Source organism: Empidonax traillii, unplaced genomic scaffold (genome assembly GCF_003031625.1).
Source record: "Empidonax traillii isolate 1590-97213 ecotype Southwest subspecies unplaced genomic scaffold, ASM303162v1 scaffold1389:size274315, whole genome shotgun sequence".
Classification (NCBI taxonomy): domain Eukaryota; kingdom Metazoa; phylum Chordata; class Aves; order Passeriformes; family Tyrannidae; genus Empidonax; species Empidonax traillii.
In genome coordinates, this window is record NW_020956582.1 from 60,914 (window position 1) to 117,269 (window position 56,356).

A 56,356-nucleotide genomic window follows, 5' to 3' on the forward strand; every position below is an offset into this window, starting at 1 on the left:
ATTTTGGGGGGAAAAAAAGATAAGGGAAGGGGGCGTTTTGAAAAGCAGGTCCGCGAGAAGGCGGAGAGCAGCGGGGCTGCGTCCCCACGGCCACGCGTGGGACGGTCGCGTTACGCAACCACGGTGGGGACGGGGATGCCCCGAGCCCCGCACGGTGACCCGGCGGTGTTGGGGAAGGGGGGAACACGGGGCCGCTCCCGGGGCCGGGAGAGCCGCGGGAGCGCTGCCAGGGCAAGGCAGGGCAGGGCAGGGCAGGGCAGGCAGCGCGATAAACCCCCCCACACCCCCACCCCGGGGAGAGGCGGGCGCCGGGAGGGGGAGCGTTAAAACGACCGGGTGAAAGAACGCGGAGCGCGGGGGGCGCGGAGCCCTCGGCACGGCCCCGTCCTGCGGGCGGGCAGCGGCCCCGCCGCCGCCATGGCCGGCGGAGCGCGGGAGGGCCCCGCTGGCCGCTCGGCCGCCCACCTGCCCCGCACCGCGCCGGGCCCGGAGCACACGCACCCACCCACCCACACACCCACCGCCGCGCCCGCGGGAGCCTACCCGGAGCGGGGCCGGAGCACGGGGCGCCGCGGAGCCGCCAGGCTCGGCTGGGCTCGGCTCGGCTCGGCCGGATCCCCCCTGCGCCCCGGCGGCGGCGGGAGGAGCCGCGGCGGCCGCGCCAATCCGGGGCGGAGCGGGGCGGGACGCGGAGCCGGCGGGGAGGGCCGCGGGGAGGGCCGCGGGGCCGCCCCCGCGCCGCGCCAGGCACCGGCAGCCCCGCCGCGCCAGGCACCGGGGACTCGGCTCGGGGCGCTGCCCGTTCCTGGGGACTCGAGCCCCCCGCAACCCCCGCCGCTCGCCCCGCCGTGCCCGGGCTCGGAGCGCCCTGCCCGCCTTTGGCGACCGACGTGGCACCGGGAGCCGCGGGGGTGCCGGTTCTCGGCCCGCTGTGTGGCAGCGGCAGGTTAACGTGGTGGTTAACAGGCTAAAGAGCTGCGCGGTCCTCTGCAGGAGGCCAAAAACTCGTTGGATAGAGCTCCTGGCTTTCAAATCTACCGAACTCCCGATTGCAGGGCCGAAAGGATCACAGGATCGGTTGGGTCGGAAAATACCTCTGAGATCACCGAGTCCAACCTATGACTGAGCACCACCACCACCACCACGTCAGGTAGACCGTGGCACAAAGTGCCACATCGAGTCTTTGCTTAAACACCTCCAAGGTGACTCAACCACCTCCCTGGACAGCCCATCCCAAAAGAGCTGCTGGGAGGTCACTGAGAGTGTCCCTCGGTAGTGAAACCCCACCAGAGAGGTGCCGGCCTTGCCAGTTTGTTTTGCCAACGTTGCCTTCCCAGGAACAATCGCTAAATACCCTTTGCTGTCATCTGCCCTTGACGAGCTGCTGTTCCTGGTGTAGATTATCCGGGGAGGCACAGCTGTGCAGACCCAGGCAGTGGTTTGTCACGCAAGTGTCACCCCCAGCCATCCTCTCTGTGCTGTCCCGGTGGAGCCTCAGCCTGTAGGGAGAAAGAAACAGGCACTGGAGAAATCCTTCTAAACCAGAGGTAACGAGAACAAGCAAGAAACACAAAGGGAAGGCATTGGGAAAAGGGGAATAAAGGGGTGAAACCAGCTGATGACTTGAGCCTAAAGGGGTTCCTGCAAGAAGGAGCTTCCCCTCTCCTTAAAAGATTTTGGCAGTTCATTTCCAGTTAGAGGGATGTGGGCAGGGATGGAGATTCCCATGGAGGACCAGCTATGAATCAGGGGGAGGGCAGGGTAGCAAACCAAGAAGGCCTGGTTTCTCTCACACCCGAGGGTACAGCACTAAGCTGTATTATGGGAGGTTTAGGTTGGATATTAGGAAAAAGTTTTTCACTCAGAGGATGGTTGGGCACTGAACAGGCTCCCCAGGGCAGGGAGCACAGCACCAATTCTGCCAAATTCAAGAAGAATTTGGACGATGCTCTCAGGCGCATGGGGGGATTGTTGGGATGTCCCATGCAGGGCCAGGAGCTGGACTCATTGATCCTTATGGGCACTTCCAACTCAGGATATTCTATGATTCTATGATTCCCTGAGCTGCAGGAGGGCAGCACTACTTATTCTGTGTAATAGAACACTGTGAGGAGATCCTTGAGGCCGTTCTTAAGCTAAAAAGCAGTCTAAGTGTGTCAGCACAGCACTGTGATAGTCCTGACAAGGGGCAGAGCTAATTAGCCAAGGCCCAGGATCACATTAATGTGGTGTCTCAGATGGCTGAGATGAACCTCCTAAAGCCTCTGGAGTCCCTGTTGACTACAGCCACTACATACAAAGACAAAGAGAGGGCAGGAAGGAAGATAGAGGTGAAATGAGTTGCTGAAGGTCAAATATTAGATCAGGAGAGAAATCAGACCCCTCCAGTACTTTCTCCTCTGAACCGTAACAAAACCCCAGAACAACAATGGGATTTAGCTGCTGCTGACACAGGAGCTTCCTGTGTTCCAGGGGAAAATTCTGGATTTTGGTATAGGACCAAATGCTCATGGAAAAAAAAAACCTCTTTACTAGCATGACCCCACAGTTCAGTGACATACAGTGCCACGCAAGATATCACTAGATGACTTAAAGAGGGATGAAATATGTGCCCTGTCATATTAGAAGGTGGCCCCACAAGGGTACAGTCCCAATCTTTTGTTGTAAGTCGATAAAGACAGAAAACTGCCATTTGCTGCTAAATGACTCCTAACAATTAAACAACCTTTCTCCTCCCACCGCCTCGGGGCATTTACAGATAATATAAGAAAGATTTTGCACATTGTTTAGCTTACATGGCCATCTGGTCCTTCTGCATTTCAGTAGCCTCGAATATTAAAAAAAAAAAAAAAAAAGATAAAGAAAACCAGTCCTATCTTATCGGAGAGCTGGAGAAGTTTAACTCTGTCAGAGTACACAGGATTAACCAAGTCCTCACAGCTCTTTTATTGTTTCCATCTTGATTAACGGTCACATTCATCAACAGCTTTGTGTTGTCCCCTGTAAACCGAGCTGTTCCCTGCTGACACTGTTTCAACCATGAAACACAACTCCAGCAGTTGCATCCGCCTTCTGTAGGTGTTCTGCTCCTGGGCAGTGGAGACACAACAGGGGCACATGCTGAGAGAAGATACGTACAGGTTCTCAGCCAAAATTTAAAACCACTATTGCTAGAAGTCTTGTGTGAGTAGGGAAAAAGGTGCTCTTTTCAGAGGAAAATGCAGTGGTCTTGGCCTAAGTCAGAAACCTACTTCCTGCTGCTGAGACGTCACCTAATCCCACTGCACTAAGCAGTTTCTTCATCTGCTTCTGCTCAAGGGGATAAAAGCACAATTCCCCCCAAAGTAACCTGCTCCAAAGCCTCTGGAAACAACAAGAAGTTTGGTCTCAACTCAGCTTATGGTTGGCTTATGGTTGAAGCCAGCACTTGTTCTGGGGTTAATTCCCGCTCCCCTCTTCCCCGGTGGAAGAAAACCAAGAAGGGTTGAGTCTGTTTGGAAAGACATGTGATTTCCTTAAGAATGTGGCTTTGGGCCTTGGAGGAAGAAGCCAGATGAGGATGCTTTCACCTGTAGTGCTGGAGCAGGTTTTTGAGTGAATTCTGTAGCAGGAGGGAACATTCGGTGTAAATGCACTGTAAATAACAGAGGATGTACAGATATGCTGAGACAAAAACCACTCAGGCCGTGTTCCCAACTGCACTTTGCGTTGTACCATTGCTAGTTTGCATTTCAGGGAGAGCTGGGAGCTTATAAATGCGCTGCAACATCCAGCTTTTGGGTATCGGCTGCCAGAGCGCAATAGAATACCCAGAGTCAGGTACCTCATCCTTCTATTTATAGCCTGGAGAGTGTCAGACTCTTCCCAAGGGCGAGTAGAAACTCCCACCTGCCAAGCAGAGAGACCTGGGAGAAGGAAACATCAAAGGAGGGATGTATTAGACTTGCTTTGCATAGCCAGTTGTGTGGGTGTTTCCATCAGCTCGGGATCCTGGGCCCATACATGCGGGGTTTCGGAGTCTGTCAGTGCTCTTTGAAGGATCAGAGCAAGGACAACAATTCCTGTTTAACACCGTGGGTGTCGGGGTTGCATTTGATGTTTGTTATCTGTGCTGATCTAGGTGGTAGAGAAATATCTAGGAAAGGGAAGAGTCTCTCCAAACCCATCCAGGTGGGAGCCCAAATGTCTCTCTACCTGCTTGGACCGTGCCCTCCTCCAGGCTGAGGCACTGAGGGTTTGCTGTGGTTGCCTCACACTCCTGGTAAGAATGGGCTGCAGCACAAAAATAAACCTCAAAGAACAGAGCAAGAGGCTTAACTGTGTCTGCTACTTGTTGTGAGACAGGAATTTCACTTCTATTTTCTGCTCTGAGAATTTGTTCTGGTTTTTAAAGTAGTGACCGTTTCAGATGAGAAGCCTGGGCAGAAGTGGGGGCAGCAGCCAATGCATTGTGATGATTCTGCTTTTCAATCCTTGATTGAGAGGTTGTCAATTAAATTTGGCAGGATGACACACTGTACCCTCTGCAGCATCACAGTTGGCCTACAGAGGATTTTCTTTGACTTCATGCAAGCAGCTGTGGGCTACAGCTTTATAATTCCATCTGCCTGAACTTTCACCAAAAATATATTCAGAAAATGTAATTATTTCAGGGTTAAATTCGGGGATGGGTTTCCCTACACCGTCCATATTGATTTTCATTTGTGCAAGAGTGGGAAGAATTACCCTCACAAAGAACAATATCCCATGTGAAGGAACGAAGAGCAGAAAGAACAAGTTAGCAGATTGCCACATAATGATCTCCTCAGCACAAAATGTATCTGGTAATGACAGTCATATTACCGAGGAACAGAGAAATTCAAATTGGTTCTCAAAGCTTCAATGGCTAAAATGTGGGGGTATTATCATAAAATCATCAGGTCTGTATGAGAATGAGGGGTTTAACCTTCCAGGCATGTCTAATATCTGCACAGGATAATGAGTTTATAAATTCATATCGCTTGTTTACCTCTATTTAATGCTATCGTGTTTATTCCTCTTAACACAACGTTCCTCTTAACACAATAAAATCAGTCGCAGTCAGAAATTTGGGCGAAAAACACCTGATTAACGTGCTTTATCTTAAAGAGACATTGCAATACTTTAAAATTTAATCTTGCCATTATTCAAACACAAGGAGACCCGTGCGGTGACCTAAATATTGCCCGTGGAAAGTGTCACTGCAAAGCACGTTAAGGAAAACCCACTCTGGCTGTAACTTACCTGGCTCAGGTAACACCTGCAAAGCTGCACAGCAACCCCTGGGCCTGCCAAGGACCCCAGGCAGGTACTCGGGTTGCCTCGAAGGGCACACAGATGTGTTATCGCTGACGTTGTTATTGGAGCCCGTCAGATTAAGCCCAGGCTGTTCCTCCGCTTCCTAAACTCAGCATCAACATCCACGTGAGTGGAAAGTAGCCAAATGTGCCGGTTTGGATGCTCAGAGGAGCGAACAAGTGTTGTTTCAGCGTGGAGATGCAGGTGTGCAGTAAGAAAAAATGATTTGGGGTTGGAAGGACGCTCCTGAACTTGCTTTTTACCCCTAGAACTTGCGTTTCAGCACAGGACTAAATCGTGATATAAGGTAGAACTGCTGAATAACTTCAAGTTCCACTGCCGTGGGGGAAAAAGGGGAGTAACAAAAGTCAACAAACACTGAGGGCTGCATTGGATTGGAGTCTGCACATTTTATAAATCTGAGCTCCTGTAGTTCTGTTGTTTAATTGGATCTTTTGCAAGCCACGGGGAAACTTGGCAGCACTCAGTAAACTCCATGATGATTTTTTTTATTATCTATGGCAAATAAATGATTGTAGGATTAACACTGGTCAGCGTTTGTGACCTGTGCCGTAACCTTTGTCAGCCCGTACAGAAACGGGGGGTGTCATCTCTCCAACTGCGGCAGCCTGGGATGTGCAGAGACGCTGACTCTCCAGTGATCCAAGACTGATCACTGCCGTGGGAGCAGCTCTGTGCCCTGACAGAAGGTCCTTTAATCCATTTATTGCCGTACTAAAATCGTGTTTATATGCAGAATTACCGATACATTTCTGTAACTCCGTGCGGAGGTCCCGCATTTCCAGGCTGTTGGAAGGGCATGGCCGTCTCCTGCCGCTGACCATCGCTCCTGCTGCTCGGCAGTTTCCCGTTTGCCAACACTTCTTTTCATCCCAGCACCGTCCCCATTTTTGCAGTGCCACCAAACGGATGGTTCCTCCCTCAGCGTTTTAGTTTCACGCGTTATCATTTATAAACAAACGCAGAAACCGCCCAGCAGCCGAGAGGGGTGATAAGCACAACCCACCCCAGCAGAGCCGCAGGGTCGGTACGATGTGGTACGGGAGGAAATAAAGGGTCTCTAATGAAAACCCTTTAATGATGTGTTTGTGATGCTTTGAGGCCTGTGGAAAACTGTCTCTGGCTCCTCAGGAGGCGGCACAGCACGGTCACTGAGGTGGGGACGTGGACCTTCTGGGCTTCTCAGTGCGAGAGAGACGTGGAACTCCTGCAGTGGGACCAGCAATGAGGATGATTAAAGGACTGGAGCCTCTCTTAGGAGGAAAGGCTGAGGGAGCTGGGCCTGTTCAGCCTTGAGAAGAGACGACTGAGAGGGGACCTCACCAATGAGTATAAATATCTAAAGAAGGGGTGCCAGAAGATGGACCAGGCTCTGGTCTGCGGTGCCAAGCAATAGGACAAGAGGCAACGTGCAGAAAATGGTGCACTGGAAGTTACACCTGAATATGAGGAAGAACTTTATCGTGTGGGTGACCAAGCAGTGAACACGCCGCCCAGAGAGGGTGTGGAGCCTCCCCCCACTGGAGATATTCCAGAACCATCTGGACACAACCCCGTGCTCTGGGATGACGCTGCTTGAGCAGGGAGTGGGGGACCAGCCTCCCCACTGTGCTCCCTTCGAGCCTCAAGCGGTCTGTGATTCTGTGGGCGGCGGGAGGGCAGCGTGAAGTCCGGGGGCTCAACACGCTGTCCTTGGGTGGCGGTGGGGAGTGAGGGCTCCGTGACCCGGACCACCGCCGGGTGAGCCCTGTGGCCGGGTAATCCTCGTGGCCAGGTAATCCCCGTGGCCAAGTGACCCTGTGGCCAGGTGACCGCCAGGCACAGGTAACCCTCAGCCACAGCTTCCCCCGGCCGCCATCTTAGCGCCCTCCCCCCCTCACAGCGCCGGGCGGGGCCTCACGGCCAGCGGCTTCACCTCCCTCACCCCGCCAACCAATGAGCGGCAAGCGAGGGCGGGGAAGCGCCGCCAGCAGCCAATAAAAATTAAACGGCGAGTATGGGGCGGCCAATAAGCGTCCCGCTCCGGGATTTCGTGGCTCTGCCCATCAACGGCCGCGGGCGAGGCCGATTGGGGGCCGCGGGGCGGGAGCGGCCAATGAGCGTTGGCGACTGAGGTTTGAAAGCGAGGCGGGGCGGCGCGCGCGGGGGGCTGAGGGCCGGGCAGGTAACGGGGGCACGGGACGGGACGGGACGGGTTTGGGGGCCCTAAAAGGACTTTAAGGCCCCGGGAATGGGCTTCGTGACGGGACGGGGGGAGATCGTGCCTGAGGAGGGGGCTGCGGTAGCGGTGCCTCCCCGGTGAGCTGGGCTGGGAACGCCCCGGGGCGCTGAGGGGACAGCCCGGTTGGCGACCCCTCCCAGCGGGGTCTGGGGGTGCCCGGCAGCCCGTCCCGACCCCCCAGGGGCCTCCCTTAAACCGCCGAGTCCAGGCCTCATTCAGCGTTAAACAGAGCCGTGTTTGCTCTGCCTGCTCTGATTTCTCGCTGTTCGGGCTAAAAGGTGCCGAATGAGCACCCAAATGTTTTTGTATCCATTTATTATTATCCGGTTATATCCGGTTATTATTACCCTTCGGCTTTTGTGGTGTTGCTGGTCAAAACCCGCTCTTTCCCCTCGCTTTTATTTTTAAAAATAAGTTTTCAGCTTTAATTTTCGGTAGTTGTACGTTAGCCACTCACAAATCTTTTGTGTATATATTTTTCTTTACATATATACATATTTGTGTATATATATATATATGTGTGTATATCTATAATCTTCTGTCCCTTTCCTGATAACAGTCTTTTATTTGAATTTATGCCAGTTTAAATCCCAGCTAATCTTCTGGGCTCCAGTTTGGGCGAGTTACCACACAGGAACAGTGAACCTGCAGAGAAGAGACAGGTATGTTTGTTCTAAATTTAACTAAGATATTGAGCTTGTCACACGTTTTTAGTGAGAGATCACTGGTAACCTTCCTGCATTGCTTTTGCTGACCTGGGAAGTGAGTTGGGAACACCTTTGTGGGAAGCTTTCCCTGTGTCTCTGCTTATGTTATATTTGCCTTCTTCAAGTTTTAGTTTAATTTCTGTGCAGGGTTTCTTACTGAGATGTAGATCAGTTGTTCATGAGGCTTTTTCGTGGAAGAAGGTCCTAAGTGCTAAGAGGTGGTGTCTGAACAGGCTTGGTCTGTGTTCCTTCTTTCCAACAGCTCAGGTTCTCTCCTTGCCTGGTTTTTCCATGAGAATATGCAGTTTGTTTCTGTACTCTTTCTATTTTGGTGCATTTCTCTTCTGACACTTGGGTTTTCCAGTTAGGCTGCTGGTTGTGGTTTTGGGTTCTGGTAACAAGTGGATGGGGAGGGGATGGACTTTAGGAAATCCCCTACAGAAAAAGATCAAAGCTGATCTTTTCAGTCCAGCTCACTGGTGATTCCTTTAGGTTGATCAGAGCTTGCTCCTTAAAATGAAGAACCTCAGTAAATGACCAGTTTACCAATAAATTAATAACACTTGGGTAATTAGTTTGGCTCTATCACCCTGCTTACTGTAGAGCTGTTTCCTGGAAGTGGTGGAAGTCTGAAAGACTCTTCTTGAGGTGGAAAACCCTTGACAAGACAGGCTTCAGTGGGGATAATAGAATCCCAGAATGGTTTGGATTGGAAGGGACCTTAAAGCCCATCCAGTTCCAACCCTGCCATGGGCAGGGACACCTTCCACCAGCCCAGGTTGCTCCAAGCCCTGTCCAGCCTGGCCTTGGACACTCCCAGGGATGGGGCAGCCACAGCTTCTCTGGGCAACCTGTGCCAGGGCCTGCCCACCCTCACAGCAAACATTTTTTTCCTATTATCCCATATAACCCTGCCTTCTCCTTTGTCCAAAGCCCCCTCTCCAGCTTTGCAGCCCCTTTAGGTACTATCATCACAGCATTTACAAACTAACTGACATTTGCCTGAAGTCTCCCTCAGGCTAAAAAAAATAGGGAGAAAGAAATCCCACTGGAAATAACCGCTATTGTTTTGCGGTTGCATCCTGGAAAGTCAGCTGGGGAATGGTGCCAAGTGCTCTGGTGCAGGACAAAAATTCCTTGCCATCAGATAGGGTGTAATCCAAATGCTCGGTGGCAGCTTCCAAGTCGCTTCCAAGTATTGTCCTAGAGCCTTGTCATTGTCATTTTCTCCCTCGTCTCCTCAACGTGGAAAACAGCTGTGGTGAGAACAGACCTGCTGGCCAACCCCAGGCAGGGCTGCAGGGTCCCCTCCTAACTCTGCGTCAGACTTGTTGACCGCTCAACCACCAAAGTAACCCCTGGAATCAACAAAATAATGAGAAACTACCAAAAGGGTCATGGCTGAAATGATAATTGGAGTGTTTTTCTGGTACAAGCACAGAAACGAAGAACTTGGGGCTTTGCCCTTAACGTGCAAACTTTTACGAAAAAAAAAAAAAAAAAAAGAAAAGAAAACATGAAGGTTTTTCCCTAATCGTTATGATTTTCTGTCTCAGGTCCTCAGGATGGCAGCTCCCTCCCAGTTTGCCAGTCGCTACAAGAAGGATTTGAGCACGGAAGCCCTGAGAGCCAAAGTTGCCCGCAGGAGATCGACCCTCCAGAAGGAGAACAGGCACAAGCTGTTCGAGAAGGGCCGGCAGCTCGGCCTGGCAGACCTCAGCCTTCAGCTCTCCAAAGACAAGGGGATTTCTGAACTCAAGGAAACGAGGGAAACGTGCTCCCAGGAGAGCAGCAGCGTAAAACAAAGTAAAGGCTTGTTAGAGACCTTTTTTTTTAAATGTTAAAAATGTCTTTAAGTTGATTTAATAACATTGTCAAAGGGACCTAACTGCAGTTTAAGATTTAAAACCCGGCGACTGCCAGTCCTTCTAACTGTTAAAATCAAGAAAATAAAATCTTAATAGAGTTATATCCTCCCCACTGCTCTGGTGGTGTGAGTGAGGTTTTGCTCTGATTTGGCTGGAGCAGCTAAAGGAAAAATGCATTTTGCTGTTAATACTCAGTGGGGAGTCTCTTAATGGCTGCTTTGTCCTTCAAGACATGAAAAACTCCAGTCTAAAATCTCATCTAACATACAACTGGTGTCTGTCATGCCCTTGAAGTGTGCTTAGAAATGGGCAATTGTATTTTATAATGATATATACAATTACTAATGGGTAAATGCATAGCATAATTGCAGTGCATTCTATTTTAAAAATTGCTAGTTTTTGGCAAATCATTTTTCCCCTCAGAAAAGTAGGGTCTGCATATATACAGAATTTTGCCTCCTTGGCTCTCCTGGATGCTTGTGGTCTAAGAACTTAGGTTAATCTTTAAAAAAGTTAACAGATTTCTTTAGAAATATTGTCACCTTCAATATTTTGACAGCAGAAGATTATTAGAGGATAGACCCTTATTGGAAGATAAGTGCAGTTTGTATTTAATAATATCAAGTATGAAATTTAATAAATTTATATTTATTATCTTTAATAAATTTCAGCTTTAAGTGGATAATAATTTTTCAGGTACGCATAAATTTGACGTTTGGCATCATCTTAAGGTTTTATTATTTCGTATAATTTCTGCCCCATTTATTCTCAGCCACACCTCGCTATCTAATGCTGACCTAAAGTTCAAAAAATTCAGAGATTCCAGGCAGCCTCCTGCCCTTGGACTTCAGATGTTCCCCTTCCAGCTTGCAAAAATTTATTGCCAGTTCCTTGACTTGCTTCTTGGTGGCTCAAAAATACCCCCTGTGGTTTTCGAACCCCTCTTTGCTCCAGAAGCAGCTGCGAGCGCAGCCGCCAGGAGGCTGAACGAGCGCAGGGAGATGCTCCAGCGCTACAAGGAGCAGAAGGAGCTTCGGAAACTGGTGGAGCAGAGGGAGAAAGCCAAGAAGGGAGTGTTCAAAGTGGGGCTCTACAGACCGGCTGCTCCGGGATTCCTCGCCCTTGCACCCGAGGATCCAGCGGCTGCAAAGCCCAAAGAGAAGGTGGGAAGAGCGAGATTTCATATCCCAGTTAGTTACGTCTGTAAACTCTGCCCAAATTCCTGTTTGTGTACAAAAATCTGTGCGTTATTCCAAATAAAGGGTTTATTTGGAAAATGCTTCGCTAATATTTCCTGTTATGAGAAGGAACAGTGAAGGAGTAATTTGGCTCGTTTCTTTTAAAACAAGGCTGGAAATAGTACTGGTGATACGTGGCATTTTTTATTTATGACTCTGTTCAGTTCAAAAACTGGGATGATTCATCCACAAAAGAAAGAACTAAATTATTTTAAAACTATCAACTTGCTCCTCTCTAGTGCACTTGACTTTGAAAGTCTCTCAGGTTACACACTTGACCCATTTTCCACGTTGATACTTCTTACTCACTCTCAGAGTGATGAGAGAGAAAAGGAGTTTATTAACCCTTGTTTCCTTGGGGATGTTTCCAGGCAGCTCCTGCTTACTCTGGAAGGATGACTCGATCAAAGGCCAAGATGCAAGAAGGAAAATCTCTGATACCATCTCTGATACCAACAGCACCTAAGTCCTCCACGGTTTGGTTTTTTTATATATGCGTATAGAAACCTCAGGGAATAAATTTAGAGAGAAGGATGCAATTTCACACCATAACTCGGGGTTGTGTCTTCACAAGTTCTGGAGCAGTTTTTCAGTCAAACTTTTGAAGATATTGTATGCCAGCACTAAAGTAATTTTTATTTTTACTGTGAAGTGTGGCAGTCCCTTGTGCTATTAATTTTATTAAAAAAGTAGGTTCTGTTGAGGAATTTCACCAGCAGGAATCTCTAAAGGAAGCTGCATTTTTTGAATCCTGCCTTGCAAAATTTCAGTGTATTTGAAGGAATTCCAGTCATAACTTTACAAAGGGACAACTGAGTTAATATTGATTTTTTTTTTTTAACTGATTTCTGAAACGCAATGTGTACCAAGATGTGGCAGTAATTTGGACCTCATTTCATAATAAATATTTTTTAATATTTTTCTTCATTCTTTTTCTGACAATTTCTTAACTGTTTGGGTAATGGATGTTAACACATGTCTAAACCAATCTGGTTTAGCTATCATTAGTGTCTCTTTATTTTTTAAAGCCCTCTACGCCAAATTATTTGCCTTTCTGTCTTACTGAGAGCTAGAACAGAGAGATGAGGAAGGAGATTGGGCTGGTGAATTTCTGGAAATCTGATATTTCATGGAGAAATGTTTTTTTTTTTTTCTCGTAGGTGAGTGCCCACGGGCAGAGCCTGCGCCCTGCCCAAGCAGGACGTAAACAGATGGGCGCAGCCAGAGGGGCTGAGAAGGAGAAAGGTATGGAAGTAGCATGATCCCTACATCTGAGCCTGAGAAAAAGTGCTGCTGGTTTGGGTGTGGGTGTGGGAAATGAGGAGGTTTTCAGGATGGCCACTCCTACCAGCTGTGACAAGGGCAGCAGCTGGCAGATCCTCCAGGGACCTCATGGGCTTGTTGGCCAGGGGGATAAAATGGACTGCAGGGTACTGACATTCCTGAGTACTGATTATTCACCTCAGGAGAGGGAAAAGAAACAGGTCAGTGGGCAGGATTGCATGGCTGCCAGCTGCCTTAGCTCCTGGAGCTGTGCAGAGCTCTCTGTTTGCCTCTGAGAGGAATAGCACAGGTAGCAACTGCTGCTGTCACAGAAGAGCAAGAGGCTTCATTTGGAAAGGTGAAAAGTAGCTGACATAAGGAAAATATTATTTTTCCTTGATATTGTAGATAGCCTGAAAAATAGCTGTTTGTGTGAGCTGTAAATATTTTCCTTGAGATCTGTCTTCTGTCCCTACAGAAGACAGATACATCTGTACAGGGATGTCAGATCTCTCAATGAAAATACTTGTGTAATTCAGCTTTGGAAAAGGACAACGTGCTGGTAAAGCACATCAGCATATGATGCTGGAGCCAGGAGCCCAAACTTCTGGTGCAACTGAGTGAATGTGTGATTGTCTTCTTCTTCAAAAAAAAGAAGTACAATCTTACATTTTCATATATTAAAACAGTCCTTTCTGTATCTGCCACTTTGTGTGTGACAATTATATACATTTCTTAAGGAAAGAACAGTTAAAAAAAAAATCCATGCTACCTTTAGGGGAGTAGAATAGCTCTGATTAAAAATTCTTCCTCACAGCCCAGTGATGTCTGTGCCCTAAGTAGATAGAGCCAAGTCATGTGGAATATTGATGTTAATGCAAGATATTCACTAATTCAGAGTGAAATGACTCTCACATCATTAATCTAATTAAATCAGCGAGCAGCAGACCTTTATTTAAATATATTTCGGTAGTGCCTTCAGTGAACACTGAAAAGATCTATTATCACTGTTTGTTATAACAATTAAAGTGTTTAAATTTTGAAAAATTGCTGTCGACTAGAATTGATTCTTCCTTTTGTGCTGAATCAAAGATATGCAACATATGTGTTTAAACTCCCCTGCCCATGGCAGGGGAGTTGAAATAAGATATCTTTAATGTCCCTTCCAACCCAAACCATTCTGTGGTTCTATGAAACACCAGCATAAAAATATTTGTGAAGTGAATGCTTGATAACTCAAATATTATTTATCTAGCAATTTTTTTTTCACCCAACTTGTCATTTTAGCTTCTGCAGCTGGACATTAAAGAAATGAATAACAGGAACCAAGTGGGGCTCCTGGATTTCAGGCAGATGCAGAAAGGCAGAGTGTGGAATAAAGAGCTCCCATGAAATCTTTCTGTGCAGGAAAACGCTGTCGTTTTTAAAGGCTGTTAGAAACAGGACTAAAAGACACAGATGAAAATGATTAAGATGGGTAATACGGTGCATGAACTCGTCATATTTTATAAAGTATTTCAGAGGCAATTAGTCTCAAGAATATTTTGTTAGATTATGTTAAATTCTGACCTTGGAAATCTCTCATATAATAGCCAGGGCAGCACTTTATTACTCTGATGGTTTGCTTAAAGCTTGCAGCTATGCAAATAAACCCCAGCAAAGTTATTATTCTAGAGAGCTTCATCTGTCCAGCAGGGATGGCATCGACTCTGATTGCAGGGAACGTGGAGAAGGACAAAAAACCCCAGCTCTGTTCATTCTGGCCAACCAGTGCAACTGATAATTGCTTGTGCACTTTCCTGATTTCTGCAGAATTTGAACTTTCAGCTATGACTTGAGTGCAGCTTCCTGAAATCTCTGGAATTAATGTCTCTTCCAGTGTTGCAGACTGCAGCCCAGCCAGCCTCAAACGTGAGGATCACCAGAGCAGCTGCCTCTGCAGCCAGGCAGGTGCTGAAACCAACAGCTCCTGCTGCTACTGCAGGTAGGTGAGGCAGTGAGTTGTGTAACTCAGCTGTGCTTACACTGTGCCTAAATCATGGCAAATTGTTGTGTGAGAAAAGGACTGGACAGTGTATCACTTAGACTCTTATCTGGAACCCTCTTGCAATATTTAAACCGAGATGTTGAGGCCAACATTGGAGAGTTCCCCACAAAATCCATCACTGTGGAGCATCAGTGTCCACATGGTAATTACAGACTCGCAGAACAAAGCCAGGGCTGGTCAAGATTTGCCACTTTGGTGTATTCCTGTTTATGGACATCTGATTATGAAATGTGGGAGCAGGAACAGACACCTCTGGGTGAGGTGAGAGCCTTTGTTCCCCAGGTCAGGAATTGCTCTTTGTCCGTGTTTGCCTGTTTACTAGAATTTAATTCACCATCAGAAATCCGTGTAGAAATCAAAAATCTGAACTTGAATTGGCCTGACATTCTCTCTTCAACCTTTAAGGAAATAAGATGACTTTTATATTTAGTACATGACGACATCTAAAGACTCACGACTTTGTTTGCCTTTCTGGGTGATGCATCTCTCACTAGACTGTTAAATCCTAGGCCAGTTTTTCTTTTGAATGAACTTTTGCAATGTTCTTTTCTTCCCTCCAGCCACCTCCCCCCTCCAGAAGAAAAGCAATCTCCCCCTGTCTTTAGCAACTGGATTTTTATGGCAGCCTTTTGGTGAAAGATTTCCCTTAATCAGGTGCCTTTTTGACCTCTGGAAGTTTCTCTTGTTCTAGGTAACCAGCCCCAGAGAAAGACAACAAATGCAGGGAAGCAGAAGCAAGCTGTCAGACCTGATACCACCAAGGTAGGTTGTTTAATATCCAAAATGGAACAGCAACAAAACTGATTTAAGAGCCAGTAACAGTCAGTGTCATTGTAGCCGAAATAAATGTTCAAGCATAGAGGTAATGAGTTCACTACTAAACTAGATTTTGGGAAGAAGCTGTATGTGTTTATACTGCCATATTTTGAAAACTAAGCTCAAATTTAGTGCTTACATAAAATGATAGAATACCATGAGTTGGGAGGGACCCAAAGGGATCATCCAAGTTCATCTCCTGGCCCTGCACAGGACAATGCCAGGAATCTCACCATGGACACGGACGTGATTGATGGATGCCTTGACTACTAATCAAGATCTGGACAATGATTTAAAATGGACAGGAAGTTCTTACATGACATATGTCACATTTGGTGTTCTAACTAGTAAAAAAAAAAAAAAGAAAAGACTCTTTTGCTTATTTAATCAAGCAGTGGTGAGTTCTGTGCAGTTGATTCCTTTTTGAAGCATGCCTTGAATCTTTTCCATCTTGAGTAACAATCTGAGACTCTAAAAGCTAAGAAATAAACACATTTTTAGGGTTTGATCCACAAAAAAAAAAAAAATAAAAGCTGAAAATGCTATTCTCTGCAAGGCAGATGAGATTTGTACTTATTGTGGTTCCTGGTGTCATCACTACCAGTGATTTTTCTCCTTCTTTGCACTCCACTGTTCCCTCTCACACATCCCATCTCTGTTCCTGTTGCCATATCTGCACCTGTGTGTGCTCTGGTGCTCTCTTGAAGTTGTGCAATCACACACAAACTGCAGTAAGAGCACTTACATCTTCCTTAGACAAGCACCTCTTCCCAGCAGGAGTTCCTGCCAGTTGGTAAACAACTCTTGCTGTAACCATAAAGTCATCTCCTTTGTAGAAGTGTGTTAAAAGCAGAATTGGAGGTTTACATTCCTACCAGGGGTCACTGAATTATAACAAGACTTCCAGGGGATTGAAGATGCCTATTTTCTTCAAAAACAATCTGAATTCTTTTGGCTGCTTTGAGCTACCAAGTCTCTCAGTTTGGGTATCTCAGAAATGTGTTCTGTGTGACTATCTGGCCACACATCTCATAAGAATGTGGATTCAACTTATTGTTTAATTTTTTTTCTCCTCTAATGACATTCTGTGGTCCCAACTGCACTTGGCCTGGACTGCATTCCTCAGCTATCAGCCTATCTCAGCTTGTTTTCCAGCCTTTGGATTGCAGGATGTGGATGAACTCTGATTATTCAACAGGCTAGTTGGATTTGGAGCCAGTAATTCTGCTCTTGAGGAGTTTATCACCTTAAAGCATTTTTTTTCTAGCAGTGGGAGCAAGCATTTGCTAATTGTAATTATTGTTTGGGTAGGTGAAGTTGTTCTGCTTTAGCCCCTTGAGTGGATTGTTGCATTCCTTGTAGTGAAGTGCTACTCCTCTCTCTAAAATGATTTGCAGGTGTCAAAAATGTTGGTAAATCATCTCTTCTGTTGCAGAAGGTGACCCACCTGAAACTGTTCCCTTCCTGATGGCTTTCAGACAGTCATGTTATAATTCCTGTTATAATTTCCCACAGCAAACACTTGATTGATGTGATGATTTATCTATTTATGCCGTTACAGGTAATTCCTTCTAAACACGAAGTGGAGAAAAACCCTCAGGTGGACTCAGGGGTGAAAGTTCCTGCAGCTGATTCCAAACATTCAGCACCAGTAGAACTGGAGCAGGAACAAACCTCGGTGGAAAACAACAATTCTGTTCCAGAGAGACCCAAAAACTGCTCTTTTGCACCTGGGAACTTCATGTTTCAGCCACCAAGCGAATTAGCAAACTACAAAGTTAAACCCATGACTCCTTCAAGTGCAAAGGCCTTTTTGACACCCACTGCTGTCTGGAATTTCTCAAAATCTCCAGTGTAAGATTTATGTTTTATTTTCTTCTAAAGGGGCCTAAAGTGCAAGTGAACCTCCCTGTGTGCTGGTCCAAGAAAACATTTGTGTGAGATTCACTCTGGAAGAAGCTGTTGTGGGGTGGTAGCACCTGATCTTCATGGTTGGTCTCACTGATTAAACGTGGACTTAATACAACAGCAAATATGAATATAATCCTTAATTCTGTCCATCAGCAGCTCTCAGGGACTCTGCCCTATATATCCCTGCACAGACTTATTAATTTTAATAAGATTTGCTTGAGTTCTCTAGGGTTGTGTGGAGGATTGCCTCCTGAACTGCATTTCTGTGGATTCGGCCATATTTGATAACTTACTTGTTGTGTCTTAACTCTAAATGCACTTTTGTTTCTTTGCAGCAAAACAAATGAAAAATCCAGCGAAACTAAAGCACAGAAGTCCAGTTTAAGAAGTCGAATTCTGCCTTCTGTTAAAGGCATTCAAGAACAGCAAATGACCACAGGTTTGAAAGGAGAAGAAGGTAGGAAGTTCACGTTTAGTTTGTTGGTCAGATGTTTTTAATTATCACTGGATTCTGAATAAATTCCTTCCCTATTTTTTCAGCAGGTGAACTGGATGAGAAAACTTCCACTCAGAGGTCAAATGAAACAACTCCTGTCTCAACAGCCCTCGAAGGGAAGTCAGATGATAGAGGAGAGCAAGAGCATGATGTGCCCTATTTCAGGTTTGGGTTCACTTGTTTCACTTCCCTGATGTCCATTTGAAGGTCCTTAACATGAGTAACGAGACAGCTTGTAAAGATCAGCTTAATTTAGTGGTGATTGGTGTCTGTCAGCAGTGACCTGAGCAGGGACACATTCCTGTCTTCCCTTTTGGATTGTTAGTGCAAGGAACAATCTAATGAATTCTGCTTAAAGACTTTGGCTTCTCCGAAAGCAGAAGGACAGTCACCATCAACAGCCACAGGTCAGGAAGCTCTCCAAGACGTTGTTTTTTTCTGTATCCCTTTATTTCCAGAAACATTCTCCGGACTGAGACGGAGAGGCTGCTGTCTCAGTGTCTGCAGTGGGATGGAAACCTGGAGCTGGACATTCCAGAGGATGGTAGGAGTGAGCTGCAATAGGCACTAAAAAAGGGTCTTATGGGAACTGAAGGGGGCAGAGGGAAGTGCCTGTATCTGCTGCTTGATAAATAGCACTGCTTGCAGCACTTAATAAAAGCTATATTAGATAAAGTTTAGAGCTGCATCTGCCTCCAGACAAAAAGTCATGGTCTACCACTGCTAAAATCTGTGTAGCACTTGATGTGGTGGTGATTGATGAAGTGAACACAGTGCACATCAGAATAGTCATTCTGTTGTCAGTGTGAAGTGTGATTTAAATGCATGAACTCTAACCAAGCTGATTTGGAATAAGTGCCCTTCTCTGGGAGAATGAAGGTGACTCATTAATGCTTAGAGATTTTTTTTTTTGAAAGAAGCAAGTTTAGAGCAGATCAGTGGGTAGGGATGCTCCATCTGAATTGTATTGCAGGTCTGCAACAGAGGAACAAAGTTCAAACAGCAAACAAATTCCCGACTCTTCAAATACTCGATTTTAATCAATTGTGAAATGGGGGATTATTCCAAGATGCTCATTATTTTTTTTTTCCGCTGTTACTAAAGCTAAAGACCTGATTCACACCACAATTGGTCAGACAAGGCTGCTCATGGAAGAGAGGTTCAAGCAGTTTGAAAGACTGGTTGATAACTGTGAATTTAAACAAGGTGAAAAAGAAACAAGGTGTACAGACCTGGACGGATTTTGGGACATGATTAATTTTCAGGTATGTACTTGCATGTTGACCTACTAGGATAAAACTTGATGGAGTTATTTACAAACCGTGGATTTAAACTATTTTAATATTCAGATTGTTTTTATTTTTAATGTAAAAAATGCAGATCCTTGTCTGACGTTTTCTGACAATGAATAGTAGCAATTGGTCTACTCTGATTTATCATTCATGGACCAGGTTTTTGTTGTGTCTTCCTGTGGCCTATGTATCTTGTCTGTCTCTGGAATGAAGGTGTGTAGCCAAATTTTACTCTGGTTTGGAGTGAGGCTGCAGTCACAATGTCTATCTGGACCAAAATCTGGGAGATTTTTGGAAAATTCCTGAAGCTCACCTGAAAAGTAGGGGTTCCATGCTTCAGCATGAGAACAATGCAGCAACTACAAGAAATCTATTTAGGGGTGAGCTTAGGTGGTAGAAAACCCTCATCTCTTTTCCTCTGTTGATGCTTTGATTGATTTCAGAATGAAATACAATATTCTAAATGATCAAAAGGGCTCTCAGCAGTATTTGTAAATCAGCATTCAACAAAGGAACTTGTAACTTGTTAAATTAAATGCGAAGATGGATTTGTTATGGTCCTGGTCACAGCTTTTGAATTCCCTGCAGAAAGATTTGATCATCTTCTTCAGAAACATGTCAGATATTGTTTCCTGCAGAATGGAAACTCTGCTTGTTGGGATAAAACCAATTTGCAACGTGTTCTTTTGGTTTATTTAAACTGTGACCACTGTCAAAGGGCTTGGACTCAGGGTGAAAACAGGGTGTAAACCAGAACCAGCTCCTTCATTTGAGGTTTTACCAAACAATTCTCCTTTTCCCCTGCTAACCCACAAGCTACAGAGGTGAGACCAGGCTTGCCATCTGCACTGAAGGTTGTGTAGGTGCTGTGACCTTCGTGTCAGCTGTAGGAGAACATTTAATACTTCCTATCAGTCGGTGGCTTAATTGGCTTCTGTATTGACATCAGAACTACTTGAATGCATTAACTATGCTTGAGAAGCCCTGATCTGATTTTATGGAACACTGTTCTGCTGCCAGCCTGGTAACTCTTGAAAACGAAACCTGGAATTTTTCTGGGCTTTCCAACAGATCGAAGACGTGAATAAGAAATTTGATAACCTGAAGAAGCTTCAGGACAACGAGTGGCAGCCACTTGATGTCCCAAGCCAAGCAGTTGTCAAGGTATGAATAGCCCCTAAAGCACGTCTTACAGGGCTTCTTTGGATGTTGAAGTTCAAATATTCAGTGAAATTCCTCCCTTGCATCTCCCACATGCACTTGTGTCAGTTGGTGTTTGTAGTGCCAGTTTCCATTTTTGGGAAGATTGGAACTAAATTAACACCGATTTTATTTTTTTTTTGAGTCATTAGATTCTATGCTACTGAGATAAATCTGTTAAATTTAGGATGTAACCCTACCCTTATGCTTTATCTGGGCCACTGGCATTGACACTGAACTTAACTGAAAAGGAAACCACATGGAAATTTGGGAGTGACTGCCAGTTTTGAGCAGGGAATGCTAAATTATGGTGTCCCCTCAAGCCAACACCACGGGTAGCTTCAAACTGCTACTTCTCAAAGCATAAATGGATCTGACAAGATCCAAAATGAGTTATTGCTTATTGTAAAATGAGTTGTTTTATCTGCTCTTTGGTTTGCAAGATATAATTGTTTCTGACTGAAGCAAGTTATATTTGCATTGCCCAAACTCTGTCCAGTTCCTCGCGATTGCTTAAATTGATCATAAAAATGGATACAAAGGTTGAGAAGAAACTCCAGGCATGGGAAATTGGAGGGAATGTGGTCTGTGGGAGCTGCCCATAAATGCCAGAAACCCTCCAGGTGGTACAAAACAAAACTTCCCTTGAAAAACTGAATGCCAGGAAAGGCTTGACTGCCTGCCTGGAGTCTGCCCTGTGGTTGCACTATGTCTCTGCCACTAGGAGTCCCTGCATCCCAGTGTTTCCAATATTTTGCTGGGTTTGTTAGGAACAAAAGTTGTGTTGGGTGTTTCTGAACTGCAGGCTCAGCGTGAAAAAAATTCTCAATATTGTCATCACAGACTAAACTTGACAGCTGGTTGGCAGTCCAAGAGAGTCTGGAGATGAACAGAGACCTCAGTGCATAGAATTGTTGAGGTTGGAAAAGCCCTCTAAGGCCATCAAGTCCAACTGTTCCATCAGCACTGCCAAAGCCACCGCTGTCCCCAAGTGCCACATCCACAGGGCTTTTAAATCCCCTCAGGGATGGGGACTCCACCCCTGCCGGGGCTGGACAACCCTTTCAGTGAAGAAATTTCTCCCGATATCCAACCTAAACCTCCCCTTGGTGCAAATTAAATCCAGTTCCTCTCATCCTGTCACTTGTTACCTGGGTGAAGAAACCAAAACACCCCCCCCCAGCTCCACCCTCCTGTCAGGGCGTTGTGGAGAGCGACGAGGCCCCCCCCGAGCCTCCTTTTTCCCGGTGGGACCAGCAGCTCTGGAGCTGTTCACGTGTGATTGTTCCTATCCAAAAGCTTCCAGGTGTGACCTGGCCTTTCTCCCCATTCCAGAAAAAGGCTGTTCCAGGGGGAGTGCCCAAGGCAAAGCAGGAGGCAGCTGCCAGAGCTGCTGCCCGGAGCCGCCTGGCCTCTGTCAAGGCAGCCATGAGGGAGAAGATGAAGTGCGAGGGAGCTGCTGACGGCGCAGGTCGGGAGACGCTGCCACAAGCAGAGAAAGTGGTTTTTGAAGCGGGATTTTTCAGAATCGAAAGCCCTGTGAAGAACTTTACAGGTGGGTAAAGCTTAATGATGATTTCTGTGACCTGAGAGTACTGGAGAGGCTTTAATGCATTTCACTGGGGAGAGGAATTGTGTTGTTTATGCTGAATACAAGTCCAGTGGGCACACGGGATTTCCAGTGCCGGACACAGTGTTTCAACCAGTGACTAATTTACATCAGGGCTCCAAAGTAAATTGTTGGACATGAATGTGCTGATTTGAGTGGTTATGGCAGCATGAAATCCCTGCTTAGAGAGAGAGAGAGAGGTGAAATAGCTGGTTCATGTTTTTCCAGCGTAAGTTTAATAATGAAATTCTAATCTCAGTGTTCCCAGGTTCAGCTGACAAACCCTCCTCATCAAAGTCAGTGCCAGCTGATGTCCTCTAATTGTAAGACAGGAATTGGGATCTTTTATTTTTTGACTAAACCCCTTGCAGTGCTGTCTTCAGAGCTGCAAATAAAGTCTACCCATAATCTGTGTTCATGGTTAACAAGATTGTAACATAATCCAGTTTGCTATAAAAACTCTTTAATAGTTTGGGGGTTTTAACAGGTGCTCAAAATACAACTTCATTTTAAGTATCTTATTGACATCTATGTACAGCCAGTATTTCCAGTAAATCTGGACTCCTTGGGAGCCATTCTGCCTCTCTCCCATTTCTAGTTCTTAATTTTACTTTAAATTTCCCCCTTTTTTTTTTTTTTATTTTGTGCAGATCTCTCTTCTCATCAGACAACTGGCAATTTCTTTTGTGTACCCCTTGTCAGTAGATAACTCCTGAAAGGCTTCGAGCAACGCTGGGTTTAAGCAAACTCCAGCAGATAATCTGTTCTAAACATCAGTTCTGAATCTGTGTCTTTTCAATTCTGCTAAAATCACCTGACTTGAAAGGTGGAAGTTAATAATTTCCATTTCTCCTCGCAGGGTATGGAAGATTTCAATGTAATATTTTCATAAGGCAATTCAGCAAGCAGAAAACAATCGTGTTTCTGGCTAGAATCATAATGATCAGTTCATTTCAGCTTCTGGAAACTGCTGTAATAATGAAAAATTAAACACATTTGTTTCAGGCTTGCTTTCAAAGACCCCTCACAGATCTTCCCAGAGGACTCCTGGAAAACAAACAACTCCGAGATCATCCCGTAGAATTTTGCTTCCAAACGCTCCTTCTGCTCTCCCTGACCCCGAGGATGCACCTGCAAAACAAACGCCATTTACACAGAATCTGAAAACTGCAAAAACTCCCCCACTGGATAAACTCCCCAATGGTGTTCTTGAACAAAGGTAGGCATGTGAAGGCAGCTTTTAATTAACCTGGTACAAATAATTTTACAGTTTTTGACCGAAAGACACAATATTAACACCCGCTAAATGTTACCTTCCAATTCGGCACCGATGAAGGTTGCAAAGTCCCTGTGACTTTTCCTACCCTTAAGCAAATATTAAGAGTAATTTTGCTGCTGGGGTAGAAGTTTACTGTTTGCCCAGAAAGTTTGATATAACTCACCAGTGCCAGCCATGCCAAGCATAACTGCAGAACAAATTGTAATATCAGGTGGGCGAGTCAGAAGATGGTTGAAGGTGATTGATGAAGATGATTGAGGAGAATGAAAATATTTTGGTTTCTCTTCCAGCATTTCTGTGGTTGCAGGAGCAGAAATCTGTCCTGTTGCCAGCAGAGCAGAGGGAAATGAGGTAAGTCATGCATAGCTCATGTGCATGCTTTAAATACTCTGTTATTACCAGCAAAGAAAGAAAGTTCTTTTGATTGTCCCCAAGCAGTGTCAAGTCCACTACCCGTGTTCTGGTGTGGATTTTGTAAATGCTTTTGCACTTGGGGAGCACGACTAAACACAGCAGCACTCTTGGTCCTCATGCTGCCATAGCACAGTTATTCTCTTTAAATTGTAGTAAGAACTGTGTTACTGATCCAAGGATCAGAAATCCCTGTTCTGAAATGTCTTGAGGACTTGGTGACGTTGTCTGCCTTTAAATAGCTTTAAAAAATTAAAAAAAAAAAAAACCAAACAGGAATGCAACCTTCCCATCCCCATATATATAATATCTATATATTTATATAAAAATCTTGCTCACTGATTTTTTTTCTTATGCATTTACTTCATCTTTTCCCTGTCAAATGAGAAACTGCTTGTTGGGTGATGTCACTCTCTGGGGAGTCAGCGTTGCTGATAGGTTTTCCTTGAGGGAAAAGTCTCACCAGAGAACATCCTCACAATGCTTTTGGCACTTGGAAGTTCAGGCTCTTCTTCCCTGTGGAAAAGCTTCCTTATACTTCTGAAGGGATTTTCAGGCTTGGGAGAACAGTCCATGTGAAATGGATCCCCTGCCTGTGCTTTGTGAAGTCTTTGGAAGTTAAAACTCCATCTCTCCTGAATTGTCCACAAAACCTGTGGATAAGATGCGTGGATTTGTTCTGGTGTAACAATGACATGGCTGGGGACAGTGAAAATCCCTGTTTTTCAGGTGCTGGAAAATTCCAGCAGTGAATCCAAAGCACTGGATGGGATGGAAGAGATGGAACTCTCTGCTGCAGAGCAAGGACAAGACGTTGTCATGTGCAGCCCAGAGAAGGATCCCGGCACAGAGACAGACCCTGCTCAGCCTGGAGACCCAAAAATCCATCAGACAGGTGCATCCCTTAGAGCTGCAAAGTGTGGTTTGGCTGGGATTGCTGGGGGCCTTGTGGTTATTCTAAGGTTTTTAGGATAATCTAAATGTTATCTTGGAAATCGCTGTCAGTGTCAGCTTGGTTTAGGTGCCCTGTTAGCAAAACCTCACGTGTTGTTTTTTTTTTTTTTTTTTTAAGATGCAGAAAACAACACTGTTTTGTTGGTGGTTTTTTTTTTTCAGCTCTGGCAGCGTCAGACTATCTTCTTGTAAAAAATGAAATATTCTTATTTTTCAGATGTTTCATGTAGTGATTTGACCTCCAGCGACAGGAATCCTTTTGATATGGTAAGTTGACCTTCAAGTTTATTTGACTAAGACAAGCTGCATGTTCCAGTGCTGTGTTAGCCTTTGCTACAGACTCGGTTACTGCACGAAGAAAATTAAACTCCTAAAGATGTTATCAAGGTAATTCAAATAACTTTAAACACAAAGCACAATCCAGCTGTCTCCCTGCTCACACTGATACATTCCTTATTGCACATGATGAGTGTAGGATGAATCAAGACATTTATAACAGAATAACTTCCAATTCTTATCAGATTGATCATTTAAATTATGTTTCTTGCTAATTTCCTTGTAGATATTCATTAACATAACGAACAGACCGGTTTTCCTCCACTTTCTTCCTGGAATTTTTCAAGTCTGTCCCAACTCCCTCTTTTTAAATTACTTTAACATTTAGAGCTGGAGGTAAGATTCAGAAGGGAGAGAAGTGTGCAAAGACTCTCAAGATGTTAACAGAGTTTGGGGGTAGAATTCCTTGTGAAAAATCCTCTTTAAAATATGGGTTAGTGATTTAAGTAAAAGGAGTGTCTTCAACACAGACCACGTGGATTCACTCCTTATGGTGTGTCTTGAAATAAGCCTGTAAAATTCCTCATAGCAAAGTCACGGTGCTTCCAGTGGATTCTGATTGTTCCTCAAACACCAACTCCACACTCTGATTCCTCCCTCCCACAGCCCATGCTGGATGCTGAGCTTCCCTTCACTCCAGTCAAGACCAAAGCCCACAAGTTTGCAGCAGCTGAAGCCTTCAGTGACCTCATCGTGTTTTCTCCTGTTGTCCCCTCTGGGGATAAATGAAGAGTGACTTAAAATGCAAAATACGTACAATTTATGAGCGAGGAACCCCCGGGGGGTACCTGGAACACAGACTGCTACCCTGGAGCTGTGCTGGGAGCGAAGGGGTGCCTGTGGTCTCGGATCTGATAACGGGTTTTGCAAGGTTTTGTGGTGCAGTTGTTGGGGCACCAAGCACTGCTGTGTGCTGGTAGTGGGCCGTGTTCTGGTGGTACCTGCTGCATCCCAGTGCTTGTAAATTCTGACTGCCACCTGAAACACTTTTATGTTGGTATCTTTTCGTGTATTTCCCGTCTCCTTCAGGTTGTAAAACTTTTCCGCTCTAAACTTTTATGTCCTGGCCTTACTTACCTCGTGCTTTGTTATTATTACAAGGTGCCTACCAGGCTGGCTGTGCCTGTGCCCTGTTCCTGATGGGAGGGCACCTTCTGGTGCCTGTTCCCTCCCCAAATTAGGGGAGCTCCAGGCTCTGTCCATGCTCTGAGGGTTCCACTTTACCCTCAGGCTCCAGAGTTTGGTGTGGGAGCACCAGCTCTGGCAGTGTTGGGTGCATGGTAATTCTTTCCTGGGGGAGTTTTCCTGCTGGCTTTGTAATATTAGAAACTATCTCAGAACAAGGATTTCACAGTCAGATAATACCTTTTCTTGGCAATGTATTAAAATGGGTATTGTTTATGGTTTCCTCTAAGGACACAGTTTTCTAGTGAGTATCTTAAGTACCTTCAAACCAAACTGTGTTTTCTCCTTGTTTTTGACGTGTTTAACCTCAGCCTCTTCTCTCCTCTTGTTCCTTGTGCATTCCCTACCCAGGACTGTAACATATTTGTGCAGAAGGAGCGTGCCACTTAAACAGACTTTGCATTTGAGGGGGGTAGTACTAAAATACCACCAGTTGTTGTATTTTTAACAAATACCTCACTGGGCTTCTTCTTGTACAGGTGACCTTAGTGTAACACACACATCCTTCCACCCAGCCTTGATTCCAAACCACCCAGAGATAATTCAACCCCTCACCAGGAAGGGGTTAGTCTGGCTTAAGTTTTAACCTGGAAGCTGTGTACTGATTACACTGGAATAAAGAGAGGAAGCTGATGTGTGCTGGAATCCACTTTTTTTTTGAGTGCTAAACTCCCAGTTATACAGATAGTTTCAGGTAGCTCTTAATCTCGTTCCAACCCCCTGCCACGGGCAGGGACACCTTCCACTGGACCAGGTTGCTCCAACCTGGCCTTGAACACTTCCAGGGCTGGGGCAGCCACAGCTTCTCTGTGCTGGTGGCAGCAGATTGCTGCTCTAGGCTGCTGGATCTGCTGGAAAATTTTTAAGGACTCTGCTTGTAACTTGGCATCCCCAAGGATGAAAGAAGCAACTGTTGTAAAACTGTACGAGACGCGTCGAAGAGATCTTTGGAAATTCAGCAGTGGCCGTTGCGCTGCTCTTGTTTTCCAGACGAGGCTGGAATGACTCACAGCAGAGGGAACATACTTCTGTTTTCTTTTTTTACCACCCTGACTCACGAGGTGAACTTGCCAATAAACCTCCCCACCCTTGAAAACCGGTCTTGACTCACACGGGGGTGATGAGTGGAGAAGGGAGCGCGGGGCTCGTGACCCGCTCCGTGGAGTGCGTAACAGGGAGGAGTACTTGGGATACCCTGGTTTGGGCCACCAGCTGTGCAGATGGGCCTGTGGGGCACAGAAGAGTGACTTTTCCAGCCACAGACTAATGGAGAGATTTTCCTTCCTCCAGCTCTGAACCCCCTCCTGAAATACCTCGGTCTGCTCAGGCTCAGAGGCTCTCGAGTTATTGCCATTTTCCAGTCTTTCCTAGAGGATTCCTGCCCTAGTTCACGGGACAGAACGCCACAGGCTGCTTTCCCAAGTGCTCCTCTCCACAGAAACCAAACTGCTCCTTGTTGTTCCTCTGCCTCTACAGCAGGAATTCAGCTCCTTCCCCCATTGCACTCAGCTTGCCCGGAGGGTGCCGCGTCTTTGGAGACCTCACCGAAAACAACCTTTACTTGTGAAAACATTTTATTACCCCAAAGCAGTCACGTCAGAAGGCACTTTTGTTACACCACCAGAAAGAGCACTGAGCTGACACATGGAGCGCTTTTCCCCCCCACCCCGGCTAAATCATGGTGGGCACGACGCTGGTGAGGGCGACGTCCCCGGCGATGCAGAGCTTGGTGACCTCGTTCAGCCTCTTCTCGCGGAAGTTGTACTGCAGCAGGTGGGCGTCGTTGACGGCCACCTTGAAGTGATCCGCCTCGCAGAGGATCTGCAGCTGAAATTTAAAAAAAAAACAAAACAAAAAAAAAAAACTCATATTGGATTTGTTGTAGGAGAGGTTTGAAGCCGCAGACTCGAGCGGGCTGGCGCTGGCTGGGGGCTGCTGCCAGCGGAGTCCAGCCCCGCGGCACGCGGAGGAGCTGGTGCAGCAACTCTCGGCTGCAACACCCGTGACCTTTGCCTTCCCCAAAACTCTGCTGTGCTCTGCCTCCTCTCCTGTGTTTTAGCCCACTTTCTTCCTCCTCCTGACCATGCCAGTCGCTCGAAGCAGAACTCAGAGTAAACCCACTGTGCGGGAGAAAAAGCTGCCAGCGGGGAAAACGCGTTATGGAAACCTGTCCAACAACTGCTGCAGAACAACTGTACAGGAGGAGGATTTCATAATCCACAGGAATAACAGAAGGGGATTAGGATGCTGGGAAGGTGCTGTAGGACCTGCTGTGCTGGACAGCCAGGGAAGCACAGGGGGTGGCTGCCCCAGAGGCACCTCTGGGAGATGATTCCTGAGCAAAAGCATCAAGGTCCTTACAGGGATCTTGTTGCCCAAACCCTCCCGGAGCTACTGACACAGTGAGACTGAGCTGGGATGGGGTTTTTGGGTACCTTGAAGGGTTTTCCAGCTTCAAATGGAAACCTGGGAGCTGTCCTCTCCTCCTTCCCCCAGTTTTCTTGGAACTTCGAATTGCAGACGATGACTTTCTTGTGGTCTTCGTTGAAGCGGGGGTTGAAGTGGAAGGCAACGTCATTCCCTCTCTTGAAATCCAGTGAAAACCTTCAAAGACAAGAATGGATTCACTGCTTTTTCCACAAAAGCCCTGGGATCTGTTACAGGGCTTCCCAAAAACAGCAGAAAGGAAACCCCACAGACCCTGTTGGGCATCGACAGGGCATTTACACACCTATTTAGTGTAATAATTGATGTTACACCAGACAGGTGTTACTCAGGAATGGAAAGCAACTTCCAGCCCCCCATTGCTCCACCCAGCAGTGCTCCATGGAAACCCCTTCATCCCCAGTACCTGTTTGGATTGGGGTTCACAGTCCCAGTGATGGTGATGAGCAGCCGAGGGACGAGTCCTGCCTGCAGGGGCAGCTCGAAGGGGACTTTCTGGGAGACAACAGGGATTTGGTGTTAGCAAAATCACGTGCCAAAAGCCAAATCCCACCCCTGCCATCCCCCAGGGGTGGCAGCCAGCCCCAGGGTCCTTCCCACGGCCAAGCAAAATCAGGCAGCGAAGACAAAAAACTTTATAATACAACGGAGCCATTACCATTGGAGGAGCTGGTCCTCCCTGCGGAGGAGAAGGCCCAAATCCAGGGCCACTGGATGGTTGTCCTGGCGCAGGAACCGGCCCAGGTGCTGCTGGCGCTCCAGGGAAGGCTCCAGGTGCTCCCGGTGCTCCTGGATATGGTCCCTGTCCTGCTGGTCCTCCGGGATACGCTCCTGGTGCTCCAGGAAACGCTCCTGGTCCTCCGGGATACGCTCCTGGTGCTCCTGGATACGCTCCTGGTGCTCCGGGGTATGCTCCTGGTGCTCCTGGATAGGCCCCTGGTGCTCCTGGATATGCTCCTGGTGCTCCAGGATAGGCCCCTGGTGCTCCAGGATACGCTGGGAACGCCCCAGGAGCCGATGGCTGGTTCCCCCAGGCTGGGGGGGCACAGGGGGCCGGGTTGTTGCTGTTGGACAAGGCATCGGATAACTGGGGACAGAGGGGAGAGGAGCAGGGTTAGGTGGGGGAGAGTCATGCTGGGATCATCCTGAGTTCTCCAGCATCCATCCTTTTCAGCCTGCAGGGTGTCCCAGGGCAAGAGAGCTCAGCTCTGAGCTGCTCCCCAGCTGAGCGCCTGGGCTGGGGTTTCCAGAAACCAGGAAGTGCTGATGTAACTGGAGGTTCCCACTTCAAGGAAACGCTCTCAGACCTCCCCCCCTTTCTTTTATTTTTTTCAAGAAATCCATACTCACGGAGAAACCGTCCGACATTTTTCCTGAAACGAAAAGACAGAGGGTGTTTCAGTCATTTTTAACAAGCACCATCCGAAGAGCAGAGATTTTTTGAAGAGGCTTACAGTTTACAGGGGTGGAAACTGCTGTGTTCCCATCACGTACCTGCCTGTCAGAGCCGAGAGCTCCGGTGCCACAGGACGAATCCTGGTCGGATACCTGTGGGATAAAAATGGGGGTCACTGCCTTGAGCAGCCTGAACACCCCAGGGTTAATCCAGCCCAGACACCCTCGGGATGAAATCCATCCCTGGGCTTACAGCACTGCCAGTGTTATTCGCTTCCCCAGCCCTGAGGCACCATCCGGGAAAAGATTCCCATTAAGAAACAGAATTCCCTGGAGTGGGGGGGGGGAACTGGAGCAGCAAACAGGAGCTGTGTGGGGGCTCAAAATCCAGCACAGCACGTCAGGGACATGCAACCACTCCACAAGAGGCAGGATGGAGGCGTGGAATGCTGAGAGGAAGGTGGCAACCTGGATACAGGTCCCCTTCCTCCTCCCATGCATCCCAAATTTCTCCATACTGGCCCGAGGGCACCGGAGGAGGGACACACTGGCCACTCCAGGCCATGGGATAAAAGCTGCTTTACAAGTTTTATGAGTCCACAGCACTGCAGGGCCAAACACACACCTGCCTGTGCCCAGGAATAGCCTGAGCTGGGTTCCTCCCATCAAAGGGAGCATTCATAGGAGAAGAGTGGGGAGAAAAAAAAAAAAAAAAGGAAAGAAAAAAAAAAAGGGAGAGGCAGAAACAGGGAGAGAAAAGGAAAATTCCAAATTGAAAACAGAGAAGGCGAATTCCCTTCGAGAGCGACATTGGGATGCTCAAAGCTCGCAGCAGATGTGGCTGCCCGGCCCCAAGAATAACAAACCCCCAAGTTCCACAACCCACAAACAATCCCTTTGCCAGTGAAACACTCATTCTTCTGAGCCCACAGGGGGGGTGTTTTAAGGCAGCCTTTCCACCAGCATCCAGCAGCCCAGAGTGTTTGGACAGCCTGTATCTCCTAAGGGTTTTAATTTGCCTTGTGGGTTCTTTTCAAGCCCTTGGCTTTGCCACTGGTTTGCCAGGAGGAGCTGGGGGTGCACACAGAGCTCCTGACAACTTCCCTGGGATGGATCCAGATGGGTCGGGTTTGTTCAGTGCTGCTTCAACGGGAGCTCCCCCATGATCCCCCTTTTCTCCTGCAATCCCTCAGGGAGGAGCAGTTTTGCTCCCTTCAGCCCTGGTGGGGCAGGGTGGCAGGAGTGTCGTGTCTCCTGGGCATCCCAGACCTGGCCAGTTTGGTGTTTGTAACCAAAGCCTTCCAAACCCACTGATCCTCTGCCACCAAACGCCTGGAGCCTGGTGGTGACCCTCTTATCTCTGTCACTGCAGTGCTGGAGCCCTGGGACACAGCCCTCTGGAAATGCTCCAGTGGGATTTTTCCTGCTGCCACGGGAAGGGGTTTTCCTTCCACCTTCTTCGGCAGCACCTCAACGATGTATTTATTGCACAGAATCACAGGACAGCTGAGGTTGGAAAATCCCTCCAAGATTGTTGGACTCCCAACAGAGTCCAACTGTTCTCCCACCAGTGACCCACGTCCACAGGGCTTTGAAATCCCTCCAGGGATGGGGACTCCACCACTGCCCTGACCCTTCTGGTGAAGAATTCTTCCCTAATATCCAGTTTAAACCTCCTCTGGCACAACTTAAGGCTGTTTCCTCTTGTCCTGTCCCTTGTTCCCTGGGAGCAGAACCTGACCCCCCCACCGGCTCCACCCTCCTGTCAGGGAGTCGTAGAGAGCCAGAAGGTCCCCCCTGAGCCTCCTTTTCTCCAGGCTGAGCCCTCCCAGCTCCTCCTCCTCAGACTTGTGCCCTAATTTCCAACACCGTTCGGGCAGCTGAGTTTGAACTCAGGTGGGATCTCTCCCCCACAGCTCTCCGAGCTCCGAGGGCGGATCGGCCGCAGGGAACATCCCAGCGCCAACGTCCATAAAACACCCCGAGCACTCCCTATACCCACACCAAGTGGAAAACTTCCTCTTTGGGAAAGAACCACAAGCTTTCTCCCCGTCGGGGCTATTCCCGGGTGTGTCTGGGTGTCCCCAGCCTGCCGACACCCCCTCCCACCCCTCCGCGTGGGTTTGGGGGCACGGGCAGGGCCACCCGGCACCCCGCGAGTCGCAAACAGCCTTGCAGCTTCCTCGATAGTCACCACCCCACCACCATCCCGAGCATCCTCCCCAAAACAGGCAAGGGCTTTTCGGTGCGCCCCGCCCGCCCGCCCTGGGAGCGCACGCGTGTCCCACCTCCCACTCCCACGGGGACGAGCGCACCCGCAACCCATCCTTTTCGGGGGTAAGTGTGCCTTATCCCCGGGTCCCAATCCCTCACCTGCGTGCGGCGGCAGCTCCCGAGGTGTCTCTGGCGCTCCCGCACCGGGACACGGAGGGACCCGCCCGCGGGGGCGGGGACGGGGCGGGCACCGGGAGCGGCCACCCACGGGGTGCCCACGCCGGGGAGACCCGTGACAGCTCGGGGACAGCGTCCTGTTCCCCTTTCTCAGGCGGTGACACCACCAAAGGGGGTGGAAGGTGGTGGTGGGGGGAATCTACAGGGAATCACTTGGTTTCCTCGCGGTTTGTGCCTCGCGCGCGTCCATTCCACGCGCGGCTTGATCCCATTTCCCTGCCCTCCCTGCCTGGAGCCACCGCCGGGTGTTTGTTCCCGCAAGAGATCTGTCTGTGCACGTCACGGCTCCGCTTTAGTGGAGCTCAGTAAAGCACAGTAAAATTGGCTTCTAAACTTCGAACGTTTTCTGCTTCCCTCTGAAACTACCAAAAAATAAAATAAAATAAAATAAAATAAAATAAAATAAAATAAAATAAAATAAAATAAAATAAAAGCCTCGAGGCTGGCAGAGGACGAGCTCTGGAAAGCTGTCAGAGGCAGCTGGAATTTCGACAAGCCCAGTTATATTTGAGGTTGAGGGTGAATCACCTCCAGTTTGCTCAATGGGCTCCACAGCTTAAAGCAGTGGAAATGGAAAAGGTGGGTTTGTGCTGAAATTCTGATCTGCTGCCCCCTGCTCCTGGGGGAAGGGAAGGCAAAGAGGAAGGGAAAGAGAAGAGAAAATGGAATGGGATAGAAAAGAATAGCTTTCATTTGGAAGAGGCCCACAGTGATCATCTAATCCACCTGCCTGACCAACTGAGGGCTGACCAAAGCTTATTAAGGGACCCACCCTGTAATTGGTGTCATTACAGGTGTAGAAACTGCTTCTGCAAGGCAGCAGCTGATACTGCAGCTGATATCCAAAAAAAGAAAAAAAAGAAAAAAAAAAAAAAAGAGGGGAAAATCTGTTGAATTTGATCTTAATGAATTTTAGTATAAATTATTCTGGTTCAGCTCTGCTTATCTAATAGATTGGGTTTCAAAGAGAGCAGCCTCCTCTCCCCTGGGGCACCAGCCTGGACTTGAACATCCTTCAGCTTCTTCTAATACTTGTCACAGGGATTCAGACCAAACTGAAGTGTGTAAAAATGCAGGGGTGCCTTATGGGAGTGGCTGGGAAATATATATATCAGGGAAATAAAGATTATATACTTAATAGACAATTAGTAATATATATTAAGTGTATTAGTATATAAGAAATATACTTAATCAGGGAGTGCTGCTTCACTCCCCTCTCACAGCACCCACCCCACCCCACAGTGAATACACACCACGATATCTTGGGGGGTGTTTTAGGGTAAAAGGGACCTGGAGAGGATTTAAACCAGTTGTGCTGAAGGATCCCTGATACGTGGAGTGAGGATCTGGAGCTTCCCGAGCCTGTACCACGGGCAGAAGGAGATCCCTGCTCTTCAGGAGGACCCTGCAAGTCCTTGTTCCAGCATCTCCCTAGTGCTCAGCTTTTTTCCCCCCAGATGTCTTTGGCGAGGGACAATTTCATCCAAAGCCTCTATTGCTATTTTCAGGATTTCACACACTCCAAAGCTTCGCCAAAAAGGTTTTCCTGGGCTTTTTCCAGTTCCAGTGCCACAAACTCTGTGCTTCCAGTTGTGCAACAGACACGTGGTATTAAAAAAATTACTCGACCACAAGTCAGTGAATACACAAATCAAAATGTGAGGTAATTCCTGCACTTGAACAAACCAAGCTGCAGCGGGGACGATGAGCGAGGCTGGACGGGGCTTGGAGCAGCCTGGGATGGTGGGAGGTGTCCCTGCCCGTGGCAGTGGGGTTGGAATGAGATGGGCTTTAAGGTCCCTTCCGACCCCAAACCCTCCTGTGATTCAGCACCCAGGGGGTGGGTGCCGAGAGCCCTTTGCTCGCAGAGCTGAGACGTCCAAGGGTGCCCCACGTCACCTGAGTCACCCTGCGGTGACTCACCCGGCCCGAGCGAGGTGTGGCCACCGTGGTTTTTACAGTTTTGCCTCTTGGGATTGGGAAAAATCGAGCGGCTGGTTCGTTGCCAGAGCTCTGAGCAGGGCAGGGCAGGGCAGGAACACCCGGGCTCCGAACGAGCCGTCACTCCCGGCCATCCCACCCACCCCTCCCTCCTCTCACAGCATCGGGATGCCCGGCCGAGCAACCCTGGGCTGGCTGCTCTTCAAAACTGCATGAAGGATTTAGTCATGCCTTAAAAAATGGGCATATTCTGCTGATTTGGATTTTTTTTTTTTTTTTAAAGCACTCCTAATTATCCTGTTTGCTTTAGAGACTCTCGGGGTAAAAACGCAACCCTGCTCAGCACCACGGACAATTTAAAATGCCAAGCCTGCAGATGGAGGACCCGGGGAGGGCAGGTTGGCCACGAGAGCACCCCATTCCTTAGGGATGTGCTCTTCCCTGCAGCCAAACACTGTCTCTAAGCACAATTTTCTTCCCCCCGTTTTAAAAGGCCCAGCATTTAGCCAACAGCAAGAGAAAAAAAAAAAAAAAAGGATATTTAACAGTGGCTGGGGGAGAGTTAACGCTCTCCTCTGGAGCTGGTACAGGGCTGTGATTTGTGTTTGTGCTTGAAAGAACTTTGGTAACACAGGGATGTTTTGGTTCTGGCTGAGCAGTGCTTTGCTTACACAGGGATTCTCTGCTCCTCGCCCCACCCCACCAGCAGGGAGGCGGGATGGGACACACCTGACTCCAGCTGGCTGATCCAAGGGATATTCCACATGACACGGTGTCATGTTTGGTATGTAAAGCTGGAGCAAGGAGGAGGAAAGGGGGGGATGTTTGGGGTGATGCCGTTTGTCAGTGATGCAGTTTGCAGTTCCAGCTCAGAATTATCCACCCTTCACTTGGTCCCAGTACCCTTTATGCTGACTGACTTACACCAGCAGTTGGTGTCCTCTGCATCTTCTGTTCTTGTGGATATTCAGCCTCCCAGAGGCAAAAGACCCCACCCCAATGGATAATCAAACTCTATCGTGATAAATAACCTGAAAGCAGAAATTTCAAACTATTTAGCAGAAACTGATAACCAGAAAGCTGCTCTTCTCTTTCTGATCATAAATTAACTTGAAGGAAATCAATCCAGGGGGCAAGAAGCTCGATGGCACGGGAGATCCACTTCCCTTCACAGAGCAGAACAACCCACACCCACGCAGTTGTCTCAGTCTCATGATTTTCTGTGGCCTGACTCGTGCTTGGAGCTGGCAGCACCCACCACCGTGCAATGCTTGGGCTGCAGATCTGCCCCTGAGGCCGTGCTTGGCACAGTCCCAAAGTGTGAAACTCTGCCATCACCTCTCCTTCCCCCCTGGGTGACATCCCAGGCTGGGAAACTGGAACAGTGGCGATGTCACCTCCTCCCTCAGAGCCAGGAAAGAGATCCCCAGTGCCACGGGTGCCTCCGTGGAGCCCCACACTGCACCTCCCCGAGGGGTCACTGCGGCCTCAGCCCTTGCATTCCAGTGGCTGAGTCACCTCCGGCTCTCCTCTCAGCAATAAAAAAGGGCATTGCAGCAAAATCAGGCAACGGGAATCTCCTCCCTGACCTGCCAGACTTGTGCAACGCCCTCCCAGGGCTTCTGAGAACAGGGAACTGAACGGCCCATTCCAGAGTTCCCTTGGCTGCATCACTCACCTCCCCCTCTCCAAACATCCCCTTGGCCCCAGCACTGGTGAAAAAACTCCGTAAGAGGGAGGTTGACACCTTCAGTAACTCAAGTTTGATGGTAAAGGAAGCCCAAAATCAGCTGACAAAGAGCCTGGATCTCACAGCACCACCCCTGCTGCTCACATGTACCTTCACATCTACCAGCAAGTCTGGCCTTGCTCTCTCTTCACCCTCCTTTTATTCTCTCTTTATAAAGCAACAAAGCAAAACTCCTGCCTTTGCAGCTTCCTCCTCCTCCTCCTCCTGGAAAACAGAGGAGTTCCACTGGTGGGAAACTGCAGCTCATCCATCCCCTCTGGCTCTGACCGTGCCAGCAGAACAGCAAGTCCAGTCCACCCCAAAAAACTTCACCCAGCTCCCAACCCTGATGCTGCAGATGAGCAAAACCCTGCTCCAGTTTGAAACTTTCATATTATTAAAGAGGAAGAAACGAGAGGCACTTTTGGTGCCTGTCTGAGCACTGAGTTGCTTTTCAGGAGTTAAATGATTCTTGTAGCAAATTGTGTCGACAGAGATCCTCAAATCCCCCCTGGCTCCAAACTTCACAGGAATTACATCCTCCCCTGCTGCACAAACCCCCGTGCAGCCTGATGCCCAGGGAAGGAAGATCCTTCATCCAAATGTTGCCCAGATCCAGCTTTGCCACGGGAAAAGATGCTCCACGAGGAGAGTAAAACCTCATGGGACACCACACTGAGCACACGGGGCTGGAAAGAAAACATGAGCGTCAAAGAAAGCCTGGACAGCTCAGCCTGTCACCAAAGAAAGAGAGAGAGGTGTTTGCACTATTTATGGCACCACAAACAACATTTGGGACATCTCTGATAGGACATGCAGAAAGCTGCAATGTCACCCACTCTGAAGAGTTTAAAATAACTTTGTGACACAGCAATCACCGAGGTTGGAAAAGACCATCAGGATCATCGAGTGCCACCTCAGTGGGTGGCTTTTGTAATAGCTCAGGAGAAGAGGAGAGATGGAAAGAGGAGAGCTTTGCAGGAGTCCCTTTCCTTCTTCTGTTTGCAGAGCACAGAAATTGATTGTCCTACGAAACCTCACACTGAACAGGGCTCAGATTCAAATCCCATGCACAGCGTTTGTGTTCCTCCTGCAGCAGCCGATAAAGCACATGCAAAGATGCGGGAGAGTCACTAAAACGTTGGTTCCCTCGGTTTTTTTTTATCAAGGTCGGTGTTAAAAGCAATTCATACGGGATGGCATCATCTCTGCCTGCGGGCTTTGCCAGGGGAAGCGGAGCAGCAGCAGTGCCCTCTGCTGATGAGCAGGAGCGTGGAGAGCAAAATCCAGAGGGACCAACCACAGGGACCAACCACATCGGGCTTGGCTTTTACACAACACTCACAAGGTCTTTTTCCCAACATCTTAAATTTCTTTTGTCCACTCGGAGCAGGTTTTGCTCGGTGTCTCTCCATTCCCGCTCTCCTTACTCTGACACCCAGACGAGGATCACAACCGGGCAGCTCAGCCCCACGGATGTGATCACCCTCGTGTTCCAGGTTTATTGCTCACCCTCGGTTTTCCAAGTGGGAAAACGGGACAAAAAAAAAAAATAAAAAAAAATCCAGGTTGAAATGCAAACATGAAAGCCCGACGTGGCAGCTGCTGAGGCTTCGAAGTGCCTGGATTCAAAACTTCCAGGACAAACAACTCAGTCTCCTTGAGGAACATCCACGAACTGCTGCCCCACAACAGCCCAGTGCGCAGTGAGAACAGCACCAGGGTATTAAAGCACTAATTCTTCCCACTTTTAAGCCAATTTTAAATTATTCTGCCATCTTCTCTGTGCTGGAGGGTGTTGCCTGTATCTGATGGGAATGCAGGCAAACTGGAGAGCAGGGGATTCCCAGCCCCTCTGAACCATTTCTGTCACACAGAGCACTGTAATGCAGAGCTGCTCACACGGTGCAGATTAAGCAGGTTCTTGTGAAAAGGTACAGTTTTATTTTTAATTATCTTTTAACAGCTTAGTGAAGTGGAGTATCCTGGTAACTGCCCCTTGTAGCACACACTGGATTCCCACCAGAAGATCTATCCCAGGACAACACTGCATTCAGGAGCCAGAGGAATCACAGAATATCCTGAGTTGGAAAGGACCACAAGGATCATCCAGCCCAACTCCTGGCCCTGCACAGACACCCCAGCAATCCCACCCTCTCCCTGAGAGCCTTGTCCAAACCCTCCTGGAGCTCTGGCAGCCTCGGGGTCGTGCCCACTGCCCTGGGGAGCCTGTTCAGTGCCAACCACCCTCTGGGGGAAGAACCTTTCCCTAATATCCAACCTAAAGCTCCCCTGACACAGCTCCAGGCCTTTCCCCATTCATGCAAAGCCCAGGAAGTCACAAATGAAATGCAGTGTCATTTGTCACCTTTTGAAACATGGATAAATTCCATGTCTGCTTTCAATCAGGCTCAGAACAGAGTGAATTTCTTAAGAGCCATGGGGTGATTCTGGTGGGAAGGAACACCGGCAGGTTCCTAATTCCCACTCGGAGCAGGGCCAGCTCTAAGGCCAGCCCAGGCTGCTCAGGGCTTTATCCAGCTGGCCTTCAAAGCCTCCAAGGACGGAGACTGCATAATCTGATGTTGGATTGTCCTCATGGGGAAAGTTTCTCCTTGTTTCTGGTCTGACCCTCTCACTTAAACCCATCCCATCACCCAGTCTGGCAGTACCACAGGCTGATCTTTGCTTTAGAACACGATCTCCACCACCAACAGGAAGTTTTCCTCTTCAAACCTAAAATTAATTCCCCCCATTTCACACTGAGGACCCCCAGCTCCAGCCTAAATGTCACTGGGAACAGTGGCAGTAACAGGACAAGGCACAGCAGGGCACCCACAGAATGGTTTGGGTTGGAAAGGAACTTAAGGATCATCTCATTCCAACCCCCTGCCGTGGGCAGGGACACCTTCCACTGTCCCAGGTGGCTCCAAGTCCCATCCAACCTGGCCTTGGACACTTTCAGGGATCCAGGGGCAGCCACAGCTTCTCTGGGCAAAGATCCAACCTTTAACAGTTTAAAAGGATCCCGAGGGTCCCTCTCCAGCTCAGAGAAATGAGTTCCCCTGAAGAACAGGAAATGAAATGCTGGTGGTGGAGTTGGGCTCCTGCTCCTCTTCTGGATGAGCTTCCTCCCACCGACAAACAGCTCGATCCAAGGTTCTCCCCAAGGCCATGGCCCCACTTACACCCCTCTCTGCAGCAGCTTTTTGCTCTGCCCCACTCAGGGTTAAACCCATGAAGGCACCTGGCTCAGAGGCAACTGTGGTGGTGGCAGAGGGAAGAGGGGGAGAGACAGGGAGATGTTTATCAAGCCAAGACAAATTCAGAGACTGACAGCGCAGCTTGATGCAGGAGTTGGAGGGTTAATTGCTTCAAGAATTCCCTCCCCTAATCGCAAGCACACAAATCTGCAAGAGAAGGGAAGATCTTGTGCAGACAGAGGGAGGAGGACCTGAAATGAAACCCGAGGTGTGCCAGTGACTGCTCAGCACAGCCCTTCCCTGCCCTGTCATGGGAGAGTTGGGAAGAGGACAGAACCACGGGCTTTGTGATTTTATCTCCCCATCTCTCATTTAGCAGGGAGGGTAACAGGGAACTGCAGTGCTCTGCTGCTTCACTGGCTATCTGTGATCACTTATCTGGGTGTAACTTGTAATTTAACTGTGTCATAACTCACGATCTGCTGCACAGACGATACAAAGTCCTGACTCCCCCGCCTTCCCTGTCATCAAACGGGACAAACTGAACAATTAGTGAACCTCTGGAACCAAAGTATCACAGAGCCATGGAATGGTTGGGGTTGGAAGGGACCTTAAAGACTGTTTACTGCACCTGCCTTGCCGTGGGCAGGGACACCTTCCACTGTCCCAGGTTGCTCTGAGCCCTGTCCAACTTGGCCTTGGGCACTTCCAGGGATGGGGCAGCCACAGCTTCTCTGGGAAACCTGTCTGCAACACCCCTGAGAGATCCTGCAGGCAGGAGTGACCGAGCAGATGTCACCCACTGTGACCAACTTACCTGCAGGGGCGTTTTTAGTTCACTCAAATCCCACTGAATGTGAGAGCAGAGGAAGAGTAACAGCAGGTGCTGCCGCTGCAGATACCTGGGAAGTGGGAAAACTGGGCCAATACCAAGTGAAACGTGGAAGTTTGATGCACATGGAGCCATCATCCCTCTTAGACCATGCCTCTCAGCACCACGAGCTCTGCCCAAGCAGCAGCACACAGAGGGATCCATAGGGATCCACAGGGATCCACAGGGATCGTTGGCTCCGGGTGGAGCGAGCGCAGTGTGTCACAAACACCTCAATCCACCCACGAAGCACATCCAGGTCCAAGTCCATTCGGGATCACTCCCCAGGAGTGATCACACCCTGGCGTGTAACGCAGTGACAGTTATTCCTCCAGCAGGGATGAGCTCCTACTGGAAGCTTTATAGGAAACTTGGAACTTGCCTTTCTTGATTTTCCAGATGACACCCAACATACCAGTGCCTGCAGAACAACAGCTGTTTGGTGTGTAGGGAACTGCGCCCCAACAACTGGCATTTTGTGCTTAACTTGGACACAGGGAAGCCAACATTAAATAAAAATATGCATGGGACATTTCATCCTTCCTTGGATGCCAAAGGGTCTCACTGCACAGAGACTCAGAGCAATCTATTAAGCGGGAAAGGTGTCCCTGCCCACGACAGGGGGGTTGGAATGAGATGATCTTGATTCGGATCCCTTCCAATCCAAACCATTCTGTGATTCCATGGTCACCATCTCTCTCTCTGGACAGCATGGAGGCACTTTGGACAGGCTGGTCAGGGAATCCATCGACACCCAGCCACAGAAACGGGTCTGGACTTGGCTGCAGAGACTTTGGGCACCTGCACACCTACAGTGTGGTCTAACTCTGCACTCACCCCTTGGCAAGACCCCCGGGATGGCTTTTCCAAACCTCTCCTAAGAATTATGTAGATAAATATCACTTGAAATCAGCGAATTGTTAAGATGGAGAAAAACCCTCGGAGACCACTGAGTCCAACTCTTCCCCCAGCACTGCCAAGGCCACCACTGACCCATGTCCTCAAGTGTCACATCCCAAGGCTTTTAAATCCCTCCAGGGATGGGGACTCCGCCACTGCCCTGGGCAGCTGTGTCAATGTCTCACCATCCTTAGGGTGAAGAAATTTTCCTGATATCCAATCCAAACCTCTCCTGGCACAACTTGGGGCTGTTTCCTCTCCTCCTGTCCCTGTTCCCTGGGAGCAGAGCCCGACCCCCCCCGGCTCCCCCCTCCTGTCAGGGAGTTGCAGAGCCAGAAGGTCCCCCCTGAGCCTCCTTTTCTCCAGGCTGAGCCCCCCCAGCTGATCCTCCTAGCACTCGATCCCCTCAAAAAATAATCCACCCAAGCATTTGGGGTTTGCAGGGCACCAGCAATTATCGTGACTGGCTCAGGATGCCCATGTGTCATCTCCAGCGCTGCACAGGAGCCGCAGAGACAATTCACCTGAGGAATCCAGAGGAGTGGAGAATCCCACAGCTGGAGTCAGGATAAAGCACTGGGCACACACTGCTCTGTCCTGTTCACAGGTGGAAGGATCACTTTTGGACCACGGTCTAAGCAGAGCTTGTCCTCAAGCCTTCAAGCGGGTAAATAATTTTGTTTCCACTCTTCACTGCGGCCGTTTTTGCCCCCCTGGGTGGGTGAAGGTGTGAGCAAAGGCAGCAGCCCCGCAAGCCTCTCTCTGTGGAAATGCAATCACGAGTGGTGGCCAAACTGGGGAGTTCTCATCACTGCCAAGCCCCTGGCGTCTGTGTTATCCACCCTATCCCATCAAACTCCTGACAGGTGAATAAAAACGCTGGTTTGGGGGTCACTTACCACGTCCACGTGGGCCAGTCTAGCTCAGGAATTGTTCAGAGGCAGGGAAAACACACACCACGCTCTCCACAGGTGAAAACCAGTCCCACTCCTCCTCTGGAACAAGCAAGACCAGACCTTTTCTCTCTCTTAATCACTAAAGATTCTGTGAACACGCAACACCTGAGGCTGACATTGCTACACCAGAGCCAGGGTCACATCCACATTTAATATCCCTTTTTTTACAAGGCTGCAAAAAAATCACCAAAAAAAAAGGAAAAAAAAAAAAAAAGGAAGAGGAAAAACACTCACAGGAGTCAAGTAATTCTGATTTTATATTCAGGCTTTGCAAAATCAAGGATGTCCTATTTTTACTATTCATTCAAGGCAAAAAGTCTACACAGGCATGTCAAAAGCAGGAATTGAGAAACAAGTGAACACAACAGTCTTGAAAATACGTTTAATGTCTAATCTTATACAAAAGTGACGGCATTTTCAAAAAAATATCAAATCCTGTATTTATAGCTTCTCACTATCATACAGCAATATTTCGTTTCCTCTAAAGAAAATACAGCAGCAGGTGATAATCTATACTTTTTAAAGATGTGATTGCTTATATTCTGTATTGTAAACAAACGCAGTATGTCAACCTCAAAAGCACAAGTCAAAAACGAACTTCTCAGCAGTTTGAACTCATAAACGATGCATAGAAATGTACAAATTCCATTGCGAAAGCTTCAGGCCAGAAGTTTGCTCACACTTGACATATAAACATGTGATAAAGTTACTACACGGCATATAAGTGACACCTTGAGTTTTTACACAATAGATTTAACAGGAAATACCCTTTTCACTGCTATGCAAAGAACTCTGCTCACAAAAACGAAGGGGTTATGAAACAGTTTTCCATGACCTCAAGAAATACGAATATTACATTGAAAAACATCCCATATATATTGAATTTTTAGCCTAAATGTTCCAGTAATAAATCCTGCCTATTTTCAGGAAGAACCTAGAAGTCTAGTTACCTTTACAAAACCCCTTTCCAAAAAGCATCGCTTGCTACCACTTTTGCTTTCTCCTTCCCTACCTCTTCCCGTTCCCTGCAGAGACACAACAGCCAGTGCAATTCCAGCTGGGAGTGCTGCTACTGCATGATCCACTCATTTGGAATAACTGTGTTTTCATTACATTGGTTCATATCTAAGGCTGCAGGTATCAAAACAAAACAACAACAACAAAAAAAAGCACTTCAGCAAATGCAGTCCACGTTTCTTATGTTAGTTTTTAGTTAAGTCTTGCCGAGGTCTAAGCCGAGACTGCTTGGGGTTGGGGTGGGGGGCAACTGGGGTTTGTTTAAGGTTAGTGGAGATTTGGGACTTTTGTTTCCTGTTCCTAAGGTTAAGTTGCTGGGTTTTAAAGTATTTTTGTTCAGCTCCAGTATTGTCTTCCTAAAAACAAAACAAAACAAAACAAAACAAAAAAAATCACATTCCTTTGCTATCAGCTTTCATGACATCAGATTAAAACAGGCATAGCTCAGCTGGCTGCTTCCTCCTGCACAAAATACTGTAAGATTTTGCCATAAAGGCTGCAACTACCACCAAGAGTCACCAGCAGGTCACCCCCACGTGTTTTGAAGCTGCCCATCACGCGCATGCAGGAAGCCACGAAGGTACTGGAAGAGAAATGAAACTCGTCGTCACAGTTCCATGATACAAAAGACTCCCTAATGAGCTACCATGTGAAGCGAAGATCTGTTCCTAATTCTACCCACAGAGGCTAAGTTAGGAGATTCCCCCCCCCCCAGCTGGGGGTGAGACAAAGTGTGTGTGGCCCGAGCCTAGGCCATGAAGTACCACCAAGAGGGCCAGGACTCGTGGCTGACACGTGGCTGTGTCTTGGCAAAGCCCCCTGGATATGGCAAGGACACGAGAACTCACGGCAGCGCCCCTTTGGGAAGGGTTGGGGGCAGCTGCACAGCAGTGCACACAGGCTTCCTGACATTCCATCTCTCCCAAATTCCACTGAGTCCGTGAGGTATGCACACACCCAGGTGAGAACAGGGGGCTGCTCCCAGGATAACAGCCAGCAGAGCCCCAGGGAGACACCCCAATCCCCCCTCGTCCTCAACAAGGATCTCTGGAGCCGAAGGAACCGCCGTGCCAAAAACTGCTGGGAAGGGGATGGTCGGGGTAGGTTTGTTTGTTGCGGGGTTTTTTTTTTTTCACCTTTTAAGCTCAAGTTCGGTTTCCAGGGATCTGAAAAAGCCTGGCTGGGTTTGCACAACAGCCCAGCAGCCCCAGAGTCAGAATTTGAAATGACCAGAAACAGGGAAGTACCTACGAGGGGACGGGTTCCTCTTTACACGGACCAAGCCAAACTTTCCAACCACCACGGAATGAGAACCGGCAACGGGGACGTCCTCATCGGCATGCACAAAACAAAAAAAAAAAAAACCTCACTTTTTTCTTTTTTTTTTTTTTTTCCTGTTTTCTTTTTTTTTTGCTGATTCAAAGTTAAAACTGCATGTCCAGGTTATTCCACTTGCACAGAAAACTCCTGTTTGGGAGCGCCGACACCCCCTGGTGCTGACAGGTCACACCAAGGGTCTCCAACGAGGCTCCTCCTCCTCCTCCTCCTCCTCTTCCGTAGTCCCAGACCGAGGAATTGGTTTGAGTATGTACAAAACGCTGAGAGGAAACCTTGGAGTTCCACATGCTCTGTCTCGTTTCAAGAGTTACTGTAGCACGCTCAAGGAATTAGGTTTCTTGCCTAAAATGCTGAAACACCTTAATTTACTGACATTTTGGAATAAACCTGAAAGTAGACAAAACACGACCATCCATCCGTTCGGCCGCCAGCGACGAGTCTGGCGATGAGACTTAAAGCATTAATGGAAATCTAAGAATTAACTTTTTTTTTTTTTTTTTTTTAAACTCCACAGGCCTGATTCTTTACAGTCCTTTCATGGCAACTCCCGTTTTTCCTTTAGTTTTGTTTTTGTTTTTTTTTTCCAAGGAATGCTTGCCAAGGTAAGAACCACAGATGTTAGTTGATTTCTTCTCTTTGTAAATTCGCTTTATTAAACCAAACAATTATGCCAGCGTATGAGCTAGGTAAATTGATGTAAACTGCTCCTTCATACCTCAGATGCACATACAAGAGGCAATACTCTTCAGAGCCCCAAACATTACTGAAACGAAAACTGTAAAAATCTCTGTAAGTAGTGGATGAAGGTGGAAAACTACAGTATTTTGTTGCCCAGAACGTGTTCAGCGGTAAGGCTGCAAGAGACAATAACTCGTGGTCAGTACAGGCTTTTCACACAGCACTTCATTCACAGTTACAAAAATCCCTGATTAAGAAGAAATTCGTGCTCATAATTTGTTAGCCCCTCCCTCTGTGCCCTGGAAACAGCCTCTCTAGGTAAAAGAGACTGGAGTATTTTTTATTTCTGAAATTATTACAAGGTTCCCCCCACACACACCTCCTCCTTTTTTTGGATTTTAGAGGCTTTCCAAGTAGTGGAAGACCACTATAACGAGAGACATGCCCCAAGACTTGACATAATACCACTATTCTGGCATATTTAATATTTAAGGAGGTGGCTGTGATCCCACTGTTGCTCAAACTCCTCATCTGCACTAACAGATTTGTGCCACTGAATTCCCAAGCTTAAACGAGCGCTAATTTGGGAGTAACTCCGCACCAAAACCAAATACTCACATGGGGACCACCAGGCATTGACGGAGCACCAGCAGGGCCGGATGGCACTTGAAAAGGATTAGGGGGCGTAGGATATAGTCCTGGAGCCGGATATGATCCTGTGGGTGGAGGAAATGGCCCTGGCGGCGAAGGTCCCCACGTTCCAGGCGGGACCGTCCCCCACGGCACCGTCGGCGCGGCCCCCGGAGTCTGGGTAGGAGCGGAATATGGCCCTGGGGGTGGATATGGCATGCTGGGAGCAGGATACTGCCCTCCCATTGTTGGTCCCCATGCTCCGGAGGGCATGGATCCCCATGGCCCAACGGGAGCAGGAGGCGCCGCTGGCTCCGTTGGACCTCCGTAAGGTCTTGGAAGCTCTGGAAAGGGCATGTTTGGTGGCGGATACTGCCCCGGCGGGACGGGCCCTGGCACAGTTGGGGGTGGATACGGACCACCAGGAGGAGGGCAGGAGGGTCCGGTAGGAGGAGGAGGAAATGGAGCAGGCGGTCCCGGGGGCATTGAAGGATACATTCCCGTGGGAGGAGGTCCGAAGGGCACACTGGAAGCGGACGTGTTGGGCGGCAGTCCCGTCGGTGTCATAGGGGGGGCGCTGGGGTTATTCCAAGGGTTGGAAGCCGGCCAGCCCTGCGGAGGCTGCCCGGGCTGCTGGCCAGGCTTGGAGCTGCTCACTTTGGAGGTTTTAGCGGGCGACTGGTCGGGTAAAGCATCTGCCAACTGCAAGACAAAGCGCCGGTGAGAGCGGAACGTGCCGTGCCCGTGCCGAGCGAGCGGAAATTCCCAGCTGCAGACATCCCGCCCACCGCGTGCCCACGCTCCGGCTGCCGGGACGGGAGGAGGAGGAGGAGGAGGAGGAGGAGGAGGAGGAGGAGAGCTCTCTGTGGCTGCACAGACATGGCTAAATTCATCCTTGTGCAGGTTCTGCCACTGAGGTAGAACACAGGCATTCTGACATGCCCCGGTGGTGAAAGGCCACCTACCGACCGGAACAACGAGCAAGCTGCAGCACAAACCCGGGAATGTTTCCCTACGTTTCCATTACAGCTACTCTGCTGCCATTAAAGCACAGCCCCTTTGTGAATGCCACACAAGAGAACCCCACGAGGCACCCAGCAGCTTCCAGTGTTTAGTCCAGGGATTGCTACATCTGCCCAGAAGGAAAACACCACTCAGGGAAATCACCTCTCAGCCGTCAGCTCTCCCTTTCTCCTCCAAAAACCTTTAGAAAGAAGGAACACAACTGGCTGATCTTCAGGAAAGAAAAACTGTTACTTACCGAAAAATCATCAGTTCCAGACATTGCGCTGAAAAGTAAGGTAAGATAAAGTGAAATTTGTTGAAAATAATAAAGGTATCTATCTTTAAGCAAGACTTCATGAGGCACCTACGCTGCTCTCACTGGAAGCACGGGAAGTGTCGAACTGGCAGCACCTCCTGGTGCCTTGGTTTTAGTTTCTGACCCACACCAGACCCAAGCTTAGCAGTGTCCAGCGCCCAGGGGATGCTTTGGGGATCCTTGGGTACAAGGTAATGGAAATAAATGGGATTAAATGAACAGGGATGCCCTGGAAGTACTCCACGTGTTTTCTAAACTGGGATTTGGAAGAGGCATGGCAGGATTGTTGCAGGTGAAGTCAATGCATCTAAACCAAAACCTGATTAAATCACAGAATCCTGGAATGGTTTGGGTTGGAAGGGACCTTTAAAGAGCAGCTCATTCCAACCCCCTGCCATGGGCAGGGACACCTTCCACTAGTCCAGGTTGCTCCAAACCCCATCCAACCTGGCCTTGGACACTTCCAGGGATCCAGGGGCAGCCACAGCTTCTCTGGGCAACCTGTGCCAGGGCCTCCCCACCCTCACAGTCAGGAATTTCTTCCCAATATCCCTCTAAACCTGCCCTCTGTGAGCCCTTGTCCTGTCCCTCCATGCCTTGTCCCCAGTCCCTCTCCAGCTCTCCTGGAGCCCCTTTAGGCCCTGCAAGGGGCTCTCAGGTCTCCCTGGATCCTTCTCTTCTCCAGGTGAACCCCCCCAGCTCTCCCAGCCTGGCTCCAGAGCAGAGGGGCTCCAGCCCTCTCTGTGACCTCCTCTGGAGTCACTCCAGCAGCTCCACATCCTGGAATCCCCACACAGATCTCACTGTCAGAAATAAAAGAACTGCAGTTTGCTGATGCTTTAATCCTCCAATTACTCCATAAAACGCTAAAGGCCGTGGATGCTCTTATTTACCTCCACTGGCTCTATCAGCTGACCACAGACCTGCCAAAGCTGTCATTAATGTGTAACCAACTTCCAACCCCTCCACACTTGCAAGCAGCACCGAGAACAGGGATCCCTGAGCCGTGTTCTACCTTTCCATGAAGGCAACAGCTGCACTCGGGGCTTTTTGGAGCTTCACCACGGTGACCCCTGACTGGCTTCGTCAGTCCTGACCAGCCACACAAAGGGGCAAAGTTCTGTTTTGCAGAAATGCAAAAATATAAGTCAAGAGTTCAAGTACTACTGCCAGGGTGACCCCCAGGAAAAACAATCCTGTTCCCCCCTTGCTGATGGTGAAGACCTGACTCCTAACACCGAGAGGGGTCTCAGGGATGGAGGTCTGGACACACAGCCCAGATCAAACTAGGTTTGTAAGCTCCATTAGGTTAATGTACATCCACATGATTTGCATTCTGTCATTTAGACAGACTTCTCTGAAACTGCACTGCAGGTTTATCACTACAGCTTCCTAATATTGGGACAGTTCTGGCCATTTAGCTCAGCATCCCGTTTCATCTTAACAATGACCCCTAGGGAGGAACAGGAACAGGGATGGCCATCACCCCACCACCTCCATGACTCCAAACTCAGACACTTCCTTAAGTTACAGGCGATTTCTTTGGAGTAACAGCTCTCAAATAACTCCTTTTTCACTAACACATAAAATTCCCCCACTTGGATATGGGGTTGTCTCATTTCCCTGCCTCGAGGTTGTTCCTAAAACACCCACTGGCCAGAAACTCCAACTCTTTGTTGCACAAAAAGGCACCTTCTTTTTCATCTCCAAGCCTGGATTTCACCGGTTTTGGCTGCTGCTCCTCCAATCTTGCAGCTGAGGATACCAGCCAGCCTGCCTTTATCCACCTCCCCGTGCTGATCATTATCCTCCAGATTTTTACCACTTTCTTTCAGCTGTCCCTTCTGCAGGCTGAGCTCCAGCTCGTCCCACTGACCCCCCACCCACCGTGCAGCAGCTTTTCCACACCTCTGATTGTTCTCCCTGCCTCTCTTTTGAGGCTTTCCCAAGTCTTTTGTACCTCTTGGGATGAATGACAAGTTAAAAAAAAAAAAACCCACAGAGGATTGAGGATGGGGGATAACCACTGATTTATACAGTCTCATAATTATGCCTTCTATTTCCTTCCTAACACTTCCTAATGTTCCATCTGCTTTTTGATCCCCGTGGAACTGCCACTTCTGTGGCAATATTTCATTCCCCGGTGTTAAGGGTCAGCGCATCGTTTTATATGTGAAATTATATGCACCACTCTACATTTATCTACTCTGAGTTACAGCAGATTTATCACCACTGAATTATATCTGCCGATTTATTACCTAATCCTTACTTTCCTGGATGGTTTCATATCAACAGGACACTGCTCATCCCATTTCCCAAGTTATTTATGAGCACACGGAGCAACCCAGACCTCTGTGGAAACACAGTGAACTTTTCAAGTTATACCTAATAATTTCAATAAACCTTTCAAGAAAACACCCAAGAATTTCAATAAATCTTTTAAGAAATGCCCATTAATTTAGATAAACCTTTCAAGAAACACCTAATAATTTAAATAAGCCTTTTTTTAAGAAACACACATCTACAGAGTTAACACCTGGGTGGAATTCAGGGCCCTGACTGCATCAGTCTGAAGGTTTGTTCAAATTCCAGCATTAATTTACAACAGCAGCAGCTCCTTCGAGTAAAGGATCTTTGTCTCAGATCAATGACTGTTGGTTTAAAATTGAGGAACCAACTGAACTACATCAGGAAAGCGGTTTCTGCTTATTATTAAAAGCTCAGATGTTCAACCAGGAAAAAACCCTCAATTTCTCCTCAATAAATAGCTCTTAAGTTAAGAGTTCATTAGTTTTTGCAACGATCCACACTCAACAAGAATAAGTTGACATGTGCTTTTCAGTGGCACTGGAGTTCAATTCAACTCTGTGGGCATAGAAATTATTTAATAAAACCCACAAAATGTGAGAAATCATTAATATAGAGACAAGTTAAAAAAAAAAAAACAACCTTTTAAATAAGTGTACATGCAAATGTAGCAGTGATAATAATAATAGTAATTAAAAATCATGATATCAAAAAGCAACACCGAAACAGGCCAAGAGAATCCTCCTTTCTTTAGGGAGGAGGAGAGATGGGATAAAACCAACTGAAAAAAACCAGACCTACAAGAGATCAAAAAATAAGCCCTGAGAAGAAGCTGCAACATTTGCTGCAAAGGGGGAGAAGGAAAAGAGGTGACAAACCTAAAGGGGAACTCAGAAGAAAATGCTGTGATCTGTCACTGGAGTGACAGAGGGGAGTAAATTCAAGCCAAGCAGTGGATGAGCACAGCTGATCACCAAATATCAACCAGCATCCCCAATAATATTTGTTAGCAGACGATTCCTAAATGTTTCTGTGCCATGAAAAGGAAGGGGACAATTCTGCTGCACGATTTATGGGAAAAAAAGAGAAAACAAAAAAAAAGAAGGTAGTTAAGCATAGCTTATAATGAGATTTAGTGGCTCTTTTACTTTGGCAAGCAGACAAGAGCAACATTTGTTGGCAACATTTGGGATAACTGAGCCCATGCCAAGCATGTCAAGGATCCTCCTGCAGACAGGATGGCCTATTTCAGGGATGTTTTTTAAACAGACATTTAATCTGGGCCCTGCCACCTTCGTTTCAGAGGAAAGAAACCGAAATTACCCCCTCAGACACGTTCAGGCAACAGATGAACTCATCTGTACTTAAATCCGGAATCCGCATATTCTGTTCAGGTTGTTCGACACCAAAAGGAATTTCAGTCAAAACCCCGCAGAAATATCGATTCTGTTCACAAAAGTATCGCCCAAGGCACTCACATGCTCAGCAGACCTCCGAGTAACTGAATTTGGAAGCCCCCCCCCGGTCACAGGCGGGCTCAAGAATTTAGGAAAAACCCCCACACTGAGTGGTGCCTCGATGGGATTTTTTAGACCCGGCGAATTAACAAGCGGCCTCTCGTTTTCTCTCTAAGCTTTCCTCGTGGCCCTGAGGTGAGCAGAGAAAAAGCCCTTTTGTGTAAGAGACTTTAAACTCTGCTCCAAATGATCCTTTCCTGGAGCTGGGCTGAAGGAAGAGCACATGGAAGGAGGGTTCAGCTGGCAGGGAGCAGAGAGACAAGACAGCAGAGCTGGCAGCACTCACACCCAAGTCCTGCTGCATCCACCGTGCTGTAAGATAAGAATTCCTTTGTTTTCCCAAGGCCAACGCCCCTGGAAACATCCCTGGTTTTCCAGCAGCCCCAGAGCCTGCCAGCTCCAGGTCCAGCTGGTCAGGGCACCACTTCCCAGCCACCTCTGAGGACACACACACGGCCAGAAGCACCAAAGGGAAGAGAAGGACGGAGAGAGACGATCCATGGCTGCAAAAAAAGGCCTCCAGGAGCTCAATCCCTCTCATCCTTCACCCTGGAGAGCCCTGAGAGGGATGGAGGGCTTCACTGCACCTGCCCAGAAACCACACACAGCAAAATCTTCAGGCCTCCTGGACACCCAGGAGCTGCTCCCGAAAAGTAACAGCAGGGAGGTGAGAGGAGCCACAGGCTGGGAAGAGAAAGGCTGGGAAGCACAACTCCAGCGTGGCACTGGCAGGAGAAGGAGAGTTCCAGCAGCAAGTGCTCACAACCAACTGGTGACTTGCTGAGGGGTCTGAAATCCCTGTTTCTGGAGGTTTGGTGCCGTTTGTGCTGAGCTAAATCCAATCCTACAAACAGCTTCCACAACAAACCAGCCCGAGGGTGTTCTGGGAGCTCCAAACCCTCTCTGGTCTCATCCATCCCACCAAAACTGGTGGATCTAGTAGCGTTTTTTTCCCATGCTCTCGCCTTTCCTGGCTTTTATCCACCACCAGTCCTCGAGGACTCTCGTCAGAAAGAGCTGCCCAAAGCACTTTTTCTTCCTTGCCCCAAAACGAAGCATCGACTGCTTTCCCGTTTCTTTTGAGTTGTGTGACATTTCCCCAACACTTGATGTGCCAGATTTAGTTCCTGTCTCCAAGATCATCTTTCAAACCCAGGGAAAAAAAAAAAAATAAAAAAAAATAATAAAACAGGCTCTCTGGATGCAACAGGCTGTGCTGCATTTCCACTGGGTGGCACAGCTCCCTCGGCAGAGAGAGAGAGAGGTTCCTCTGCCACTCCAAACATGACTAATTCCTGCCAGCATAACCTCATCTACAACAGGATTCCTGCCCACATGAAGTGTAACTACCCAACATAGCGCTGGGAGAGAAATGGAAGAGACACCGAATCTTTTTTGACAGCTTGGGAAATGTTTTCCGAAATATGCAAATTTCTGCAGCTCCGGGGCGTTAAAATATCAACACTTCAGAGCTGGCCTGGATGGAACCACGGAATGGTTTGGGATGGAAAGGGATCTTGGAGATTATCCTTTTCAACCCCCTGACTTGGGCAGGGACACCTCCCACTAGACCAGGTGGCTCCAAGCCCCGTCCAACCTGGCCTTGGACACTTCCAGGGATCCAGGGGCAGCCACAGCTTCTCTGGACCAACCTGTGCCAGGGCCTGCCCACCCTCACAGCCAGGAATTCCTTCCTAATATCCCATCTAACCCTGCCCTCTGTCAGTGTGAAGCCATTCCCTGTGTCCTGTCCCTCCAGGCCCTTGTCCAAAGTCCCTCTCATGGAGCACCTCTCCCAGGAGGAAAGGCTGAGAGAATTGGGATCGTTCAGCCTTCCAGGCTGAACGATCCCAATTCTCTCAGCCTTTCCTCCTGGGAGAGGTGCTCCATCCCTCTGATCATCTTGGCAGCCTCCTCTGGCCCTTTCCCCACCTTCAGTGCCTCCTCACAGGCCATAAATCCTTCAGTCTGCCCTGGGCGTTTAATCCAGCGGGATAACAAAGGCAAACTGAACAGCTCCATCATCCGCAGCTCCACGAGGTCTGAAGATATTCCTGCCCCTTCCCCATTGTCTGCTCTGACTGGCAAAGAGGGACAAAAGGCAGAGCTGTTGTTGTTTTCACACTTCCAGGTCGGGGTTTCGGGCGGGAGCAACAACAAAACTGTGGCGTTTGCTGCAAATTATCAGCCACCAGACAAAAAAAGAAAATAAAAGTCTCCACTGCCCAAAGGTTCCTCCTGGCCACACCACCCAGCCCTGGGGATCCCTGTTAGCCCAGCAGCTGGGAATAACTAGAACTGATCCTTCAGAGCTGCCTCTGGATTTTGTTGAGAGCCACAGAGCCCGTTCTCATCCCTGAGTCCCAGACTGGTTTGGGCTGGAAAGATCATCCATTTCAATCCCCCTGCCGTGGGCAGGGACACCTGGATAGTGATCCCAGGTTGCTCCAAGCCCCGTCCAACCTGGCCTTGGACACTCCCAGGGATCCAGGGGCAGCCACAGCTTCTCTGGGCAAACCTGTGCCAGGGCCTGCCCACCCTCCCAGCCAGGAATTCCTTCCCAGTATCCCATCTAAGCCTACTCTCTTCCAGTTTCAGTGAGTAAAACCACCAAAACCACGTGTCACATCCCAGCTGGAGCCTCCCCTCCGACAAACAAACCCACACAAACCTTTCTGCTCCTCACCAGAGGCTCCTTCACAGGAAAAAAAAAGAAAAACAAACACCCTTTCCAGGAGCCAATCTCACAACTGGCACCTTTCACATCTCCCTCTGGCACTGCTAAAATGCACTCGGAAAACTCAAGCTCCAGGAAGAACATCCCGAGCGCTTTCCAGGCAGGGCCGGCCGACATTCCCCGCGGGTTTTCCCATCAGCCGCCGATCCCCCCGGGTCCCGGCAAGGGCAGTTTCGGGGCGTGTCGGTTTTGCTTCAAAAAAAAAAAGACAAAGGAGCCACCTTTGTTCGGACATTCCCGGCAGTGAGGGGGGCTGAGCAGCCCCGGATCAGCAAGGAATTCCACCTGGGAATAAGCTCTCCCTCGGGAATTGAACCCGCCAGGCCGGCAGCTCTCAGGGGGCACCGATATGCACAGTATTGGCCCGCCCTGGAGCATAAAGGATGTGTGAAAATGTGATATAATCAAACCCTGACTCTCCCGAGCCCTCCCTTAGGGGAGGAACCCCCCAGCTAAAATCACTTACACGCGATTTACGCTTATTTATAAATTACGGCCACGCAGCACAAATAAAAAAGCTGACGAAATATCCCACCCAGCCAAGACACCACCACCACTACCACCACAGCCGACCCCGCCGGGCCCTCCGCGGGGCCCGGCACCTCCGGGGTGGGGGGGGGACGGTGCGAGGCGGGGCCGCCCCCCACCCCGCGCCCCTCCGCGCTGCCCCCCGAGGTGCGCGGGGCTCGTGTGCGCGGCGGGGCCGCCCCAACCCCCCCCACCCCGCGGTACCTGATTTTGGGGGGACCGGCCCAGCCCAGGCCCGGGAGCGACCGCAGCTCCCACCGCCACCGCGACGGCGCCGGAACCGGAACTGCGTCACGGCGGGACACGCCCACCGCACCGGGGTGGGGGCGCACCGGCGGCGCGCGCTCGGGCGCGCCCACCCCCCCACCCCCCCTACCCCGGTGTGGCCACGCCCAATACCCCGCCCCACAACGGGGCGCTGTGACGTTGGCCGCGCCCATCACCCGGTTGACCACGCCCCCAATCGTCACAACCCACGCCTACATCTCGACACGCCCCCTTTCCATACTAGCCATACAGCAGGCCACGCCCAGCACGGTTGGCCACGCCCCCCGCAGCAGATGTGCGGCTGGCCACGCCCCCGCTCAGCAGGCCACTCCCACCCCGGCCGGGAGAAGGCCACGTGACAACGCGCCGGCGCGCGGGGAGGGGGAGTGTCACGTGACTCCTCCCCTGAGGGGAGGGCTCGGCCCCCTGAGGGGACCCGGCCCTGTTCGTGGGGTTCCGGTTTCATCCCTTTGGTTTTAATAAAAAAATAAAGCAGTAACTTGGGGTTTTTATGTCCCTCCCTGCCCCGTTAACCGAAACCTGTACAGCTCAAGACCGAGACCCGTCGCAGAAACCGGAAGAAAAAAAAAAAAAAAACCAACAAAAAAACCCCAAAAAGACCCAGGAAAGCAAAGCACTCGCGGTTCTATCTGTTCGGCACTTTGGGGGGAAAAAAACCAAAAAAATCGAGATTCAAGAAATTAAAATCTTCTTCTTATGTACGAGCTAAATGGCCGTGGATAGTTCTGGTAAAAGTGTGTTGGGTGTTGATTTCTCCGGACCTGTGGCCGACAGCAAAGACTTCAGCAGACTCCTGTCATGTTTAACAGTGTAATTAATAATCATATAAACTGTTATTTCTCATGGATCTGTATTACTGCTGAAAACCCAACGCTTAATTTTCTTCCTTCCCGTCCGGTAGGAAGGTCTGAAGACCATCCCGACAGTCTCAACATTCCCGCCCTCGTCCCTGAGAGCCTTTTCCGAACGCTCCTTGGGCTCTGCCAGCCTTAGGGCTGTGACCACCGCCCCGGGTTTCCCCTCAGATGGCACAAAACCCCACCAAATTTCCATTCAAATTACCCCCGATCGTCCTGTTTCCGCATTCCGGACCTAAAGCCGCCCCTGAGATCTGGGCAGGATTTCTCCCGGCGCCCTCTCCCCGTGTCCCTCCGTGTTCCCTGCGGCAGGGCCCAAATGCACCGCGTGGTTCCCTGCCCTGCCCTTCCCAGCTATGGCACTAATCCCGAGCCATTCCATGCCCGGATAATTCCGTTAAACTCAGCAGAATCACGGGCATGGGCGATGCCCAGCGCATGCCGACGGGGGTGTCCTGGGCTCTGGCGCCCTTCCCTTGGGAGTGACATCTGTTTGTGCATCTCAAGGTCGTTATTTGGCCTTTTCTGAAGCAACAGGAGAAAATCAGCAGCAGGAGCAGGATCTGAGTGCTGGCAGCCCAGAAAGCCGAGTGTATCCCATGCTGCATTCCCAGCAGCGAGGGCAGCGGGGTGAGGAGGGGATTCTTCCCCTCGGCTCCGCTTTCCTGAAACCCCACTGGAGTTCTGTGTCCAGTTCTGGGGTCCTCAACATTAGAAGAATATGGAGCAAGTCCAGAGGAGGCCACGGAGATGCTCTGAAGGCTGGAGCCCCTCTGCTCTGGAGCCAGGCTGGGAGAGCTGGGGGGGCTCACCTGGAGAAGAGAAGGCTCCAGGGAGACCTGAGAGCCCCTTGCAGGGCCTAAAGGGGCTCCAGGAGAGTGGAGAGTTACTGGGGACAAGGTTCTGGAGGGACAGGAAAAGGGGGAATGGCTTCCCACTGCCAGAGGGCAGCCCCGTTGGGAAGAACATTGGGAAGGAATTGTTGTCTGTGAGGGTGGGGAGGCCCTGGCACAGGTTACCCAGGGGAAGTTGTAGCTGTCCCAACCCTGGGAGTGTTCTAGGTCAGGTTGGATGGGG

The 56,356-nt window shown here is 48.8% G+C and overlaps 4 protein-coding genes across 8 annotated transcripts in view; 1 reads left to right on the forward strand and 3 right to left on the reverse strand.

Moving 5' to 3' along the window:
* Nucleotides 1-632, reverse strand: part of FBXO34 (F-box protein 34) — a 41,039-nt gene extending 40,407 nt beyond the window's left edge. For all 3 annotated transcript variants that reach the window (XM_027906995.1, XM_027906997.1, XM_027906996.1), the window contains exon 1: nucleotides 544-632. The gene's annotated coding sequence lies outside the window, so the exon portion shown is untranslated. The remainder of the gene's footprint in view (nucleotides 1-543) is intronic.
* A 6,771-nt stretch (nucleotides 633-7,403) lies between these two features.
* Nucleotides 7,404-26,803, forward strand: DLGAP5 (DLG associated protein 5). The gene is made up of 20 exons (XM_027906993.1): nucleotides 7,404-7,501; nucleotides 8,172-8,220; nucleotides 9,822-10,071; nucleotides 11,088-11,296; nucleotides 11,743-11,847; nucleotides 12,532-12,616; nucleotides 14,514-14,618; nucleotides 15,373-15,443; nucleotides 17,059-17,351; nucleotides 17,744-17,865; nucleotides 17,952-18,069; nucleotides 18,363-18,448; nucleotides 19,009-19,169; nucleotides 20,268-20,360; nucleotides 21,732-21,951; nucleotides 23,011-23,224; nucleotides 23,575-23,635; nucleotides 24,425-24,590; nucleotides 24,867-24,916; nucleotides 25,592-26,803. The coding sequence occupies exons 3-20, from the start codon at nucleotides 9,831-9,833 to the stop codon at nucleotides 25,712-25,714; spliced, it is 2,523 nt and encodes an 840-aa protein (XP_027762794.1). The 5' UTR covers nucleotides 7,404-7,501; nucleotides 8,172-8,220; nucleotides 9,822-9,830; the 3' UTR covers nucleotides 25,715-26,803.
* On the reverse strand, nucleotides 13,959-32,443 carry LGALS3 (galectin 3). Of its 2 annotated transcripts, XM_027906992.1 has the most exons (8): nucleotides 32,384-32,443; nucleotides 30,110-30,163; nucleotides 29,966-29,988; nucleotides 29,274-29,702; nucleotides 29,022-29,110; nucleotides 28,606-28,774; nucleotides 27,815-27,997; nucleotides 13,959-13,969 (listed from the first exon to the last, which is right to left on the reverse strand). In XM_027906992.1, the coding sequence occupies exons 3-7, from the start codon at nucleotides 29,981-29,983 to the stop codon at nucleotides 27,842-27,844; spliced, it is 861 nt and encodes a 286-aa protein (XP_027762793.1). In that variant the 5' UTR covers nucleotides 29,984-29,988; nucleotides 30,110-30,163; nucleotides 32,384-32,443; the 3' UTR covers nucleotides 13,959-13,969; nucleotides 27,815-27,841. The 2 variants fall into 2 exon arrangements, with proteins under 2 accessions (XP_027762793.1, XP_027762791.1); XM_027906990.1 differs by lacking the exon at nucleotides 13,959-13,969 and having other exon boundaries at nucleotides 27,730-27,997.
* Nucleotides 32,444-45,038: 12,595 nt separating this feature from the next.
* MAPK1IP1L (mitogen-activated protein kinase 1 interacting protein 1 like) lies at nucleotides 45,039-54,399 on the reverse strand. 2 transcript variants are annotated; one of them, XM_027906985.1, is made up of 4 exons: nucleotides 54,344-54,399; nucleotides 46,986-47,016; nucleotides 45,713-46,426; nucleotides 45,039-45,270 (listed from the first exon to the last, which is right to left on the reverse strand). In XM_027906985.1, the coding sequence occupies exons 2-4, from the start codon at nucleotides 47,007-47,009 to the stop codon at nucleotides 45,259-45,261; spliced, it is 750 nt and encodes a 249-aa protein (XP_027762786.1). In that variant the 5' UTR covers nucleotides 47,010-47,016; nucleotides 54,344-54,399; the 3' UTR covers nucleotides 45,039-45,258. The 2 variants fall into 2 exon arrangements, with proteins under 2 accessions (XP_027762786.1, XP_027762787.1); XM_027906986.1 differs by lacking the exon at nucleotides 54,344-54,399 and adding an exon at nucleotides 47,939-48,087 and having other exon boundaries at nucleotides 46,986-47,013.
* Between the last annotated feature and the right edge of the window lie 1,957 nt (nucleotides 54,400-56,356).

What these genes read in the sequence shown, in the direction of transcription:
- DLGAP5 (XM_027906993.1), top strand. Translation starts at nt 9,831, where the DNA reads ATGGCAGCTCCCTCCCAGTTTGCCAGTCGCTACAAGAAGGATTTGAGC. An exon ending in GCTGGACATTCCAGAGGATG is followed by an intron (nt 18,449 to 19,008) that starts GTAGGAGTGAGC and finishes CTGTTACTAAAG; the next exon opens with CTAAAGACCTGATTCACACC. An exon ending in GCAGAGCAGAGGGAAATGAG is followed by an intron (nt 23,636 to 24,424) that starts GTAAGTCATGCA and finishes CCTGTTTTTCAG; the next exon opens with GTGCTGGAAAATTCCAGCAG.
- MAPK1IP1L (XM_027906985.1), bottom strand. Translation starts at nt 47,009, where the DNA reads ATGTCTGGAACTGATGATTTTTCG. An exon ending in CTGGAACTGATGATTTTTCG is followed by an intron (nt 46,427 to 46,985) that starts GTAAGTAACAGT and finishes TTTGTCTTGCAG; the next exon opens with TTGGCAGATGCTTTACCCGA.
- LGALS3 (XM_027906992.1), bottom strand. An exon ending in GTGAACCCCAATCCAAACAG is followed by an intron (nt 28,775 to 29,021) that starts GTACTGGGGATG and finishes TTGTCTTTGAAG; the next exon opens with GTTTTCACTGGATTTCAAGA. An exon ending in AAGCTGGAAAACCCTTCAAG is followed by an intron (nt 27,998 to 28,605) that starts GTACCCAAAAAC and finishes TTTAAATTTCAG; the next exon opens with CTGCAGATCCTCTGCGAGGC.